Source organism: Varroa destructor, unplaced genomic scaffold, assembly GCF_002443255.2.
Source record: "Varroa destructor unplaced genomic scaffold, Vdes_3.0 BEIS01000001.1, whole genome shotgun sequence".
In the NCBI taxonomy this organism is placed as follows: Eukaryota; Metazoa; Arthropoda; class Arachnida; order Mesostigmata; family Varroidae; genus Varroa; species Varroa destructor.
In genome coordinates, this window is record NW_019211454.1 from 73,638,327 (window position 1) to 73,710,415 (window position 72,089).

Consider the following 72,089-nt stretch of genomic DNA (forward strand, 5'->3'; position numbering starts at 1 on the left):
CTGGGAATTGCTGGAAACACACTTAGTGTATTGTATCTGTGTAACGGACTGCATGCTACTGTATTTCTTTCAATATAGAAGGAGCTCTTGACTTCGTATCAGGGCTCACTTGGTAAACGTGAGGTCCTGCGAAACTTTCACTACACCCGTGCTGCCAAGGCACCTACTCGACTAATACGAAGACTTTTATTGACGGTTAGTCTCTGATTGTACAAAAGCACGGCGAAAGAACCGTAACAAATGGCAAAAAAACGACCTGTTGGGTCGTTGTACGTGGGATTATCGTCAAGCGGCAATTTACGTAAAAGTGTACCTGCCACCTTCTGTGACAACAAAGGTTACGTTCGAAAAGACAACTACGGTAGAAACTGATGGCTAAAAAACTTTGTGTTCTTACATCATATACACAAAATGTATGCATATAATGCTATATCCGTATAATAATTTACCTCTTTCACAAGTTCACCTTACTAACAAATTTACAGCCACAAGATTGCATTAAGTTTCATGTACTAAACCAGATTAGAACCGTAGAGCTAGTACACTGTTTTGACTCTAGAGCTCCGTTACCATATCAAGCTCCCGGTGACCCAATAAATACTCGATCAAACACGGCGTTTCATGCACAGATTGCTTAGAAAAGATGGTTTAGAAGAAACATGTGCTAAACCCAGGCGTTCCTTGTATGTTTGTACGATACACAATTGTTATATATATATATATATATATATATATATATATATATAGGGAGTGGTAAGGGACGCTGGTATGGGAAACGCAATGATTACCAAGTTGGTTGGTCTCACTGAATGGCCACATAGATCGTTTGGTACTCTTCACGCTGTACTAACGCATTTTTCTCTATCTCGAGTGTGCACTGCACGTCGCTGGGTCTCTTTTGGTCCCAGTGGTTCATAATGAATTTGCAAGCAGACCACAGCCAACAACAACCTCCCACCGGGAACCGCCTGCCACCCAATCTGCACTGACTGCGTGGGCAAACTTTAAAGTCGCCTCCGGAAGCTACACCGGAAGCGCACAAAAGCGAAGCTTGGTAAGTTCGGTTTTTTCGATTATGGTAGTGTCATGGCCTGTATATACACTGAATCCAAATAGCGATTTGGCAACCGGTTTGACAGAAAGGTGTGACAAGATAAGACCTGCCGTATCACAAAAAAACTCATGGCTATATCATGAACAACTTATAGAATTGGCCATGCTGTTCTTGACTTTGATGAGCGGATTATGTCTTACAAAACACAACGCAACAGTAGAAAACTAAGAAAACCCTGGACAATAATAGCGAATCTATTTGATGGCGTCGTGCATACATAAATACACGGACTGAATAATCGCAACATCTTACTCTAGACAAAACTGCTTGATCTATAAGCACATGAGGCGCAAGCTAAAAGAGAGCACTGCCCATATTGATAAGGAGTTTTCTCACTAACACCATATATACACTACAAGGGCTCCACTTGTCGCACCTCGATCGCGTCATTTTTCCGTCAATAACAGCTGAACAAATACGATGATCATAATAATAATAATATTTCGGCTTAATAATAAAATTAGTTTACTTGAAGAGGCATACTTGGAGAGTAGAATAAAGACAAAGCAACGTTATATTTTTTTCATAATTATAATCGTTACATCCAGTAGCCGCACCGCTACGCATTCGAACATGCACATAGAGGCGCAAACTGAATCAAGTTGCTTTCCCTTTCATGGGGGCCTTGAGCTCATGCCCCCCGTTTTCAAATCCTTCCCTATCCCACGAATTGACCGAGCAAAGACATTTCGTGCACGTTGCCTAGTAACAGGTATCCCGGAAAGAAAAGGAAAAACGGCCGGCTAGACAGCTTATACAGGAACACCGTCCCCGCTTTACCTTCTGTGCTAGATTGTGCCAGTGTTGTGAGAATCGCCAAGTGAACTCTTAGCTACTGTGCTTACATTTATTACTCTGCTCTTCACATCTATTTCTATCGCAATATTAAGTTTTCGTGGCAACAACCTAATTGATTGAACTTAATGGAGGCAACGTGGCCGTCAGGACGCGCAGACAAATTTCGATTTGATTGGAATTAGAGAAAATGTCAAAAGGGAGCTGTCTGTAGGTTAGCGGCGAATATGATATCGGTATTGATGCATCAAGTATTTATTGTTGCGAGGAAAGAGGAAGGTATGATGACTGTTGTTTGTGAACTAAGCTGTAAACTTACAGGCCTTCAAAGTAGAGTTAAGGACAAACTTTGACCTGAAAAATCCTTCTCTAAAGGAATAACTCAAGTCTGCCACAGAATTTTAGGTAGAATTAGATGTAAATGAAATACTTCAAAAAATACTTGAGAAAATCAGAAAATTCCCGTATTTATCCTGACCTTCAGATTGGTATTGGGAAAGTATATGTGATCTGACAATATGGACCATTATATCTTATAGCAACTGTGTTTGTTAGAGCGTTCAGTTAGGTTCCTTCAGATACTTCGCTTTAAAAAGCTTGCGTCAAAAATTTTCGAGACATAGAAATTCAAATACCTTTAAAAGCCTAATGCCAATAATGCCATTGCTAAGAATGCAACTGCCATTGTTGCAGCCATCTTATCGTTCAACGGATCAGCTAAGAATGCTGTGAAGAAACATACTATTCTTTGACTGTGTATGTACATCTAATTAAGAATTAGCCTAGGCCAAGCTTACTTATTCACAAACCAAAAGCTGCTTCCTTCGAAATAACTAATTGAAGGAACTTCGTACATGAGAATCTGGTATCATAATTCAGCTTCCTATGCTTTACCGCCCAACGGAGCTGGTCATTTTTCTATAGAGTTTCAGCACTTAGTTATTGAAAAACGAGAGATATTTCCTAGCTTATAATATCGTGCCTCAGGCAGCTTTCGATATCACGTCGATACTGAGAAATTTAAGTTTTGCAGGTCAGCCGTCTGTGCAAGCACAAGCAAAACGATAGAGCCGAACTAACCACCCTTTCTTATGGCAGAGGTTTAGACGAGCACACTAAGAAGGAGCCTGTGTGAAAGAGCGAAAGAGTTCATATACGACTATTTAACAAGATGGGGACGAAGACCATTGCCAATCCGTCCTGGTATCTCTGACTTTGCAATCGCCTCACTGCTTGACTTCCGCTCGTAGCGCTTGATTGCTGGTGTTTTTGTTTGTTTCTCCTTTAATATGCTCAGACTCCTGTTGGGCCAGGCCAATACTTGGCGAGATTAGGAAATTAAACGTATAGACGAATGAGGCAAAACCCGTGAGGAACCTACAAATTGCAGTTTACAAAATTTGCCGCTCAATAGCCTGGAGAATTGCGATCGCTAGCAACTAGAGTGAAATGTAGAGCTTTATCAATTCATTTTGTGGGAAAGACGAATTTGTTTGCGTCAACTCCGCATACGTATATTTGACATTTTTAGTATCAAAAGGACTAAGCCTGCAGTCAGTATGAGTAGGATGCCTTGTTTGTCAAGCTTCTTTGCCTTTGTTGCATATTGACTTTGTTTCATTCCTGAGTAGTTCATTATACTCAGCTGTGCGCTTGCCTTAATTGCTCTTAATTTTCCGGTAACTTTCTCTCCACAAATGTTCTAGCTTAGCTTAGACACGTTTTCTGAACATAATGATGAGACCTAAATGGCGCTTCTTGATAAAAACTCGGATGGTTTTAGGAACGGAAATGGTAGCGGACACATCCCAGTTCTGACAGGTTCTTTTTTGCTATACAAGTTGCTCGGTTATCCACTATTAAAAAGTGTATGAGTAATAAAGGAAACCATTGAAGATAACCTTGGCTTTAAAGAATGTCACCAAAGTAAGGAGGGTTGCTAGCCTCTAGAGGCCATCAAGACATCAAAATCTCAGTCGTTACATTCGAGCCTCGAAAGACTTCAGAAAGAGGTCTTGAGAAGTCAGCAAGACCACTCAACGCTTACCGCAGAACTTCATGGACGAGTGCCTCTCAATAAGTTCCGATTTCAATGGGACGGCGGCCTGTTAAGGAGGAGAAAAATGTCGCCGAGATCGAGTTCTCTGGAATCGATATCAGCGTCGTACAACTCGGTACAGCCGACCTTTCCCGGGTAAACCTGTATGGGTAACGCCTCAAAGCCGAAACCCAAATCCTTACACTGGTAGTCGAAAAACCACGGTCCGGATGCGATCCATTCGACCTAAAATGCTTGTGTGATACCCCTAAGTAAGCTCACCCCTTCTCGCCTGAGCAAACCCATATGGAAGGGCACATATAACTTGTTGGGGTAGACATTGATCGATTGGGTCGAATTTGATGGTTGTATACTGACTTGGGTACCGTGCCAGCAGCAGTTGCTTCGAATATCTTGACAAACGAGGCGGTATGACGAAGTTTCTTGTCCCCCCTACTACGGGACATAAAACGCACCTTTGTGCACCTATGATTTGACGACGCATTCTAAAAGATTTGTGTTTGATTATCTCAACTTAAATCGTCGGTCGAAGTATTTAATAACTCCTACCTGTGCTAGCATGTCCAAATTAGTCATATATAGCTTTGACACATTGTTAAGCAGGATGTGAGCAAAGAGTATGCCATGAAAAGTTCACTGACGCATATGCTTGGTTAATCAATATATTTAATAAGTGATGAAAATCTTTTATCATTTGCTTGAAAGCTGTACGTTTGTCACAGACTATTGACTATCCGACTAATTTCGAATGGTTATCAGCCTTCTGGAGATAGTTTTGCAGCCTGCTATATAACTATAAGTGCGCCGAAGTTACTTGCACAGCTGACAATGACGGGACCACTGAACACACTTCTTTTTCTCTCTTCCTTCCTTAAAGAGAGAAACTGTGCCTTGAACTATTATGCTCCTCACAAGAGGACGTTTGCTGAAGCATCAATTGACATCTTGCAAAGTTTTCTCCTTCTGCCGTAGCAAAGGTGGGGCTTTGTGCGCCATACGCCTAATGATAGCCTAGATTTAATTGTTTTTACCCTAGAACTTCGTTCGTTGTTTGTGTTTGGTGTAAGGAAAACTACACGTCTTCATCCACGGCTTCTCGCGTTCTTTCACATTCTTGGTTTATATAAGAAGAAATATTTTACACGTCGTTGTTTAGGGGTGAGGGTCACCTAATTCTGAAAGCAGCCACTTCTACAGAGACAATTTCCAATTGAATTTCTTTCCAGTCATTGATCCATTAGATGGCTCACGACTAGCTTTTGTTGAGTAAATGTACCGAATCTTAGTTTATAAGTCAGTCGCCTTCGCCATGACAGGCATTCGATGCCTGTTCATGGTTGAAGGATTGAACGCGATTTGGAATTAGAAGATTAACGAGCGCCCTCTATTGGTTCGAGAGTATCGAGCGAGAAGGACATAGGAACAAATCGTTCGGACAGCACGCGAACTCCATCTCAGGGAGGACCTCAAGCTTCGGGCTATCTATACAATGTCATTTCTTCATAACAAATCGAATTAACATCTTTCTTACACTCGTTAGGTTAACGGATAAGTGCAAGTGGCATCTTGAGACCCAGGACAGCTCAGTCCAGTCAGTTGTAGCGACGGACTGCATTAGTAGATAGCATAATACGAGAAAGGGCAAAAAGCGTTCCCAGTGGTCCAGTGAAGCGAATTATACATCTTTGTCAGCGCCATGTTATGTGCTGTATACGTACAATATACAATACATGTCTAGCATCTAATGTAGTAGTCCCCGGCTGAACAACAGCGAGAGCTATCAAATAAGTGAAACACATGTACAATGAAGAGGTCTTGCCCTTGCAGTGTATTGCATCACATAGTTTTGCCCAACTAACCGTTTTCTACTGTAGGACAAATGCATTAAATACAGAAAAGACATCGTTGCGCATTACGAAGCCTGGCAAGTGCTGTTATGTGTGTACTATTAATGTATTGTTACAATGTTATGAACTCAAACATGCATGTTCCGTGTAGAATGAGCGCATTTTTAATGCCTCTTGTATAATGCATTTCGTAGAAGCCAAAACACTGTTAAAACAATCCGGAACATTTTCTTGGATATGCTAATGACACGATCACGAAAAGGGCCGTTCAAAAGCGGTTAGCCAAATTCGAAGACGATATCCGGCTTCCCGCTCTGTCGGAACGTATAAGTTTGACGACGACTATCTAGAGGGGGTACATGTAGAGATGTCGCTCGATAGCGAGCGTCACACAACTAGGCTGACCGATTTTTCCATTGAATCTTTACTGGCCTATACGTTAACTAAACGACAAATTGAAATGGATGGCCAAGGCCTGAGGTTTCCATTCAAGGGAGAGTGTGCTTTGCATTTAGTCGAAGTGTAAGGGCTTGATCTCCTAAGTATTGCTTCTTACAGATTAAACAGTATATTGGCACGTCTATTTGATCTAATTGCAATGAGTCAACCAAACCTTTCAACAGAAAGAAGGCCCATGTCGTCCTGCTCCACAGCAACGCGAGGCTGCACGTAGCAAACATTGTCAAAACTGGCTTCCTGAATTTTAAATGAGAGGTTTTGCTACACCCCTCCATATGCTCCGTACCTTCCGCCGACGAATTTTTACCTTTTCCATTCGGTGGACAACCATCATCGCAGTCTTACGTTTGATCTGATTGAACTGGATATGTGGTTGAAGTGTCGCTTCGCTATCTTCTGGCAAGACGGCATGCACAATTCGGTTGACAGGTAAAAGAAACACTGACAAAATATATATATATATATATATCATGTGTCAATCTTGGAGGAAGCAAAGTATATAGTGAATCCTAATACCTTTTTATACTATATTATACTGTACTATATATCACTAGTGTATATTTTGATCATCCTACCTTACGTACTTAACCTAAACATATTTCACATTATCGGCTATTTAAGAAATTACCTAAAGAAAATATAAAATACCAGTTTTGTACTATTAATTGCCTCTTAATTAGGCAATAAAACGGTAATAAATTTTAAGGAGTAAGTGATCGCTTCCAACTCCACATAAGACGGCAATGACCTTCCTGTTTACTGACTGAATGATGAACTTCTATGTATATAGAACGTTTTTAATATTTCCTCATCGAAATCAGGGCATACAACATATCACCTGCCACCTAGATAAAATATTTATCGTATATCTTAGCTATAATCAGACATTGAATCCCTATTGTGGAGTTAATAATACAAAACTCTTATTTTCCCATTTGATTGACCCAAAAGACCTCAGTAATATTTATTCCTCAGTTATCCTTTGCTGATATTGAATGACTGGCCCATGTCAAAATAAGTCCGCGGTATGTGTCGAAGCGCGCGTCTTCAGTGTCAAGCGTTCTCTAACGCCACTTCATCCTGTCGAAACGTTCTCATGTAATAGCGTGTCTGGACCTGGGCTCTGTTCGTCTTTACCTGCCAAGACAACGGTATCTTTGGCATTTGAGGTGTCTACGTATTCGCATAGCGAGGTCGCACCTCGGAATCGTTACAACGGTACACTTCGAGAGGATCCTACAATTTGTTTTCGTTGTCTAAAATTAAGTGCAGTGTGACAAACTGACGGGCGGAGACTGTTTTTTTTTTTAATTTTTTTTTTTAAATTTTATTGAGATTAATGCAATAAATAAAGAAATCGCATGAGTTAAGCTAGTCGTATTGGCTTGATTTTCACTCAGTAATAGCAATTTGTCACGTAGTCGTATAGTAAGTAGACACCGGGCAAAGTGAGAATCATAAGTTGTCAAAAACTTACGATTCCTACTTTCCATTTCCACTCTAGGAGGATTAGTGGTTTGTATAGTAGGTTCCCAACGCTGTATTAGATCGCAAATTTAATGCTGACAGGGTCTGTGGTGTACCTCTGCGTAACGAACAATGAGCTTTCTTTCTATTGCTTCAGCTACCGGCTAAAACAATAAGATGATGATAGAGAAACGCCGCATCTTTGCGCCCTGACGCAGTAACAAAGAATCGGAGCATTGAAAATTTCACTAGTGCGCTCTGTTCTGCAGCCACAAAAGCGGGAGGAGATTCACATCGGCCAGATAGCTATTTCTCGGTCCTCGAGGCGAGACGTAGCCCAGACTTGTGCAGACGGGGCGGAACGTTTGCGCACAGACCTAGGCCCAGCCAGCGGGGCGGAACCTTCGGCTCACAAGATAACTTTCGTTGCGTCTCAGCCGTACGGTACCAGCTATACGCCGCTTTCCTTCGCACAAAACATATACCATATCCCCGTTCCCAATATGTTCAATCATGCATTCAGCCGAGAGCTTATCTACCCTAGAACGCTCCCCACGGGCTTGCTGCCTCGATATCCGCGACGTTTTAAGCAGTTCAGGGTGGTCGAATATGGGTCCAACGTAACGGTGATGACGAAGGCTTTAAACGAGTCAAAAAGAAGGCTAAGCTATTTGGCATAGAGCCGCAGTAAGGCGATCATGGTTATTCGAAGCTTTTACTCCGAATGTCAGCTCTCGCGCACGGCAATCACTGAACAGACTTTAATGATAATTGCGAGGAGAATGAAACGCGCTTCAAATAACTTGATCCCTTCTTTAAGTGAATTTGCTTCCCCTGTTGTGGTAAAGTGTACGACAAGTTCAGGAATATATTCTAATTGGATTGTCTAGCCTTTCAAGAACAACAACTCTTAAGTCACGTCCTCTTAAGAGGTAACGCATGCGCAGTCGCAATGAGTTCGTACTGTGATGAGAAATGGCTTAATTTAAAGATCAATTTCTGCTAAAGTTGCCTATGATGATTTATATTTTTTTTGGTCGGCACGATTCGATAATAAATTTCACAAATAAATTTATGATAGGTGTTTTTGTCTTTTTTGGAAATCTTAGTTATTTTTGCTTTATAGAGAGGTTCTACGGATCACTTTTTTTAGGTATAGCGTCAACAACCTGCCCCCAGTAGAAGTCTAATCAGGGCTAGTTCTGCTAGGCTTATCATAGGCTTCTTCAGAAGATCTACAAAACTGTATGGCAAGGATACAAATAGCTATTAACATTAACAATAATATTCCATTTTCCTTATTTGCTTAGTCTCCTGGTTAAGAACCTTTCGGTAATCACTCTTACCAATGTTAAGATTTGAATCACTGTGGAAGCACGCTTGTCGGTTACGGTCGCCGAAGAAAGATATTCAAGGAGATGCGAATTAGCCATCCAGACGGCGCCGCTTCCCTGCGATAAGAACAGTCTCTTACTAGCAGGCGCAACTAAGTTCTTTAGATTTAGGCCATGTTTGAAAATACAAATACATGAAAACAAAACCATTAGATATTCTATAATGATAAGGATGAAACATTTGAATTGTACACGTGCATAGCGTAATCGAATTTAAGTTACGCAAGAAAAGGTCTTTTGTTATGTCTTAACCATTTGATGATTATTTCATGATGATATGAATAGCCAACCTTGAAAGCTTTTGATTCCTGGCACTGCGTTTTCAGTGTGCTTCGCCAGGCCAATAGGCAATTACGTTATCACCATGCTGTCTTGAACAAAGATAGATTGCCAGTCGATTCGTCATTCTATGGTAACTTTATGTATCTTTACTATATTGAAGATGCTTGGCATCATAGCCATGCTCAGCGACATAACATGTAATACTAATCTGCTCTTTAGCATCAGAGTTTTCCCAAAAAAGCAGAAGGCTACCCTATTGCGTATCACTCTATTGGCCTGTTTTTTCTTCGGCTCAGTTAACAATCGGGGTTGCAGCCAGTGCCTTTGAGATCCACGTGTGCGGCAATTTCCCTCACGTAGCATTCTCGTTTCGGTTAGAGACATTTTCCTTCCAGGAATAAACCTTACCCCATCTCATCTACGCCCATTGGCTAGTGCCATCGTCCTTTCGGGAGAGAATTAAGTAGACATCGGGCGGTCAGTGCCTCTTCGGTCATGGTTTCAAAGCTTTACTTCATAGCTTTCGCTGGTACAAACTGCGTCGCCACTGATCGACCCCTTCCCTCTTTGTTTCGTCGCTCCGTGCTCAAACGAAGGAAGCTGCCATGCTCGTTGCCTCATAGTAAAGCCGCTCGACTCATTGCAGCGAGAACGTTTATCAGCCAGGCTCGTCAAACGGCACACGACCATTGGCATTACCACCACCATTACTGAAGCCGCCAGGGAACTTCACTTCGTCGGCTATGAAGACCCCGCCGCCGCGGCCGATGAAGAAAATAGCGAAGACAACGATTGCAACGATGACGCCTGTTGCAATTGAATTAGATGCGGATACGTTCAGACTTCTTATTACAGAGCTCTCAGAAACGTCGGCAATTGTTAGAACCAATACTCTGAACGTATCTACCAACAACGACACCAGCTCACTGGCTGAACCGCGTGAATGGCTCTCCCCCACTGAGCGTTTCCGTCATCGCTTCCGGATGGAAGATAGCGAATAAACGACAGAGGAAAAAGATGAAGTGGGAAAGTAGGTGTACTGCAAAGTTTGTTATATCTATCATTGGCTAATGGCGCTGGCCTTCCTGGATCTCTGGTTTTATGACGATTACGCGTTGGAAAGAGCAACAGTAGTAGCACCATTTCTTAAAATACATGTGGATATGATCATGACTAATTAATCAACAGAATTACTTTAGCCTGTACATGGACCTTATAGGACCATGGTTCATTTACAAAATCAACAAAGCGCAGTGCATTGTAATAGTTTAAGCCAAGCTCAAGTAGTCTAACTCTCAGTATTATAAATAGTTTTATCACTAACTACTGCCGCGGGGCTGCCCTTTAACAATGGCAAAGATGGCCGTTATGTTTCCTTAACGTCACTGTAATAATTAGAAGTAACGATTTGCCAAAACGTGAACGTAGAGCATACTAACGAATTTCGTGATAGGGAATACTCTGTTTCTTTGTGAAATTACGCTAAGACACCTACAAGTATCATTGGCACTGCAGAATTTCTATCCGTGTCTTTTTTTTTGCACTGTCCAGCAGCGTCTCTGATCAACTGGCTAAATATCTGAGCGGACTAAGTTGATTTTATTGGACATAGAAAGGTAAAAAAATCGGTTTAACAATGTGCCCCGCGTCGCCTCCGGTAATTTCATTGCTAACAATGATAACAACAATATTAAATTAAGACTATATAGTTTTGTGTTGTACCTACACAAATGTCTTACATAAAACAAACATTTCTAATTACTGGTAGATTTATGACAGTAGCCGTACACACACATTGGGTGTACTACGCTTTTTAGCATATATATATATATATATATATATATATATATATATAGCTTGGTAGGCATCAAGGCTACATCGGAAGTTAAAATCGGCGAGTGAGTCGGGGGTGAAGTTCAGCATTGACGTCTGTTCCTATCGGCCAACCAAGCGCCATAGCTGCAGTTGTTGCAATGAAAAGGCCGACGGTTAACGGAAAAAATGGATGCAGCGTTATGGTTGCTACTGTGAATTTCCGTCTCACACTTGTACTATTACAACGACTTACTGCGGCGCTGCCAGTGGTAATGCGGGTGCGACTACATCGGACAGAAATGACGTAATTCTTTTTTCTGCTAAGGCGGAGATTGCAACGGCAGGCTTTCCGTCGGTCCATCAACTCACCTCCGTTCGTTTGTTTCAATGGTCACTGCCGTTGTTGTTGTCGTTGACGTCATTCTTCGCAGTTCTCCTTTCGACCTTGGCCTCGGAACTTTCTTCTACTAATCCTTCTCCTCCGTTTACTCCGGTATTGCTCAAGCTACAAATGACCGAGCGATATATGTTTCTGTTCTGTAGCTATTACCACTAGCGATTGTTCTAGCATGAACGAGTCCGCTGACAACAACGAGGCCGACAGTAAGGCAAGATAGGTACACTTCTCTCGGTTGACGAGGTTTGTTCGCACAGTTTTGTGCTTTTCTGAGGGTAGTGTTGCCCCGAATTCGCTTAGCCAGCGAGCACAGCAAAAAAGACAACAACACCAACGATGAAACAACATCAGTATATGCCTGAGCCATGATAAACAGATTGGAACATTGTTAGCTGTTCCTCCAATATGAAGGGTAAAAAATGGAAAAACATATATGTATAACCATCGACTTCTACAGGATACAATATCCAAACAGTAAAATATAATATACTGCTACGATCCTGAATTATCTGTTTTCCCCTATTGCCGAACTCAAGACCCCTTTGGTTTATATGTCACATCATCTTTGAGCAAGGTTGTTGCGTAGAAACCAGTATGGGAGTACAATTTGGTAAAAGGTGCTTGTTATTTCAGCCGAGAACTAAGAATATGTCTAGATAAATGATGCGTATTGTAAAATGTATCTGAAAAATCGTTTGCTTTTCTTATGTTCTAAAGATGTTACCCTACAACATTAAGTGAATCCGTCATAAATAAATAAGTAGGAGTTAACCTGTATATATGAACCACCTATGAAATCTTTTGACGTAAAAATGTGGGTACAAGGTCGGAAGATAATAAAGTATAGCAAATAATAGAAATAGCTTTTTCCAGTCAAGAGAAAAGTAGTATCGTTATCTGTCGTTATTTTATCGTAGGTAATTACACAATAGAACGGATTTTGCGATAAATAAATAGTCCTGCAGCGTTAATATTATCCTGTAGTCATTTCATTATTGTGTACCAGGAAATCTGCCGGGGGCTCGCTTGATATGTTGGCTTTTCCTGGCCATTTTTAAAATGTGATCACGACGTTTTTTGGCTTTTTAGCGCTGTCTAATTAATTCGATCTCTGAAATGCGTTTGAGCAGGATTGACCGTGGGTCGACCTCTGAGGAACGGGCGTTAATCGATTGGGCCTCCGGTCAATTCTGAATAGGTATTGCAACTAATAGAGCCGATTAACCTATTGATTCTCCTAGCAGGCTTAATATTTTTTTACGTATTTTTCAAAAATATTGATACATATTATGTCAAACAAAGGCTAACTATGCTCCCGGCTCAGTTCACTAATCAATTCAAAGAAGGTTTTTTTTTAATTTTCTATTGTAAATATTTACAATTATTTTTTATATTTTGGAATTTTTCTCTGAAAATGAATGAATCATTTTTTTATAAAAGTATCATATTAGCCGGTTCAGTATTTTAACCAATATTTAGTATAAATTTGTTCAAACGCAGGTTGAGCGCATTTTCCTATTATTACTACGTAGATAAACTGATACAAACAGGTGGTCGACATTCTTTTTTTTTTCGCTTTTTTAAGGTACCCACCTTAGAGATGTAATAATTTTCCATTCAGCTCGTCGATTGCTATTAATAAAAGCTTTTTCCTAAATTGAACTTAAGTTTTCTCCTTTCAAACGGCTTTTTGGGCCTAAAAACTGAAATCTATATCCATGAACACGCACAGTATTTGAATTTAGCTCATTGAAGGCTTTTGATTGGTATCAACAAACACACCCATTGATAGTTAAAAATATTTACAGTAGCATACACAAATACATAAAAAATCATTCCTTGTCCTTTTTCCCGCCAAAATATTAATTTTGGCTATAGGAAAATACAGCATAATTTTTACTTATATTGTCAACATCTACTGACTGCTATTAGGAATTGGCGTTAACAAAGTGGCAAGTTACGTAAAAAAATGATTTCAATATTTTGGTATGTCTCTCAGAGAAGAAATAATTTTACGGAAATGTTCTCCCAATTAACTTCTTCAAATATTTAATTGACACTCGTTATGGATTCGTTTAGAAAAAAAAAACATTCAAAATTTCCTTGAAACAGGTTTTCATCTTACTACCTACCAAATCGGGGAAACTGATGGCATATTCGACTTTTTACGTTCTTCACAACAAAGGATACATTTCAGGTAAAACGATATTTATTGCATTTGCACTCAGTTGGTCAAGATTATAAATAAGAACAAAAATATATATATATATATAAGCCCTAGATAAAACAGCACGTCGGGCTCTCAGCCCCTACACAACATTTTTTTTCTTGGGAACCGGCACTTGGGCATAAAACCATGTATAGTATTTTGATTCCGCCCGTATTCACCTGTATTCAGAGCAACCCCATAAATAGTTATTCCAAATCAGCAGTCTGCCATTTTAACAAACGACAGAAATTCTGACAAAGATCCCTCCAACATTTAGCCTATTTTATCCTACTTAACTACTACGAGCAAAAGAAACTACCGTTTTGGAAAGTTACATAAAATGAACAGCGGCGATTCGTATTGCATTCATTATAAGCACCTGGGTAAAAATTGCCCCCGACCACGCATACCCTAGAGCTTTTATAAATGAACAGCTTTTCAATAGACATTTTTTACAAATTCTCAACTGTGCTCGAGAAATTAATCAAAGAAAGTTTGTTGGGCGAAATTGACATATGCTTTACAGAATGGAAAGAACTATTCATCTAGTCGGCTCCATATTCGTCGCATAGTAGTTATAGCATCGTGTACGTAAATAGCGAAACCAACTGTACGAAACCCTTTTGACCGAAACAAAAATCAGCCTAATGCGAGAACCTTATGGCACCGTTTTAGGCTGACAAACTGACGTACACACAGTGCGTAGGGTTTTGTCCTGCCGTTCATTAATTTATCTAATCTGATTCATTTTCCTTGGTCATAGGCCAACTACAGATCAGTTAGTTACCTTGTGGCATCTAGCTAAGACGGTACCATTCTTTAGCTTGGTGTGAAAAACGGCACGGGCTTCCCTGTCCTAATTCGTACAGTGAGATCGGAACGTTACAAAGTTTGGACAATTAAATCGGTAATGAAGGAGGCGCACCGAGACTTTATACGGTGAATGGAGGCGCATTCGTCGACTTAGCACGTATATACGGCTAGACCATTACGTTCTTGTATTAGCTATCCTTGTAAAACAGGTCATTGTAGAAGTGCTAGTTCTACTATCGTGCTTACCAGTTAGGAGTATTTTAATATTATCAGAGGCCCGCGCAATTTGAAAACAGCGTGCGACTAACCGTAGTTAGGGTCTCGAGCGAGATTTGAAGGTTGTCGAACGTTTCATTCTGGACTTTGTGGGTAATTGTGGTGAAGCATAACAGTATCGTAATCTGATATTAACTTAGGCAGATTGTCCGCGGTGTAAAGAAGTAAGAAAGTAATTCATACGTTTCAGATCTTAGGAGGCGGGGGGGGATCAAGGTTAGGCACAGAAATAATAAATGATTCATTTACGCAGTCACGCAAAGTGTGACAAAGAATTATCAAGAACACAATTATCAAGAAAGTTCTTTCATTGTAAATTATTACGTTAGCATAACCAAAGATTCTGTTACTTTCGATCAAACTAGTCTGACGAGAGCGAGGCGGATCAGCGGGTTTTACCTCGAGCCTTGTTTGCCGTTGATTAATTTCACTAAATGTATTAATTTGTTACATCCAGCCAAATTTAAACCACAGTATATATCCACAATCATTCTATTACGGTTAGATTGCTTCACCTAAACGTCTATTCTTTCACAGTCACTCTGTATTATATATTAAGGACCTTAATAAATTTAATTCGCCAAGGAGACATTATAGTTCGATTGCAGATCTGTACAAGGCGGACGCCATTTTTCAAGCAGTGTCGCTTAGGAATATTTGAGCATGTAGATTTCTTCACATGAAAGGTTAGTTTTTTGACCGTACGTTCTAGTTTCTACACAACACAATGTTGACGAACCACCGCGCACGCTGAGAGATGCGGCGTTTTGCCGGCGTCGTCATTGCGAGCTGGCTAAGGTCGTGCGTACTACTTCTAGTGGATTACCATTACGCTAGATGGAGAAATTTTGCTCGACATCTACTTTTCTTTGTTTCTTTCTGGACATATTCAGTTCACAGAAGGGACAAATTCGTTGCTAGCTACCGACCTCATTTCGATTAACAACCTAAGTATACCTTTAATTCATCTGCAACATGCCGAAATAATAAGCAGCCGCTTGGGCAGAGCTGAGCTATCTCTGATTGTTTCTGTTAACCTATAAACGAACTACATCTCAGTAGCGTTTCTGTCGAAAAACAAACTTCTGCGTGCGAATTCGCGTTCATTCTTTCGCATTAACAAAACATAGTATGTTCATCCTTACGATTATAATAAATCCATCTACATATAGCATACACGCTGAAGCTTCTACGCTGACGCTCGGTCTTCTAAACCACGCTATCTTCAGAAAACCTCTCCGTTAGAATATCTATACAACGTATATCTATAAACATCGTGTCAGCCAAAACAGTACCATAATAGGGCACTAGTTTAGTGATATAATAATACTGGCGGATTGACATACGATGTTCGTTAGTATGGCGTTAACAACGCGATTCGTGAATACGGACATCAGGAACCGGAATTTATTTTACTGCGACAATTGTTAATGCAAGGGCCATCGTCCAAATTGTATTACTGTTATTATTGTTTTGTTTTTTAAATCGCGTGGCCTACAAACAGAAAGACTGTACGAAAGAATGGAGAAACGTTCAGACCCCGTGAATTTGGTTTCGGCGGTTTTCGACAAAGCAGTCCAACTGCAACCTCAGGCTCTTATTATTTGCCATAGACTAACGTCAAATATGGCTGACCAGGAGTAAATTTGTTTTTATAAGGTCTAAGAGATATCTGGAGCGTACCATTAAATGATCTAATTCAAAATCCTAACTAAGACCTGACCCAACGTTCTTGAATAAAAAAAGAAAATAATCATAATCTAAGCTCGATTTTTTTGGCTCAGTCGAACCCAGTGTAAAATTATGCCCGCTGTTATGTTGATGAATTCAAAGCAATACTAGCATTATGACGGAAAGCTCAACTTCTAAAGTATCAATTAAGTAATCAATTAAGAAAGAAGCGAGCGGCAGGTAGATAAAGGTTGATATTAGGCAGGTTCCACCTTTGGCGTTAAAAGTAACATCTCTAACTATCATATATGGACGATATTATTATTATTACGTAAGGGAATTTTTTATAGTTGCAGCAATACATGAAGGTGAAACTGTGAATAATTTAAGTTTAGTGTATCGTCATGAGAAAATCATTCAAGGAAACCGAATGTATTCTCATAGAAACGACAAAAACAGAAAAGAAATGTTTAATAAATTACCCCCACGCTAAAGCGTTTTGTGTATAGCTTTAAGCTTTTACTGTTAAACTCGCCTAGATTCTAAGCTAAATGGGTTGTAGCCATCTAGCATAACGTCGGAAGCTCACAGGTCCATGTGTATTTTGGTCGGAGGTAGTTATTTCAAGCTAATCATAATCATACCCTAGTCATATCTATGTAATTTTCCAAACTTATAATTGAGAATTGCTATTAAACGCGCACACACAATGCGGCCCACCTACGAACAGTTTAGGTGGGCCGCATTGTGTATTTTCTATTTCACTGCAAGATCTCTGGTAGAGAAAAAAAAAGACGTTTTTTAACGTTCTAAAACAGTAACAAACAAGGCCCGCGTGGAAAAAGAGGGTGTGTTGTTTCTCGTATTAGTCTATGTTCCCTTTCTGACTAGAGTTCGCTACGTTTTTATCGGTCGCCGACTGTTCCTTGGAGACCCAACCTAAAAGTATAACCCTTATAGACATCATACAAATAACATGTTATACGAGCCTGCCACTTACACCTTTTTCCGCTGTTCGCCCTTGCCATTCCCTAATACGATCCATTGGACGCCAGAACCAAAGGTAGGTTGTTTTCTTTTGCTTATAAAAGAACAGAAATTTTTAGAAGGTACTACCTTGACAACGCAAGATTGACTTAAGCACAGATCCTTTTTTGATGATTTACGAATAAAATCCACGGATAGATACGTACATATTCTTCGTATATTTTCATAAAATGTATGTATACATCAGAATTATATACACAGGATTTTTTTTGCAAGAGAAATAAACGGGACCAGATTTCATTCCTATGGTATAGTTAGGGTATAGATGACATGGGATCTACATTTTGGGTTGAATCAGTTTACTTCAATCATTTTTACATTAGTTAGTGTTCTTAAGGTATATATAGAATGATAACTTACTATAAATATTTCGAAATAATGAGATCTGTGACAGACATCAACGGTGTAGAGTAACAGGGAATTACTCGGCGTTGGACAGGTTCGTATTCGACTCCAATCGATTACTAAAACTAGTACCCGCTATTGTCATTTAAGCATACTCTATTAGCCTTTTTATAAATGCAAGACCTGTTATATCGTACAACTCGGATCAATCAGTGGGATATTTCGGCGAATTTCTAAACAATTGTTAATCAAATATGTAGTAATAATGAAAGTAGTACCTTTTGTGATGTTGCAATCAATCCGTTGTGAGTTAGTAGCATACACAACCGCTTCAAGTTTTACTTCTTTCAAGCCCTATATTTTACACACCGTAGCTTAAATCGTTCTCTGCTACATCCCAGCAGAGGAAGTCGTAGTAACAATCGCCTCAAAGTGTAGCTACGGAATAACATAATACAAATAACCTGCATACTGAAAGTAAAAGGTGTTTACAATATTTATCTGTTCCGCTTCACACATATCTGACGGACTATCGGGTCACCTAATATGCTTTTTTTGAACGATATAGCAACAAGCCCTAAAGCTAAGAAAATTTGTTTTTTTTATCGACTACCGGACAACAGGCGTTCGTATTGGCTATTGTTGCCCACCGATCCTGGTACAATATTGAGCAAAAAAAGGAGACATCTAGTTGAAAGCAGAGAACAAGAGGCTCGTCCCTAAAAATGCGGACATGTCGTTCTTTTTTCCCGTTATTTCCTAGGGATTTCCTCTTTTCCCACCATTTCGAGGCATACACACACTCACACATGGCTTCGCTCAATGATGCCCCGGGGACACGTATTTCCCACTTGAAAAGGACTCTCCATCTGCTTTTAGGGGTTGGTCATCTATATCAGGCATTCATATCGTATCATGTTCCTGTATCCTTCAAGCAGAAACTCCAGTTTGTGCGCAATACACAAAGCTTCATAGTAGAACGCACATATTTTATATTGAGACGCAGTCTTGTCAGCATGAGTGATCTACTGACTACTACCGACAGTCATTTTCATCATGTTAAGTATTTCACTTGCACCGTTAGCGTATTTATGGGTTCGAACGAGTGTGTGTTCGTGAACACGAACGGAATATTAAGGCCACTTTTATCTTCTACGTTAATTGCGTGACCTTCAATCAAATAATATAACTAAATATAAGGGAATCTGATAGATATTTTATAGACAGCCTCCGGACTTCGCAGTTTTTTAATGTTTAGGTTGACATCCACCATGATTATTTAAAAGTATAAAATCAATAAATATTCGCAATTTATCTCTTCTACGAGCTTACATTTGTTGCCTTTTGTTCTCTATCAAGCGTTACTTTTTTTCTCTTCTTTTTTTTTATCACCCTTTCCGCAAAACGTATGCCTCTTATCCATTGTTCCCTTGTTTCCCTTGCATTTGTTTTAATACGATCGTCAACGCATCAGCCTTGATCCGTGTGTCCCAGAGAGGTGGGTGACCTAGAGCGGTGTGTGATATCATCCCACTGTACACGCACATAGGGTCGAGGACTTTTCCAAATCCATGGAGGCATTTTTGGAAGCACCCGTTGCCCGTTAGGAGTTGAGTTAGATCGTTCGTGGAATCAGCATGATCCGGGTCAGCATTTCTTTAGATCCTTGATGAGCCGGCGAGTTTAAGTTCTTGATGAGTCCGCGGCCACATTACTCTCTTCCTCTTGTCATTCCTGTATCGTCAAATCGCTTCCTGTTTCCCTAATGCCGAGCCCGTCTTGTGCCTAATTATTTTCCCAATTATTTTTAGCTATAAGATTATTTTGGTGGTGGCGATCGCCGGGTTTGCTTCCACCGTTTTGTGCTCTTACGATCCCTAGCGTCAGCAGCCTTTGCGCTTCCATGAGCTTCGTCCTGTTGCGCTTGAGTTTCATGGCGCCCAAGCCCCACGTAAAGGTTGCGTGTATAACGACAGATTGGCCTACCGCCATCAGAGGTCTTTCTTTACTATTAGGGACTCCTCTTGCTTTGGGCTTTTTTGCGGTGACCAGAAAAATATGTTGTTTGTGTACGCAGTTCTACGCTTTCGCTTTTTTCGAGGGTAAGAACGTCGTTATATGTTATATTCCAGAGCAGGGGCTCGGGGATAAATTTTTGGGCATCATGGAAACCCTTGGGAACATCATGTCCACGTCCTTGGCTGATTTATTGCTAAGGTAAAAGTCGAGTAGTCGCTGCAGGTACGAGACCCCTTTGCGCTCGTAGTCTTGATAATTTCTTGCCATTTTAGTGAAAGAAAGCCACTGCGTTCGTCCGGGAGAATCACTGCACGTAGGTTTGGTGCTTTTCCACTGCTTCAAAGACTTGTTACTGTGGCTGTTTTCGTATTCCGGCTCTTTCGAAATCCGAATTATATGTCCGAGTTGCAGTTCAATTGTGGGCCTCTTGTTTATGAGAGTTCCTACAACCTTTTTAGCGCACCGAGTAGGTGGACTGGGCGCTAGGCACCAGGATTTGTGGGGAACCTGGTTGGATTTCTGGTAAGAATCAGAATCGCTTTTTTCCACTTAGGTGGGTACTGGCTGTCTTACCATACCTTATCCGCCATGTTTTTGAAAACCTCGGGTTTCTTTTGGAGCGGTATTTTTACTGTCTCCGTACGGCTTCCGCCGGATCCTAGGGCCTTATGCTTCAGCGGTCTTTTGCCACTAGTATCGAGCGCTTATCCAAAACTTAGTAGGGCTTGGTGTGGAAAATTTCAGCTTAATGAGAAGCTCGAGATACGTAAGTTTTGAGTGAAATAAAAGCAAACACCCTGGAGAACAACGCGCTTCATATTTTAGAGTCATTACTATACTTATTAGATGCATACAAGGATAAAATTATGTTATACTAACGTAAGAAGCTGATACTTAAAAAATAAGGTGAATTAACCAAAGCTATACGGTCTTTATCCATGATTTTTTCCGTCAGGAATATATATATCTAAACTATATTCGATCTACTAATGTAAGTTCGTGTGTCCCTGTACCTAAACTTACTATTTACCTTAAAAACACTATTACTAATGTGTGCGTATATAACTTATAAGAGACGCGCAGATTTAATTGCAGACAGAAAATTACTATCTTGTCTAAATAATGCTAAGGATCGCTTCCTACAATCATTTGAAGCTTGTAAAGAACTTAAGTTGAGTAACAAATTCTAACGGGGCCGACCGATGACACTAACGTCGAATCGGCTAATCGAATTGAGCTGAATTCTGAGTTCCAGTGGTAGAATTGTAGGTAGCGTGTCTGCCTAATACACGTGAGAGACACTTGCTGGTCTTGGTCCTAATTTGATTGTAGACACACTTGTCTTCTTGGTTGAGGTCGTCCGATGCCTGCCACGGCAATACCGGACAAAAGCTTGAAGCATTTAGCTGAATGTTGATACCCAGGATGATTGCTTTGATTGTCGGACGTGTGACCTTCATCGAGCTATTGTCGTTAAAAGTAATGAATCTGTGTGCTCAGTCATGGAACTCCAAGAGATGCATATCCGATATTGTCTTCTTAATCATTTTCATGCTTAAAAAGTGCTCCCAAGACAAATATAATTGATTGCAAAGTAAAAGGCAAATGTGAAATTTAATCGCTTACGAACCAGATATTTCAACCTAAGCGGCAAACGGCGTTTCGGACGGTGACGAAAAGCGAACGACGACCAGGCACTCCTTAAATAAGATGCAACGCAGTAGACCCAAGAGCGGTCTACACAGCTAGGGGTAACCCAGATGACCATTGTCAATCATTTGCATCCACTAAGGAAGATCGAAAAGGAAGAAAAGTGCTTATACTAGCTTAGTATAAGTAACAAAAAAACCATTCTACAGTACGCCTTTCATTGCCTGCACATCAGAAAGAAAACTCATTTCTATATAAGATCATTACCAGCGATAAAAGATTGATCTTTTACGACACCCACAAACGCAAACCAGAATAGTTGGATCCTTCCAGTTCAACGCAACGAGAAAATATCCAAGGTTTAAACTTGCATTTCTGCATACGGTGGAAGGAAGAGGGGTGCCATACTATGAGCTACCCAAACCGTAGGAAAGAACAGGAAAAAAGAGATTGTTACGCAAATGGATGACAAAAATGTTTAGCCCATCCGTCTGGGCCACGAAATTGACGACGCAAGGACTGACACTAGTAAGAGGCAACGCAAGGTAATATTCCTGCATGACAATACTACAGCGCACACTGCCTCATAAACCCAGCGAACGCAAACGGACCTTTAATGGGAAACTCTGGCACACGGTGTATAGCTTGGGCAAGAGTTTATCTAACTATCATTCATTTCAGCCAACGCAGTATAACTAGCAAGGCAAACACTTCACATACAAGAACAAAGCCTTCTTTACTTGATGCTATACCTCAGCTGCCAGAAATATGAACGGAAGTCGTAAGAAACGAAAAATCCTGGTTTGCCTAAGATGTGCTCACTTGTTCGAAAGTCGCAATAAAAAATAACGGGTACTTACACTTAGCTTAATATCTAAAATTAAATAAGAGAGAATATATCGTGCGGAAATTGGCTATTTAATGCATTTGGCAATCAACGTTTCTGTTCACAACAGATTAACAACAACAATTGTTCTTTCGAAATAGAGTAAAATAATATAGAAAATATTTTATCGCAAGGCAAGAGTTGTCGGATTGCGGAATCTATCGTTACGTTTGTTTGGGTACAGATACCGTCTCTGAGTGTTGGGCGAATCTTACAAGCTAGTATATTTTAGGGAGATAGACGCTAAGCAGGTATTGATCGGAAGCATTCAGGATAATCGCAAAACCGAGCCTAAAACGCTTGAATAGTTAGTTTGGAAATCAATTTCAGACTCGGTGATTTCTTATTGTAAAGCTACTTCGAAATATCCTCTAAGCTTGTCGCGCAATGTGGCAAATATTAAACGTAAACAGTAATTTACTAACATCTAAAGTTAGCTTTAACAGAAAATCCTTATGTATTACGTATTTCGGTTCGCCAATCCATAGCAAATATCATACTTGCCGTGACGGCTTCGTTAGTTTTCCAGGTTAGGCAAAATGAGGATGAAAATATCAAGTTTATAAAATGGGCAATTTATTCGAGTAACCTCGCACGACTCGAATTTCCCGGGTGTCTGTGTAATTATCTGGGTCTTTAATATCATTATAGCAGAAATAGGTTGACGCCATTGTGAGTTAATGCCTCATTCGTGAACCTTTCAACGACGGGTGCCTTTCTAGAAGACGAGGCGGTGCTAACAGCTACGTGAGGCGCAAGATGACAAAGTTAGAGACGTGCCTATGAATGCATTACCGTATTCAGCTGGCCGCCATAGGGCGTAAGGTAAGAGGGTTAAGCGTGGGCTGGTGTATCCACGTGCGTCATGCGCGTCTCTGTGGGAGAAGCTGCGTTTGCAAGTAACAGAGTACATTCAATTTTATAGGAATATTTTCCTCGATTTTTTCTTTTAATAAAAATCGTGATTCCGTTCATTAAGAAGGGTTGTTTTTGACGGCCAACTGTGCCTTTTCGAAACGTATGCCACGCTATATATTGTCCTCTTGCCAAAACAATTTCCTTTAATGTACTTCGGTATAATATCGTCAAGTGACAACTCAACCTGTTACGATTACATGCGCAAATTTAAGCTGCCCCAATAAAAACTAATTATCTCGTTAGGTTAATAACAATCCACTATAACTAGTTCTGAAGCGAAAGCTAAGCAGAATAAACATTTGTTGAGGTGATACACAATGTATATATATATATATATATACTATTTCGGATTACGCCATGGTTTGTTAACATTTCTCTATTTTAGATTAGCAGTCGGTCAAAGCGCTGAAATTATATGAACGACTTCATAAAGTCTGTGGGTACTTTCAGACCTAGAGCAATTCTTTCTTTAGCGATTTTTATTAAAATAGCGTTTGCCAAGCGTCCAGCTCCAGTGAGGCCTTAGACACAAATTACTACCCCGAAGAGTCCTGCTGATCCATGACAATGGGTTATCGTACTGCACTCACCAACAGCGACTACGGGAAACAGGAAATCGCATCCCCAATTCAATATATTTACATAATGCTGTTACTTTGGTCGTCACTTTTCTCGGCCGCACTGAATCCTACATAGAACCATGAAGCTACCCGTTCCTGATGGCCCCACAAATTATTGTCTGCGGGCCCCTCGTCACCCTCTATGTATAACAATACGACCATTCCTCCTCATTTGTGTTCCGTTTTCGGACGTTTTCCGTTACTGTCCACATGAGTCCAGGCTCAACCAATAATAGTATACTCCACAAATCATTTACGAATGTGCCCCTTTTGTTTTTATAGTTTGCTGATAGAAACACAAGAACTGCAATGGAGGCACAGCTATCAGAAATAAATAATAACGATTATGATTATGATATCTAATAACGGTTAAGTTTGGTATGGCATAAAACGAACGTATCAACGGTTCTACGTAATGGAGACTGGCGACAAAGTGGGCATTTTCTCAGTTGGTTTTGTAAACGTATCGGATATTAGTTTAACCTCTACGCTCAACGTCGACGCTTTTTGTTTGAAGAGTTCTCGCTTCTAGGTACTACTTACTATTCATACTAATTTAACACAAAGCAATACTTGGCGATAGTAATCGCTTAAGCGCTGACTCATATGAGTTTGATAAGTATATTTCGCTTTAAGATGGAAAAAACCCGATACAACCCGACCAAGCGGATGCTCTTCCTTGGTACGAAGCGAATAGACAGAACTGCATAAAACACACAAATCATCCTGTCTGTTTACATTATATTTTACTTTTCCAAGCAGGACGATGTATAAGGGTGATCTTCTTACGTATTTTCAGAGACAAATTGAATCAGTAAGTGCTGCAACCTAAATAAAATTCAATAATTTCGAAGGTAATTTTTTCACTGAACTTTCGAAAATGGGATGAAATGTTCAAAAAACGAAGTTCACTGAAAGTAATCTGAATAAAAGTTACTTTGCTAAAAACTTCATCCCGCCATCGAACCGTTATTCTGGGATGAGTGCCTTTTGAAAAAAGAACAAAAAATAGCAAATACTTTGCAGGCTAGGTTATCATGTCGAAGATATTTCACGCTTGAGATTAATCTGATTGTGGCTACACAGTGGGTAGGAAGGAATGTCCTGTACAATTTAGACAACTAGCCCATATCTGTCAATCTATAAAGTTTAGACCATGCTGCTCTTCTTAACTAAAGTTGTTGTAAAGGTGTTACAGCACTTTCGTTGTGGATGTATATTGCTATTTAAAGCTAAGACATTGAACCGAAAAATCTTTTCATTTTTCTTGTACTCTTTAACAGGCCTAAAATATGCGCCTTTGTCGTGTTCCTTGTCCTTAAATTATGTTGCCTCTGATTTTGCTTTAGCGTTTACGTTTTTTGCAGTTCTTCGAAGAATGAGGGAATATACATATCATAGCTTTGAATTGCGAAATGTCTCATATAAAAAAAAAGCATCGTAAGTAAATTGTTTCAGCATACTTATTTCTACTTCAGGGCCATATTTTCCGAACGTTTCCGTCCAGATAAAATAGTGACCACCGCAAATATTAATATTTACTCTTGTCGACTCTACTTCACTTTAAATCTCGCAACAATCAAAACGTGATTTTTAGGTGATCAGAATTTAAACATCAGCGCGTTTAATAATAGCCATACGAGCCAATGGGTGACAAGGAACGAGGTGGAAGTTATTTCATAGTAGACATTATAAAGCTATTTGGGAATTTTTTGTCTTCCCCTTTGCTCTTCTTCTTTTTTATTTGAACTTTTGCACTCGTGAGTAAAATGTCGCTAGATAAAGGGAACAATAAAATTTAACTGAGTGAATTTCAAGGATGTCGAAGTATGCTTAGTTTTTCTTAGACTTGTGCTACCTAGCAGAGCGCCAACTTACTTCTTAGCAAGGAACAATTGTGCGTAAGAGGAGAAGACGGTGAGTGTCACGAGGTACTTCGGCGCCAACATACCCACGCCGATAGTTAACAGTCAAGTATTTACATAGTTTTGTACGCCGATATAAAATAAGCTGCAGTGGTGACCGACTAACACTAAGCTTGAAGACGTGTATTCTTGGTGGAGATGCTTATAAAGATTTTACTGAATTAAAATGTTCGCGAGAGTCAAATTCAATAAATAGGTAGGGGCATGTAAAAATCGGATTTAAGATTCCTACCTTTCGGAGGGACTGCGTCCTAGCGAAAGACAGTGTGAAGATTGCACGTGGTCAGGCTAGATTTGAGATACTACAGTGACACGACGTTATTCGGAAAGACAGTCCTCGATGCCAGAGGCTTGTTTACGCATCAGATATCAACATAGGTTGTTCAGTGTACTCCGCCGTTAATTTTCTCTACGTTGCTAGCAGTTTTTTTGGCAATAAAATGGACCCTTGAAAATGTTCTATCTCGAACCAGTTAACTTTTTTAAGCAACGGTGTAAAATGTTCTGCCACTCAAAGCTATACTACGGCATCATTTAATTCAAGATACCTTCTTGCTAAAAGAAACTATCCGTTTATTATCAATCCCGCTTCAACAAGTAACTATGTTCATTCTTTCAGTGCGAATTGAAGAATAGATTATAAAGGAAACCATATGCCAGTAAAAAGTATTGGGCAACCAGGTAAGGAAAAAGAAAGCAGTACGCGTAAATCCCATCTGAATAGGGAAAATATCAAACCCTTAACGCGAATTAAAGCACTATAGTCGGTATATTTAATGCTGTACGATGAATGATAACCAGGCTGTCTTGTTTCAAATGAAAGAATAGCTTCAGAGGAACAGTCACTAGTCACTCTTCTACTGTTATCTTTATGATGACCGTTTGGAGGAATAATTTATCTATTCGCTGTGATACACTATACCACGACCTGCAAAAACATGATATCGAAAGCAAAAGGTTTGCTATTGAGGATACCTTTCGTAGGAAGTTAATAAAAGAACTGGAAAGATGGCCTTGAAAAAGAATCTAAAATGCTCAGATCTGCTAACTCTGAAGCGAGCTAGACGAATCTTCTATCGAAGGCTTCTGAGCCATTTCCAAAGTTTTTCGTGATGATGAAAATGAACCATTTTTTACTCTAAGCGATTTTATGAAAGTTCTTATGAGCATCGAAAAGGTAGCGCGGCAATAAAAAGCTCCATAAAAGGTAATTCACAAGTTCAGACAGCTTTAACTTCTAAACTCGAAAGGAGTATCAATGATTTGATGCTTTTTTTTTTTGCTAAAAGACGATCGTCCAGTGTTCACCGAATTTTTACAACTCGGTCGTTTGTATGTTAACGATTATATCGTGGCGATCAAAATGGTATATGCGTAAAACTGTGATATGCAAGCAGCTGTCTAAACTCGCGTCATGGAAAGTGACTGCCTGAATAACGTCTTATATTTATGGCCCACTACAACGTAAAACGTGCTATGGATGGACGTAGGATTCGTAAAATATGCGTCCTTACTTAACGATGCCATTCGTATTCGTAGGTTTTTACCTGTTTCTTCTAATTAGATAGTGACCCAATTGTAGAGCATGCGAAAATCGCGGGCCATCCTATTTCGCACCGTCAGGTGGTGTAAAAACCGCTTGGATGGCGACGTGCTTCCCGTCGCCTAAATTCAAGCAAACAAGTCCAATTACATGCAGGACTTGTATACATAGACGTACAAGGACGTCGGACGGTAAGTGCCCCACTCATACGTACTGTGAAACGATATAAGCTCTAGCCTTCCGCGGACAATCGTGCACAGTGAAGACGACCACATGGAACGCCTAGCAGTGATTCAATGCCTTAAAATACTTACAGGATACGAACGCAGCATGAAGTATCACTCTCACCTAGGTCATCAGCTGCGTTTGGAGCGCCTACACGCCTGAGGAACTGAAAGGTAACCCTATTGTATTTCGTTCTGTACTAAGTATGAGAAGCATAGTATAAAGTACTATGCGTGACAAAAAGCAGAAAAGAACCGCACTAGCAAAATGGTTCGCACGGCTTTAACATATTTCACGCCTGAGGCATAGATAAATGCGCCTGTATAATGAGATCAAACTAGAAATTTACAAAACAATAGGTATTTTGTATTCACTGGTTACAAGGCGAAGGCACTGATAAATACAAAATAGTCACCACGTAATGATAAAAAGGCATGAGAAGAAATAGTTTGTCGTCTAGGTACCTTGTTCATAAAGGAAATTCGCAGATTCTATTATCAGCCAGGCCGTATTGTCGTACTTAACTAGTATACGAAATGTAACTACTTGTTGTAAACCCGAGAACGCTGAAAGTTAAGAAACGACTCTAATTGTGAGTAATGCCTTTATGACCCTTATCGAGGGACCAAGTACATCATCGTGTCATTTTAGCAATGCATCGTCACCAGGAAGTGCTGTCGTGGTTCACAATAACGACTCATGCCCTCGCTCGTTTCCAGTCTCGAGACAATGCGCCAATGGATCCCCGGTAGCAGGAACAAGAGGATGTCTTATGGAACGACGGGAGAAGGAAAATGTAAGAGAGATGTTGGGGACTTACTAAGGGCTCTCCAGACAGGGACGTCTTCGAGCGCGAGTTGACAGAGTTGGAGCAACGGAGCGTGCTCAAGTCTGAGTCAGACGGCGTCAGGCAGCGGATCCGAAATGACAAGCACAGAGCCTCTGGCTGCGTATCTGGAAGCGTAAGCTGAACGGAGCCGTCGTACAGAGTCAGGACAGAGACCGGCGAGGGGCTTCGAAAAATGAGAGAGATTAATTCCGACAGCTCAAACCAAGCGCAACGAAGCTACGCCGTCCGATTACCCACTACTACCTACCACTATGAGTACGCCCTGCTAGACGAAACTCTCGCATCAGCTCGAGCAGACTATTTTTCGGTGAGACTTCGTCGACTCTCAAACCGCGATTCTTTTCTCTTGCTCGTTACCGGTATGCCCTCAGAGAGAGAAGGAACCAACAAGGAACTTCGTATCTGCAGCTCACTTTGAAGCAGTCTTTCTAAGGAGAAGACATACACATAGATTCAACTCTAATAACATGCGATATATATATATACAGATAACTATGTGATGTGTACGTAAACCACTCATTTTGGCGCGTCAAAACAATATGACTTCTTCCGGCAAGGAAGTGGCTTGTTCGTCGGGTCAAGAGCAGGGATTGGCTACAGTAGAGGAGAACAAAAAGCCAACGATAACCAAATACAGGAATTCACCGGAACTCTGAATACTGTAAAAGATAAAGTAGTAATAGCAATAAATACTAAACAAGACGAAACGAAAGCAAGTGGCAACCTAAGTCTATTCAGGCTAAGGAAAGCTTAGATACGTATGATGATATCATGGTAATCACGATGGGCATACTCATGATATCCTTGAAAAATTCTTTACTACCGAGACCTGACTAATAAATTCATTAACAAAAGAAACCGGCAACCAACATCGACTCCGTAAAGTGAATAGGACTACGCAGATTTGTGTATTAGCTACATTCTACATCTGCTAAAATTTGTGAGACTCTCACACACTTCAACGATGAAAAAATTAAATATGGATTTTTGACCAGTTGCCCACTGCTTCATATGATAACAGTCAGGTTCAAGCTTCGCAGTTTTTATTACAAATATTTTGAATGATATGTTCGAACCTTCCTTCTTTTGGCGTCCCCAGGGACACAGATGGATGATCTGGGGGAAGGATAAGGTTGGGACTTAACACCTCACTAATTGTCGCCCTTAATCTTACAGAGCATCTACGAATCGATGCTATCTAGCATTGTTGTTGTTATTATTATTACGAAATAAATCGTCATCACTGTCCTTCAAACAAAAGCAAAAAAGCGGATTCGTGTGCGGCCCACAGGAGGGCCTGCACCACTCAAGTTCAACACCAATGTTTTGTTAATAAAAATCGATAGATTTATTGATATATTGGACACTTAGGTACAATAAATCGAGTAATATGGACAAAAAACACCAGGCAAGGAAGCAGCCGAGACTAGGAAGACTACTCGTCCACAAAAGCAATATGCGTATTTTGATTATATTATGCATGTCAAAATATTGGCAAAATCGATTCTTCTAGGCAATTCTCCATTTAAAAGAAATCCATGAATGATTGAAAACATGTTCATAAATAGGTATTTTCGATAAAGGTTTGGCATTGACGTATGCGGTAGAACATGTAGTCGGAGTCAGTACCTTCTTTTTCATAACAGCGAGCAAGCTATGGCCACTCGACCGCCGTTTGAAAATTGATAAATCACTGGCAAATAGTTAACGAAGTAGAAGGTACTCACTTCGGATGATCGACTACGATTTCGTCTATTTCGGAATAACGTGAAGTTACCCCCGGCTGGCTCTTCTGCATTCCACATAGGTTGCTTACCTGAACCCAATTCTAGGCTTTGTCTGAGCTAGTTGTAGATATCTGACATGCTAACTCAGTGGGCTTAGGAGGAAGTGTTCGAGAGAGTTTAATTGGAATATGGGCTTAACCCGATTAAGAAGGTAACACTCATAAGGGAGTGCCCAACGAAACCCGAATATTGAACGTCCGCAAAGGGCTTCGTTAAAATTCGCCAGTAAATCGTCTGTATGTACGTGCAATAAGTTAACTGCTGTACCAGGGCGTGTAGTCGAATATCTGTTGTACGATTGCATCATAAAGATACAGTTTGAAACTGTAAGAAAATGCACGTTTTGTTATATAAAGAAAAACTATTCCACCAAAAAGAGACTGTGCTCTATGTATATAATGAATGGCTAAAGATGTGTTCTTATTCAAGAAAATACTAACCGTACATTACTTGCCTCGTACAGGTTTGACTACAGACTAGTTCCGCATCGGGGCTTCGAGTAATGCCAATAGTGTTACGGTTTTTTAAACTTTTAGGCGGTAACCCCTGTATGTCAGCATCGTTGACCCTTACTGTAGATCCATAGTAGTAGCCTCCGACTGATCATTCTATCGTGAGCGCTTCATTTGCTACTCTGTGATTAGATCTTTCACTTCATCGCCGTATTTGTTGGCTGAAAATAGTTGGTATTGAATCATTTCATCCTAGCGTTGGCAATGGCACTGTTATAACAGACACACCCGCATTTATTACTACGTCGAAATGCAAATGGCGCATGATGCTATACATCTGAAATGTACATATATGTAAGTTCGAGCCTTGGTACCTTCTGCACTAGTCTGCAATTGATTATTTCAAACTTACACATTCTGGACAGGAAATCTGTAAGTAGAGTTTATGCAAGTTTTCCAGTTAAATGCATGTTGCCACTAGGTTACAGAACCAGGCGGTGTGCAATCAGCAGTACTAATCATATGACCATCGATGATGTGTACTAGGTAAATCCGTAACGAAAACGATGGCTATCATCTGTGAAGTACATTACGTTGCAAAAAAAGCCAAAGTCACTAGATAAATGTACGTAAAAACGATCGTAGAAGTAACGGCATTTATAGAATTTTGAAAATGTAATATGGCATTAAAACAACGATTTATACTGATGTTCAACAAAGACAAATATGGCGTTATAACTGCTATTATTAGGAAGTCCACCACTCCTGCTCGCGCGTTAAAGCATGAACAATAGAGCATGCTGGGATACTTATCTTGTATAATGAAGAATATGGCCTTCGACTCAAATTCAGGAGGTTAAGTTAATTTTGCAGTGAGTCGGGTTCCCATCTCATGTCTGTGGGAGCTTGACACTTATTAAGATAGCGCTTACCAATTTTGTTACGTTTATACGATGTTAGTGACAGATAGCACAATTTGCTAGTGGCATTTCTTTTAAGCATAAAAATGACTTATTCAAAAAAGGCAATATTTAATAAGAAACATATGTCCTGAATGAGCTGATATAATTGAAATCTTTATAAATCGTAATGCTGCTTAATTATATGCATCATAGATGTCGAGCCTTAATTATCTTAGGATGTCTACTATGCAAAACTTCATGTGCTTTAGACTTTCTTATGCTACTGATATAGCTAATGATGAGTTACGCAAGTAAGGGTGTCTTTGTTGCAGCTAAAAGGAAATTTGCTGAATATGTGAATGTGTCTATTACTCCTTTGCTGTTGTTGCGGCCATAGCGCAGTGTGACAAAGCGTTCAGCTAGCGCGAGGTCTGATGGTTCTTCGAGGCCGACTTCAATAAATCACCCACGTCCTCCCCACCTAGCAACGTTTCATGGGTATTCGCTGTACTGAACGTGACAGGTTGCTTTACTCAAGGGGTGCAGCAATGCAGGCTTCTTCTTGTCCCCCCTGTCAAGCCGCATTGCCAGATAACGTTAAAAGGAGTCTACCTCTACAAAAGCCGTGCTTGTAACCTCCTGAGGGAAAGGCTGATCTAGCTATCGCAGTCAACTTAGCTAGCCCATAGCGTTCTGTTCACATTTACGGATCACCTTTCGTTATTAAAGCTGTGTTGAAGTGAGTGTAAGTAATCTACGTCTCTTAAGTTAAACTTAATGGAACCGGTTTAGTGGGTACTTGTTGATGAGGTGCTACCCTTTATTATACCTGCTAAGATCTCGCTTTGGTAATCAAGAACGTAAACTGTTGTCATTTTGTTGTGTTGCTTACGCCACATATGGGTCATGAAATACATTTGCCATTCGCCGCTTTTTCCCTCCAAGTAACCCAGCTCCTAATACGCAGAAAATCATCATAATACGAAAATTGGGAAATGAGCGGGAAAACATGTACAAATGGGACTAAAGCGCACCACATCTTAACCACAATTTCTGGTCGAGAAGTGCTCCCAAGCGTTTGTACTCGGAACAAGTATAGTTTTTGTTCATGCAGTCTGTCAATTTTCAGGTTCGTAGTATATTCAAAAGGACTACTCATGATTTCAAACCCTCTAAACCTATCCAAAAGCTTTTGAAAACATGAATTCGACTTTGTCATTATTTTAAAGCTTAGAGAAATTTCACTGGGTTAGTAAGACCGTTGTCCGATATTCGTGACGGGCACATTTCCTCCTAAATGCAGAACGGGATCCTTACGCCCATTTACGACGGTACAATGTGAGACTTGCTAAAAAAATATATCTCAGTCTTAAAGAATTTCCTTGACAATATTCCTACTGTAAAGTATTTTACTGATAGTGATGATATGAAAAAATGTATTCCACCTTAGTATTTGTACAGTGACTGGTTAGACCCGCAGGACCCTTTTTTGTCAATGAAAATCACGAAGCACTTGATTGCAAACTGCCGGCGTAGGCAACAGATACAGTTGCGTGTTAGTGTTCCGTCCTTAGGTACTACGTAGACTATCTTCCGAACGTGCGCCTATCATATAGCGTTAATGTAATGAGCTAAACCTATCTACGCACGACAGCTTTATATCAGTGATTCGAATAAGTTTTACAATTAGTCATTTTCAATAGATTTCGATTGAAACAGTTTGTGTGATTTGAACTATCAGTCTGTCATTTTTAAACAACTGACAATATGTTACTTTCTCAATAATAATAATAACTGTGAGACAGTCGATTACTTATCTCCGGTCCCTTATCTGCTTCAGGAGACAATCTGTGTATACAGTTGAAATTTCATCATGTATAGTAAATTACGCTTCATATTGTGATTCTGAAAAGCTATCTGGATAAATTACGTTAATAAATAAAGTAAAATTAAAAAGTTACGTTAAATAACTTAGTATTCGATTTTTCCTACTAGTATTATCCTACGAATAGTTGGCCAGCATCCTTAACTGCTGTCAAGTAAACCATGAGACATTGTGACTATTCTTAGTACCTTGGATCACCTGCTGCTTGGGACTGGGCATCGAGAATAGTTTAGAAAGAGTTTAGTTTTAAGGATTACCTATTGACCCTTGCAACTTTAGTAAATAATAGCAGCATCCGCAAGATCATCGCGGCCAGGCCTCTGGTTCAAAGTCATCCAGAATTGCTGATTCAACTCCCGCAAAGAACACATATTACACAGCGTGAATAAAAAAAAAAGTTATTCTACTTTAATTGTGTGCTTAACATTGCTCAGTAGACTATTGCGCAAGTTCAGAGGCACTTCCTCTAAGCGATTGTCAATTCTACAGATCGAGACTCATGGTCGGACTACCTACGCTTGATTCTGTCACCTTTCTATAGAAAGTTCCCTGTTTCACAGTCCACCGAGAACGTTTCTGGATGAACGGGTATACTACATAATATAGTATCAGTTATAGCTACCTAATTTTGGGATCAGTTGGAGAGCAAATACTCTCAGCTCATCCATGTCCTTAGCTGACACCATTCCCGCATAACGAAGTTGAATCAAACTCAGTCGTAATGAAATATGGCCTCCAAGGGAATATAATTTATGGCCCTGTTAGGGGATTTTTCGGTTGCACGTCGCTAAACCTCGCTCGTTCCCGTAGCGTATAATACGTCCATTTTAGAATCGCCTAAAAGGATGCATGCATCCGCCAAAACCTTTGAAGTACAATTCTCAGCAGGCAAAATGGTATTAACGTTACATTAGCGATCAGAGATCAAAGATGTGGCCGGCCAGCCCAAAGGTTACACCTAAACACACAAAACCGGAAATGTCAACAGTGTAAGAAGAATTGGCTTTCGTGGCTCTCATGGACAAGAAAACAGTGGCAGATTAGATAGGTTCCTTCAAATACAACTGGAAATAAAGGGAATCAATAAGAGGCTTGAACGTCGACCTCACAAGCGGTAAGTTCCAATAGACATGATAAGGCGAAATGAAAGAGCCTGTAAAAACTCTAAACGAAGTCACTGAAAAAAGCAAGCCAAATAAACTGGCCCAATTATGATTTAGCATTGAAGATATTTAGTGTAAAAGTTTCCAAGGGCCAGCATGCTTTTTTAACTGGGTCTTTAGGCAGACAAGCTAGGGAAAACCGAATAGCAAACACCATTCTGCTGCTCGCAAACAAAAAAGTAAGTAAGCTGGATTTATAACGTATAATATAAATAAAACGCCGTACTATCACCTATCGGTCGATAAGCCTGTATAATAAAAGTATCGCCGGTAATGCTATAGGCTTTGTTACTTTTGATTATGGAACTTATGCGTTAAATAGGACTAGAATCGCCAAATGAGGGTTTTAAGCTCAAACCTCTTAAAGGTCCCATAAATCGTAAAACCAAGATAAGATACTCTTGCACTTATCGTAAAAAAGCAATAAAAACACGAACGAAGGTCTACTAATACCAGTAAAACACACACGTTAAAACTGAACTTAGCGTATGCTTCGTAGAAGGATTAGCTTTCGTTGGTGGGATGAGACCCGCATGTAAAACGGCTCCCAGATCGCCAACTGTCCATAAGCTCTCGGTTTGCCGCGAAGATCGCGGAGAATAAAGCATATCATGAGCATTATTTTCTTCAATCAACGTAGCTGGCACGATGTGTTTGTCCTTTTGTCAAAATTCCAAGAGAAAATGCACATTTGCACATCCGCACGCAATGGCAAGTTATAGGAGAAAGACGACCATATCCTGAGCGTTTCGTAGAGGGCAAAACACGTTAAAGTACTTACCACCACTTACCCTTCTACCAGTGGTGCTTAGTTGTCTACGTGGTGACGCAGAAGCAAACTGCTCGCTAGAGGTCCGTTCAACCGACTCCGCCGCGAATTCCGCGAACCTTCGGAGAAGAGGCGCCGGTTGAGGCACCGAGCAATTGTGCACGACAAGGCTGAACCTCGCCCTATACAAGTAATTCACAGTGCGTGCATGCACTGCACCCCGACGCTACGAGTACAATAGAGTGTAAGCACGTGTTAAACATTCACTTTGGGATCTGCCGTATCTGCCAGAAAGGGTTGAGCTGTTCCCCTAAAGGCAAGATACGCTTGAAAGCTATTCTCGCTATGATGGTACTGTTGACGGTTATTAAATTTGCATAATAATAATTTCAAGCTGAGTTTACACTGTGAGATCTAAAGCTGTGCCATTAAAATCGGACTGGTCGTACAGTTTTTAATCGCTGAGCCCACTCGGATCATGCGCTCGACGCTAACCGTTTCTTACTTATATCTTAATATATTATTTTTATTTATTTGATCAACGTGCCTAGTTTTATTATACTAAGGTGCCCCCCCCCCCCGTCCCAACTGTTGGACGTTCATAAAAGGGCACTCACGGAACAGGTGGCTAATATGCGAATAGTTGCATTAGATAATAATGCGGAAGCATGCATGTATGTGCATTTTCAGTTTTGACTGGTGTCATCGGATAAAGCCAGCTGCTTCCGGCTCACTATACGTTTGCCCCCCTCAAGCAACATACGAACGTTTGTCGGAAACGGAAACTGCTCGAAGAGGCAACGCAGGCAGCCGTTTTTTGCTTGCAAAGGATGTGGTGTGGCAAAAAACAGGTCAGCGATGGATGGGCGGAGAATTGTAAAATCGTTATATTGGCCGTTCTTTCAAGCGTTGCATCCACCACTCCCACTTCAACTTTTCCTGCGTTTTTTTCTAACGAAATAGCAGATTTTCATCAACGCGGGAATGAGCGAGCATCTTTTTTTGCAGCCTCGACGATTCCCAGAGGCGTACGCTTTAGAGCGACCCAGGTCATCATCGAAGACAGATAGGACCAAAAGGGCAAAATGGGAATGAAGTGTCGACACAGGAAGTTCAGTAGGACGGGAGTGTGCTGGGAAGGAGCCCATGAGCATTATTACAGCTATCTGCGACAGAGATGGCACTCAACTGATGAAAATTTGGTGGCCTAAAGTTTGAAAATATCGTACTTTTGTGGTGCATAAGTCGACGGAAGTAAAAAAAAAAAATACTGAGTCTGGTGACTATACTTTGTGTTGCATTTACTGGACTAGGAAAGCTGTTTTCAATGGGCGCGAATTGACTCTAACGGTCGTTTTTTTTTTGTACCTTTATCACCGTCGCCTTTCAGATTCGCCCCATTGCTATTGTTGTAAATTGCTAATAATATAGAGAAAAGGATCAAAAGTTAATTTAATTGTATTACTTAAAATGTAGAAGCTGGTTTAATTTATGCATTTATAGAGAATAAAAAGTACTGAAATGTTTCTAAAAGTTATGTTTCCATATATGGAAGATCTAAAATTCAGGTGACGCGATGCACTAAACTTTCAAGTCTCCTGGTGATAAGGCCAAGATTCACACGGCCGAACCCCGCCGTGTGTCATTTAAAGATTATACAGTTTTGCAACAGTCGCATGAATGTTAATGGAAGACAAATTAAAGCTTCAAAACTTTCGCCCATCTTGATTTTAATGAAAAGACTTCAAAGAGAAATATTTGTATGAAACTGATGGATGAAACGGACTTGATGTGCGAGAAGATCTGCGACTCTTCGAGAAACAGTTAATGATTATGATCGCTGTTATTATACGAGTGATATATTTACGTCAATGAAGGATTACAGATGTAGCTTTTTTTTTTTTTTTTTATTAGAACTGCAAATGCAATTACATACTTGATAATATCTTACATAATGTCTTTAACATTACGACTAAGTCTTTGAAATTGCTTAGCTATTTTTCTTTAATTGATGCCAACATTATCTAGCTTAGTCATTCTATTTAAAATAGCGATATAATCTAATTCTTGCTTATTTGCCACTACTAACTTCACTAGCGAGCAGATTTCGTATCTTGAATTGGATAAGCCACCTGGTAGGGGCGCGTTGTTGACGTGGCGGTACTTGTCGGTACGGAAGCCACGCTCAAGTATCAAAAGCACTTAAAAGCACCGCAAAACAACTAACAGAACCTCGGGTGCTAAATATTGATTGGCGTTAGAAAGCTGTTAAAATTGTTTTCCAAGACTCAGACTCATAATCGTACAACACATTTCTCACATCGAGGCTACTTAGTTGCATAGCCACAAATTGAAACCCACATATTACGCCATGATGGAATGCGAGATGCCCAACTATAAAGCATATATCATTTCATGCTAAAATAAGCTTCAGTTTAGTTTTAGGTGATTGGTTTGCAGAGTCAAATTATTCTACGTGTAACGGCAAAGTTCTCTCTTGGGAGACGCTCGGCGACCCTGTTATGTGCGGCTCCGATACACTAGATTAGCCAGAGCAGACTGTTCGGCCTCCCCAGCGGCCCCAATAACCAACCTCTGAGACACTTTGATTTGACCCTGGTCGAACTGCCATATTAATACCCGTTTTGATCTTCATAGGGCGTCATATGGGTAACGGTACTTAAACAAAACTTGGTGGTGTTCGAAGTGGTAGTCAATGTCCTCAAGCTTTTTAATCACCTAACGGACCCGATTATTCAATGGATACATAAAGGCGGCGATTGCTCTGCGACCACCTTATCTAAAGTAAACATGACTCAGTCAATGATTCTAGCAGTAGAGAGAGATTTTACCATGGGAGCTATATTTAATAGGAAGGGGACCCTACGGACCTAAGGTCTTGAAGAGGGGTTGCGAAGAAAGGTTGTGTCGAGGAACTTTTGTAAAGCATCCTCTTTGACTTCCGCTCTAAAGTACCATGAAAGGCTGCCAGCTTACAGCATGAGTCTTTTGCTGGTAAATAAGTACTGATCGCACGTAAGATTTTCGCACACAAGATAAAAGCAAAATTGAACCTTCTTAATCAACCTCTCTACCCAATTCTTATACACTCCGAATCATCTTCCGACTCTGGCTTGAAATCCACAATGTTGACAAATCTGGCACAACTACCGGTGGACCCTTCTCAGAGTAACTTCATTACTTTTGATAATGATATCGCAAAGAGGAACGGAGCCCAACAAACAACGGGTTATGCACAAACCGATAATCTTTACTCTTCGTGCTTCTAAACAACGACTTCTCTTCATGCATCGGGTAACAGTGCGTTCTCGTGAGGATAATCTTATACACGCAGGACTCTGTCATACTAAGCACAAACAGATTCTACAAACGCTAACAATGTTGGATAATCACATTAAAAAGCTTAGCCTCTAAACTGGATCCAAGATAAGTGTTATGAAATTCAAAGAAGGCAAAACATTTTAGTAGGAATTCGTTCTTTCCTAACGGAATAATCCCGAAAATTGTCAAATCGTTTACATGCCGCAGCCTAACGCTAACGATAACAGAGAGATCTTTCGCAAATATATAGAGGAAGGGGAAAAGCAATGGTTGTGCTTATCACGATTGAAGATTAGATTCAAAGATGTACCAGCATAGACAATTTCGATTTTCTGTAGAAAAGAGCCGTCTATCGAGTTTGGACGAAATAAAGCTGGCGTTTATCAGACTGGTGCTAGTTTTATACAAAACAATTTTCCCTAATTCATTTAACGACCGACACTCCAACGTTTATCGAAGATATACAAAAAAGGATTAGCCTTCCGGAATTCGAAGCATATAGGACATTTTCTTAGGCGCAAAGATCAAAATTTGCTATTAGATTTTTCATCTATTTCAACACAGGTCAAGACTTCGCAGAACCAAGTAAACATAAATAACTACCGTATCATCAAGCGGTTCACAGTGCACGGGTTCGATCACCCCATTTTCGAAATGCAAAGCCATTTCAAACTAATTTATATTGCAAATTTTATATAACTATCTCTTCCAGATACCTATTTAGCCTAACTATTAGGGTGGAAAGAAGTTCACGCAGTTTTTACTAAATAGAAAACGGTACAAAAATAAAAATGAAACTGTCATAAAACTAAACAAAAATATTCCTGTGACATTTATTAGGTTTTATATGCCCCTTTATTGTTTAGGACGTTCTTTCATGTTTACATTAAATGATATATGCCCCCCCTCCCTAAAATAGCGGGTTTTGTCTCGAAGAAATTTTCCAATTACATTTTCAGTTTTTGATCTGTGCTAAGGGTAAAGCCGCAAAGGTTGCCCATTACACAGAAGAGGAAAAAATCTGTCGAGGCATGATCCGGAGAATATGAACGGGTGTAACAAAATTTCTAATTCCAAGTTAAGTAGGGCATCTTTGACCACGTTTACCGTGCGTGGTTTTACGTCGTCATGCAGCAGAATGACAACCCCATCTTTTGGGTTTTTTCTCTTTTTGAGTATCCTGGCTGACTAGATGCAACTGGCCCAAATAAACATGTTGATCACCTGTCTAGTTAAAAAAACAGTTCCCAGTTAATCAGTCCTTCGCAGCCCTACCGAATACAAAGCATAACCTTGTTAGACTAAGGACTTTGACCCTTCTGCTGCAGCTATCCATTCTGAAATCTGGTTTATACTGACGTACAAATACTATTTTTATGCAAAATTGGGTCATTTTCACCGCGTGACACTCGAGATGGCGCGTTAAGTACTGTTACCTTATTCGACTTAGAGAGTTCAACTTTTAATTTTCTGTGTAGGCTCAAAAGACTTCAAATGATAAACAGCAATTATGTGGATTGTGAGTGATTTGTCGACGGTCGTCTTTCAAGAGTATTTTCGCGATCAAACTTGGTCGGCCACAGTGACGACGCATTATCCAAGTTCCAGCGCTTTGGCTTTGGTAAATGTATAGTGTAGAAAGTATTAAAAATACCCATTTTTCCTCTTGAAACATCTATATTTGAAGGGTTCACAAAACAATACTATTACGGCACGCTGACAGATAGAAAAGTGCTTCCGAACGATATATCGGAAATAGAGAACAAACAAAGGAAAAAATTGGTTTCAAAAAGCTCCAATTTAATATTTCAATTAAACAGCTTGCAAATTAGCCAGTTAAACGTCTTCGTAGGGGTACACAATCATATATTATGACAAATGTTATAAATTGTTAATTTATGGTAGATACTGTGTAATTACACGACAAACAAACTAATATTTCTATTCCTGGGCATCAGTATGTTTGTATGTGTTGTCTTGTATGTAAGCTGAAAACATTACGAAACGTTAACAGTAATACTGACCCGAAGAGTATATGCTTAAAGTTGAGACTCTATTTATGAATTTATCTCATCCAAATGTCTATTAGACTAAATATACAGACTCAACGTTTGTAACATGCCACGTTATCTCAATGGAGTTCGCGCGCTACCAAATGAAAAAGCTCAGTTTCGAAGTTTGTGGATAGGACAGAATTTCTTTTTTGAGCTATCCTACCGAATAAGGTATCTCTGATGGGATTTAAAATATCCTGTTTAATGCTATAGCGAACTAGATTTTACTCCACTAAATCTTTCCAATTATTTTGCTTTAATACATCTGTCTGACTATTTAATTAGTTACGAACAAGTCAATTATGTCCTTGCTATTGGTCACCTTTTGCTCCGAGTGGTCAGGATCTGTGTACCCCTTGCGGGTAAACACAGCCTCCAACAATCTCGCCTAGTATATACGCGAAGAAACCTCTTTCCTTCAAGGTATACAATACGCGCGCTTGTCCTATACATAGAGATAGACTCAGGTTACAACAATGTTCCGTATGATCCATGTAAACGATGTACTTACGTGATATGCTTGTCTTGCAACTCCGACTGCTAAGTACAGTTGGAGGCACGCTGATTAGCCGGCTTTTTGTGATCCATCTAATGGCGGCTAGGTAGAGATTGTTGCTCGTCTGACGAAGGCATACCTTCACAGTTACTTCTATGCTGAATAGAATAGTGCTCGAACTATGTGCTTGCATGTCAAGTATGTGGAATAGTGTCTTCTAGGCGTAGGAAGAGCAATTGCCTACCTCTTAATTTTAACGAACTTTCAAAGCGGTAAAGCTCCGGGCTATTATAAGAAAGAAACAAGGTTTGCCAAAATTGCCAAAGTGCTTTAGACGCTCTGTGATCCCGGATTTATCCATTGCTGATTTAGCAAAATTACTTTAGTTGTTGATTCGACGATATCATTTATTGTCGTGCTTCCAAATTAATAGAAACTTCTGTTAGTTAATTCGAACCCCTAACAGAATTCAGAAGTCTGCAAGAGGCAGGTGCAGTTTGTCAAGTTAGAGTCAAGCCATACCCTTTCCGTAAATACCTTACATTTCTGAAACTCTTTTTCAGAGCCAAGGGTTTATTTTTCCTTTATATATAAAGGTCCGGATCCCAAATGGGTTAGAATTATGGTTGTGTGAAATGGCCAGTCACGTGTGCACTTCGGGTAATACTGAAGGCCCAATGTGACTCGCTGTCCTTTTCTCTTTTAAGGGATCGAATAGTGTTGCTACATCGTTATAGCTACAGACCTTTCAGTAAGAACACTTCGATAATCTCCTGTTTCGCCTAGTTTCTTTTTCTCTAGACCCTGCACAGCGAAACCACAATAATATCACAATGGTTACTGTTCTGCAGGTGCGTCCGCGCTCAAAGTCAATATTACAAATGGGGCAATTTTCCGCTTGACGGAGTCATCCCAACGTGCCTCGAGTTTTATTTCCTGAAAAAAAAATCCAGATCTTCGAACGAGGAAATCCCTTAATGATTCTGACATGAGAGAAAATGACAGAACGACGAAAAATGCGGAGATCAAGAATACTGAATTGAGTTGGTGCAGAGGCAAGATATCATATAATAAAATTGCGACTTTAGTTACCTTTACCAGCACTGAGTAACGTGCGCTTCGCTTATGGCTATTGTTTAAGCGTCAATTTTTTTGATAAAGCCAGAGCAGAATTTTCGTACAATTGTCGAAAAGGATGATGACACAAATAGCTTGACTTTTACTAATAATTTCGTTTAAGTGAGTAAAAACGAGATCTTATTTACGGACTGTATGACAGTAATACATCTGCATCTTCTTGAAATGTCAACAGCGTTGAGAAGCATTACAGGCCAAACGCCGCGTTGGCTTCGCTACATTTCGGTACATCAAAGTACCGAAATGTTACTAATATGTAAATAGCTGCCTCTGAGTCGAAGTCGACCAGGTTCACAGATATATATCCAACCAATTACATGATTATCCAAGGCAGGAGGCGAACGGCGCAGCTTTTCTTACGAGGCCTATGAGAATACATTCACGCAGTTAGTGTGAGCAAAGTTAAAAAACGTTTTTCGTGTTTTACGTCTGCTACTCCGCCCGATAGGCGTCACTTGACGCGGTTGATGTGGGTAAGGCTAATCTATTAGCACCGGGACAAAATGGCTATCGCCACTCCACCTGTATGAAAATTACAGCCAGATCGGCCTGTATAGGACAAGTTTAGTAATCTATCCGAGCAAATAAATGTGCGAGCCCTAGTTTCGCACTATGTATCCCTAAATAAACCTTTTGAATTTTATATCAGGTGCTGCCGTTAAGCTCTGCTTTGGATACGTTGTCCATAAAACAAAACGAAGTATGTTTACGCTCAGTTTCGAACCCACACCGGCAAACGTTTATAAACACCGTCGAGGAAACCGCTACAAGATATCAACCGCGCCGCGAGCGAGCGAATTCAATAGCGACATGGGCACAATAAACTATTTACCACAGACACCAATATATATTCTATAGACATGTACATATATTACAGGTGCTTGAAATAATTTTGAATTATTATCAACACGGAAGTGGCTTTCCTCCAAACATGAGCTTCGAGTTCTCTTTTCAGCAAAGTCTGCCCATAAGGGTCGTTTGAATCGTACCTGATATTAAAAATAGCCCAAAATTCATCGAAAGCGATAGAGCTGACATGGAAATTACCCCGAACGAAAACTATGTGCATGGTAGGATGCGTATATTTCTGACATTATAATGTTGTAATTCTTAGTTAAGATATCAAAAACAACGTTTTTTTATGTTGTATCGGTCTGCCATGAAAGCTATGCCTAGATTAATATTTAAAATAAAAAAAAGTTTTTATTTGATCATTTTTCATATAGGAAGTACAATTGTACCGACATCAGTAATACTTCCAATTCCTATCGAAGAGCATTTCTTATTTTTCCAAGACATTATCTGTTGTGTCAAATCTGTCGGGGCATTTTGGCCCTATCATTAAAATATACGCAAAAGTTTCGTCGACGAAAGTCTGCTTTTGAATCAGAACGCTTGACGCATAGAACCACTGTTGGCACGTGATCTTCTAATGATAAATATATAATCACTCATCATGGTCTTCGAACAGCTGTAAGTGTTATAATTTGATGACGATTTATTTATTTGTTTTGTCTGTATAACCATCTCGAAGAAAATCGACGCGTGTTTATCGTAGTAACTTATTTTATCAATAAATACAACGATATAACTTTATGTACCCAAGTACCCGAGACCTTTTCGTTTCAATTACGCGACACTACCGCCTCTGCCATCCCGTGAACAGTTTCTGCGACAAAATAACGTTGATCTGAACGCAACTGCTGTAAAATTTTCCGTGTATGCTATGCTTAAGTTATAATCCCTTAAATTCGTACGCACTATGAAAATTATTTTTTCATCACTAATTATCTTTGGCTAGGCTTTGCACGAAGGGCGGACGAGAATACGATTTCAAATGCTTGCAAGCAGTTGCAGTTAGTTTTGTGGTGAAGGCGGAAACACGTTTATACAGCAGTTACTTCCTCAGACAGACATTGCCTTGTGGTATAGATTCATATCGTGCGGACGGTATAGTTTCCATTATTATTCTAAAGAGCATTTTGCTCTCAGAACAACGCTTGTATCCCCTGAATTTCGTGTTGATCCGAATCTCCTTAATTCAAGCAATCAACTACAAGCCGAAGCGTCCGATCACCTTCTTCCGCGTGTTAAGTCGGAATGTTCTTAAACTGCGTATAAAGTACCTGCAGAGTAGCAGATCCTAATAACAACAACTGTCGACCTAATTAATGACCTTTAAAGAGCTGCACAATTTAGCAGTACCACAAGATATTTATTTAGTGCACGGTAATTCGTACGGCGACTTAGTCGGACCTCTTAAGCCGGTCTTCAAAATGATCCACCATCGACCGGGATGTTTGTGAGAGAGCTAGATACTCGACTGCCATATGTATCACTCGACTTTATTCAATTTTCTTTTATTTACATAAATAATGTAAATAAAAGAAAAAGTACATAAACATTTGGACATAGTAAGAGTTTATTTCCTCTAAAAGCGCCTCAAAACTGCGTAACTAGGTTGTGCGGTACGTACACAATAAAGAACCGGCGAGTCCTTGAGTGAAGAACAACCAGATGCTACACTGAAGTCAAACGTAATGTATGCCACGTATGCCACAATAATAAAATACATCACAATAACCATTGCATTGATAATTGGATAAAACTTTGACAAGTGTTAACATATTTCGAGAGGTGCAAGATGTAATTATCACAATTCTCAAACAATTAGTGTGTACTTTTATATGTCTGGTACTATTCCTGGAAGTATTTTTATTAAATTCTTGACCAATCACATATTAGACTTAGGTTCAATAAAGGACGTATAAAAGAACTCAGTGACATTTTAATGGAGAACTACTCCAAGGTACATAGCTCACATTCTTAGAGAAACGCAGTCAAAACAAGGCCCTATAGAGTCCTTTCACGAGCATGTGATTATACATCAAATCGGAACAACGATAGAAAATGGTATTCAAAACAGGCCTACAACATTACCAAATGCATTACATAAAAATGCAAATGCCTTATGTACATCGTATTTATATTTCGTCAATTAACAAAATATCAACAGCTTCTATCCTTACTGAACAAAAAACAAGCTTACTCGAACGTTACATACACGAATAATTACGAAATAAAAACAAAACTGCCTCGTCTAAAGAAAACGCATCTGGCAGTGTCTGAAGCATCAAAGCAATGGCAAATCAAACGCTTCATGAAACTACGCGTCGATAAATGCAGATTTTGCTTAGCTCTTGCGTGTCCGCTCCACTTTATAAGACGAACTTTCAGAGGCTATTAGTGAGTACGGGTTCCATTTGCAAGCCGTTCCCGTACAAGCTGCTAGCATCACGGCCATACTTGGACATCATAGTCCTTTAATCAGGGATGTGTCCGACCGCACATAAATTCCTACATTTTGCATAAAACGGTGCTTTTTAGAGCATTTAGTGTAGGCTCGAACTTCGCCTTTTCAATAAGGCATAATATATCATAGCCGGCTACACCGTGGTGTTGTTACATGTTTGTTACGCACATGTAATAACATCGGACTATGTGGAAACTTCCTGGATATATCAATATACTATATAGCTGCCGCTACTCTATGTACGCGGAGATACACACACGGAAAGGCTGTCGAGTTAGCGGTCAGAACATAAATATGCCATTCATACGCATCTTTAAGCGTACACCTCACAACATTTGGCCGTAACGATAATGCGAATGTCGTTACGGGGCCGATTCCATTAAGATGGCCTTAGCTTTCAACTACACGTAAAAAAATAAAACGGTAAATGTAACTAGTTTCCTTAGTCTTTTGTAATGATTTACATTTTATCTATTCTTTTTCGCCGAAACATCTTTTCCATCTGCTCGATGGGAATATGAGTCTGACGTCTTATGGATGACGTCAATTCTCAATTGTCAATATGTTGATTGTATTCCATAGGAACTATTTCATTTTATTATAGTTCATCGCCCTGTTCTTGTAACTACATAGGATAAATGAACTTTAATACTATATTGGCACGTTAAAGCTCTAAGGTAACTACAGGTGACGAGCTAGCCCCCGAGCACGTTGCCGGTGAGACGTTATGTTGATCATGTCCTTGTTACCCGAAAACTAAATATTTTAGGGAAAATACTTGAAATGGAAATATTCAAATTATAAAGATCCGAAAATAACTCTACAATGTGTGCATACTGCCGTGGTTTTCGTGATATGAAAGAAGTTGTAATGAGGTAAAAATACTGAAAAAAAAACTTTAACGAGAAAGCCTGATAAAGGGCTTCTATTAACTTGTTTAGAAGTTATTTCAGTAAAAGTGTTTTTCCTTGGCCTAATAGTTTTTCGTTGAATGGTGTAATTCTAAACAATAGCCTCTCAAGTTAATTATGGAAGTATTTCATATACTAATAAATTATCGTTTACTCATTACTTTAGTGACTCTGAAATGATAATTCGCTGTTATGTAAATGTTAACGTACTTCTTCATACTTTATATGGTACTTGCCTGACAGTTTACTACTTGCTTCTAATGTAATATATGCCGGATATGGGCTTGATAAATCGTAGATTTCTCGTATCTGAATAAATTAAACTTTAAAGAATTTCAAGAAGAAAAATTGTGCGATTTCAGTCACGATAATTGTACCAAAATAGATGTTTCGTCAATCTGCTGATTGTATGATTTTGTGCTTGAGACCTTTGCCGGATAAAAACAATGACTGAATAGCTTCATCAAAACACTCTGCTTCTCTCACTTCGACAAGCTCGTCGACGACGTCGATGTTAGTGATGACGGTGGTCTGTTGATTTGACGCCGATGACGCGTCCCTGCAATCAAAACATGGCAACGCAAAGTTTCCGTTAGATTGCACAAACGAGCAACGTCCACTAGGGGAATTAAGGGCATGTGCTATTGTGCTGCTTAAAGCCAGTGAAGTGTTCCGTTCCCTTTGATTTGTTTACCTCTTCGTCGTCTTATGCTGACGCGGACCGTAAACATAAGTCCATGCATTGCTTGTGTTAGTTATTAAACGTGTTAGCTAGACTTGCAATTGTGTACAAGCTTGACAAACCGCTACGAGCGGTAACTGAGACAAAAGTCTGAGAGAATTCTGAATAATAATAACTTGTTACCGCACCCCGATAACTTTAACACACCAATTTGTCTTTGTAAAGATACTAGTATCATACATGCCGGACTTATCGAAAAGTTAGTTTCTCGAAGGTAAACGTAAAAATCTATGAATGTTGTCTGTTTCTTTCAATATCAGAATTAAAGACGCTTCATTTGAGACGCAAAAATATCATTTGAGGGCTCAACAGAGAGATTTTAATGCCAACAGTTTAATAATAGCCAATAGAATAGATCAAACAGTATTACTCGAGCTACGATACAACGATACAAGTTTCAGTTACGTTTGACCAAGGTTCGAAAATTAAAGTAACTATAAAATGATAATTCAGACTCTCTTCTCTTTATTATTCGCATTATTATACTACTTTGTTTGTTTTTTTTTTTTTTATATATGTTATTCGCTCTGTTTTTCGAAATTTTAACTAACTCTGCTTTAGAAACACTTTTCATATAGCATGGACATGACACATGTGTGTATTCTGAGCAAAGAACCTCAGTCTCACTGTTGATGTGATGCCAGCTAACAATATTTAAAATTAAAAGAAGATGACACCGCAAATTAGGATAAGACAGTTTGGTAAATAATTTATAATTTATCGTTAGGAAAATAGCTAATAACTAGTAACCTAACAGTAAATCAAGCAAGGGAAATGTTGCCAAGCAACGCACATGGGGTTTCTGGCTATTATATACACTTCTTTATAAACATAATAGATGTTAGCCTTCCCAGAGTCAGGTCGTTACGTTCCCAGGTGAAAGGTTCTTTTAAAATGCTCGGAGCAGTTTCGTCGATAAGGCCCTTACTTCATATGCATTAAAGAGAGAATTTGACGCGGCTAGCGGCTTAAAGATACGCTGTCCTATACTTGGTCAAGGTGACCGTCATAAGTTATGAATATTACACCAGGATTTTATTTTTAACTTTGTATTAAAATATAAATATTTATATGATAAAAATTATCCCTACGAAGGGCAATTAATGAATGTCTGCATATTGCACTGTTAACCAATTCTTGCTGAGCACCAAAGACGCTGAAATTTAGATGAAGCACATTTAGCTTGTTACCCAAATATATGACCTCCTTTCCTACTGAGCCTGTTGCTTGCAGGTTGCCATTACATTGCCCGGTGTGTGTGCCATTTGTTTGAGATATGGTCATGGCTCCCTCGTGTCAGAGGACCGACTGCCATACCTCGGTTATTACACCAGACTTACCATGTAGCAGACAATATGGCAGACGCTATTGCAAGTTTTGCTTGAACTATAAAGAACAGAATACGACAAACGGAAGTCCACTGTATCAATACTAGATAGAAGGCCATTAATTGTTTCGTCTTTTATGATAGAATTTCGACCGGGCACTTTGGCAAAACGATATTGAGACGACCTATGATTTTAAGCAGGTTAAAGCTTTCCTGGTTCATTACCTCAATTTAAGGACCACAGAACACCAAGGACCTTGTCGAAGGCGCTAGACTTCGGCGCCGGAGTCGAATTATAGAAAAAAAATACGTCCCAATATATATTATTGTTTCTCTTCGCATAGGGTGGAACGTTTAACAAGTATAAGGGCTAATTTTAATAACAGCTTTGGCCATACCAGCAAGCGGCAGTGGCTGTTGACACAAAGCGCATGCGTATACGTCACACTCGGTGCCTCGGGCAAACGATTTGCTACTACTACTGCTGTTGCTGCCGCCGACCATCTCGATTCTGTTCCGTTGAGCTGTAGCCGCTGTCACTTGGTGCGTTTATGACGTCCAGTCGTAACGACCTGGATACAATACGGCGCTTATGAGGTAGATACTTTCAATGGATTCCACATTCCTAATGATCTGACGCGCCTGTCCCCTTCGTTTTGCTCCATTATTACGAAGTCATGCTATTTGACCAAGCCCACAAAATGAGCATTGACTATTTTGCGCCACGGACTTTTCTTGGTAATGAGCGACATTGATAACAGACTTTCATGTAAAACCCACTTTCGATCCCGAAATTCACAGAGACAGCGGCCCACACCTAAGCCTGTTTCGCACTATTTCCAAAGGAGAGATCACGTCGCAATAATGACCAGGTGCAATTCATATTAGCTTGTAACGCTCGTTTATTAGGACATTGCTCCGAAGCAACACGGGTAGCAGGATACGCTACTTACTTTTTGGTACTACCACGTGAGGGAATGAAGGAGGCTGGTACATGTAGGTTGAAGTCGGAGTTGGCCTTTAATCTACGTGCTCCTGAATCACGTAACATACAGTTAAACATCAAGGGGAAAGGGGGGATGTCTCTTTACATCTGAAGTCATAACTCAGGTGAAGCTGCTGTAACCAGTTAGAGCTAAATGTGCTTGCATGTCCACAATATATGTATCTGCATTTAGTTAGCTGTGGATGACTGCTTTTGAATCACCTGTCCCTAGCAGCACTGCCATGCAGTATAGACATATCTTCACATACATAAAATCATAACTAGGCCCCTTTACTACGTTAGACATAGAGGCTCATGTCTTGTTTTGGTGGCCACTTTACAGAGCCAAATTGAACATGGCAATCTGAATAGAGCGGACGCATGTGCATGATGCTATTGCACTAACTTTATAGCTCTGATTTCTTCATTGGTGAATGTACCTGACGATCATCAGCTACAGCCATATGAACGGAACATCAATGAAATTCACAACCGGAAACAATAGAAAACGCTGATTTCCCTAAATTGGGTACTGTTAGCTGATCTGATCCTTCATGGTCGATCAGAGTAAATGCATAAAAGATAGGTTGAGACTTAAGTGATTTCGATTTGTGTTTAATGTTCCCCTGTCTTTTGATCTTCACTATTCGCTCCGTTGTAGTTTCCTCGTGCACTGGACGAACTTTTATGCCGAACTCGGGCTCCAAAGAAAAAGGTTTCAGGCGAAAATATTACGTTTACAGAATCTACTCTATTTCGTCTCTCACCGAATTCAAAAGCTGCCGGAACAGCTTCGTATATTTGTGTTATGTGCAGAAAGGATCCTATAACTGGCTGGTAGGGGTTTGCTAGGTTTGTCAAGTTTACATGAGCAATCTTAGACCTGGACCCCACCCCAATTGGCTATCCGAAATAGGTGAAACACCCAAACTAACTTGTTAATTGCCAAAGAAGATAAGGTACCATCATCGGGCTACTGCCGTACATTTTGAGCGCATGTGATTTTCTGAGAGATTAAAGTCGTAAATGTACCCTTGATTGGGTATAGCGCACACGGAGACAAGGTTTCTTACTGACTTTTAACATCGTGCCCAGCACCAGTCAACACGCAGCCAAAATCGCAGGTTCCTATTTGAAATGTTTGATGGTGATAAGAAGCCGTCTCTAGGTCGACATAAAGCACAACAGGAACTACTTCTGGAAGAAAAAACAAAGGGAAGGGTACTTCTAAGAAATACGCTAGAACCCAGAGTTAAGCGGAACCTCTAGTTCAAGAAGACAGCAATTCGCGATTGGTGGGATTGAAAAACTGCTGTAAATTGAAAAATGCTTCAGAAAAACAAAGATCTGTATGCACCCTGGTTACAATTTTTTTTAGCGGCTTACTTGCATCCTCTTCTTCCTATATACTGAATTACCTCGCATCTGATCCTGAGGTATTACTGCAAGAAATATCCAAGGTAGGATCTAAAGTCCCATAACCTAGTTACGTCCAGTAAACTGGGTTATCCAAGGGGGAAAAGACCCGACAAGCGAGGTAGATCATTTTGTACCACAACAATGCTACGCTGCACATGGCAAGGATTATAAAAGCCGTTCTTCAAAAGCTTAAGTGAAACTTGTGGGAGATTCTTTTACCTCGCTCATATTCCTCAGATTCTGCTAAGACGAATTACCATTTTTTTTTTTCAATTATCCGTAAATGCTAGTTATAAACGTAAATTTAACAATGAAAGGATCTCAAATATTCGGCTAAGCGAGTTCTTCAATACCAGACCTGAAAATTTCTAACCAGGAAGAATAAAAAAAAAACTGGCTAAGAGATAGCGAAACGTCTTGCAAAGTAACGGTGAATATTTAATAAATAATTTTGTTACTAGAACCTAGATAAAACGCTGCGTTTTTGTTAAGTAAAAAACTGAACATACCTATTTTCCAACATAATTTTTGCACGAGTAAGAGTCGTATTATGGCTATTCTTTTTAACAAACTTGGTAGACACCCCAGCCTTATGAGGATAGAGCGCTCGGAGAATTTAAACCCCAGACTCAACTGTAAACCACGCTTTTACCATTAAGATGCCCTTTATGTCGTTCCAGATTTTTGTAAGAGTAACAACGTAAACTGATTCTGCATTATTAGATTATAGAGGTTACACAAAGAGGCGTCAGTTATGCGTTAAAGTTTCTTTTGATCGAAGTGTTCAATACTGAGTGAACTATATTCACTAGGCGCGTCAAGTGTCCTATGTTAAGTACCAGTACAGCAATGATTACGCCTGGAGTGAGAGATTCCGGACTTAAGTCATGGTTTTCCACTTTAACCTTTTAAACTGCGTCCAAAAATATAGGCATAGATTGGCACAGCTTGATTAGAATTTAAATAATACAATTTTGCCTTTTTTTGCCGAATTTTGTCCGATCCTTTTTGTTAGGGTATATAGAATGACTCAGGGTCAGAGAACCGCTATTGAGACCATTTTTGTTTTTCAATTCTAAGAAATACTAAATTTGATGATCATACTTTAAATCTATCTAGATTGGGTCCGTAGCATCTTTTATTTTCCGTTTAATATGTAAGCGTCGTTTCTTAGTACCATAGGATATTCTCCTTCCTTCTATAAGCTTTATGTTAGAAACGCGTAAGAGATAGTTTATGGGGTAGGTGGGGTGTGTGTAAGCTAATTGCATAGGGTGGTCTTTTGCGATCCGTACTATCTGCCTTGAGACATCTTAGGAAAAGCGCCAATCCCAACCGAACATCCACTAACCTTCGAGTGAATCAGCCGTACGTCCGGCTCGCAGACGGAAACACATACCCCCATATAGCCAGTGCGTACACACACATCTCCACAAGCATGAATATAGAGACGTACAGGCATCGAAAGGCCAGGCAAAACAGGACGGACGGATAATCAAGACATCGGTGCCTGCTGACGCCTCCAGCAACTTCTTGTCTGTACGAGCTCCGCTTTCCTCTCATATATAGCAGTCTACCCAAGTAGACTGGAGCGACACCCTAGCATAAAAATTGATCATATTATATGGCGCGATCAAAGCTTTATCGACACTCCAACATAAAGTTGTGTGGTAACAGATTTCGAAGTGCTAATAGAAGATTATCTTTCTCAACGATTCAATTCTTTAACTCGTTGGAGAAGCAAGTGGCAGGGTGTGGAAAGCGTTTTACATAAAACCTCCATCAGCCGCAGGCGCTTCGTCAACGATCAGGTCCATCGAGGATCCGTCCCATCCAAATCACGACAACCGCTATTAAGGGAAAATCCTTTAATATAGAGCCCTTCCTAATATCAACCCACAATCCACACAAAGTCGATCTTGCAGTAAAACAACGTAAACAAGTTAGTTAGAAACTGGACAGAAAATGGATGTTGCTTGGTTCTTTATCCTTGACCATCGCAAATTCTATTCACTCAACTCTAGTCCTGACGCAAAAAGGTTTAATGTTTTTTTCTAAATATGGATAAATTATTACCTTACTCTCTAATTTCAAGATAACATTAGGCACCCTAAATATGGAACTATTTTAATGTCCTTAATACTGACGCTCATCGACTTAACGAGGCCTATTGGCTAGCTGAAAAAATACCTCCTATACAAAGACCTCTGTGCAAATGAGCATCATGTGCTTCTCTAAGATGCATTGTTGCAATTCGGGTCCCCATGTAACCTACACAACAGCTATATGGGCCAACAAAACGGGATGCCATCGAATTATAATTTATAATAATTATAAAATATATATAGTACGACCAAGGCGTTGCATTTTGTGTTTGCTGCACCACTTGTTGTTGTTAACTCTATACCAGGCTACTTATTAAAGAATTGCAACAATTATATTGTCGCAATTTATTATTTAATTATATGTCCTCTAATGGAGATGATGGTTCATAATTAAGCGTGAAAACCTTTTTATAGCACCATTATGCATAATCGATGCTACACAAGCTTTGAGGTCAAAGGGGCTTCAACGAGCGGTACGTATATATTTATAGTTACCTTTTACTCTTGAACAAAATAGGGTCCCTGAGCAGCTGTTTTTAAGGAAGCACGTATTTTCTTTCTAGTTTTATCGGATTACCGACTTCTTCGCACGACATTATAAGTGGCTTGTATAACCCCATCTCCGGTTCATATAACCATATTTAGTTAGAACAAAGGCATTTGTTTTCCCTGGTGTTTCTTTCGAGAACTAATGGAGTGTGGTTAAACTCCTTCGAACTATAAGATAGTTTTTAGTAAACCTACTGGTGTAACCCTTTTCTTGTGGCCATGGTTGAAGTTCACGTCCTTGTACAGCCTTACCGTTCACATAAAACTGTTCTTTAACATTACAGCCCTAATACATGCCTATGAATCTAATAATGGTATATTTCGGTCGTCCGCATTGCTCAGTTCAGCGGAAAACGGGTTCATTACTATTCAGCCAAGCATATCACATAAAATCAATTTTACAATCAGCATTTCCAAGTGCTCTGATGCTTTAGCGGAATATCTCTAATCAGATACCCAAGGGGTCAAGGCAACGCCCGTGTTAATTCAGTTTCACAATGAATATCAATCTCTATGGATGGAAATTTTCGATTTATATATATATTACAGCTAACTTTGATGATTAAGATGTAAAGGTCCAAAAGCAAACTATAATGAGCGCAAAAGGACACAATATAGAAGGCGACTTCGGTGATGCACAACTGTCCTTGTAACAACCTGGAATCTCCTTCACTCTCATACCGATTTGCTTCTGGCAGTCATAAAGTGCCACCGCAGAGTTTCGAATGTATATTGGAAGTCTGTGCCGCTTGAACACGCTGTTTGGGTTTTGTGTCACAGCGGCCCATCGAAAGTGGCTTCGCAGCTCGTCTCGACAGCCTCTACCCGAACCGAGATAAACACACAGGCCATACACAAACGACTTCTTTTCAACACACACACACACACACACATTCACATGTATACGGCGCTATAGTATCTCTTTTATTGTACAGCAAAAGAGAATGTTGTTGGTGATGCCCATATTCAGTCCACAATAGCCGCCGTGCAAAAAAGCCCGCGCCACAATGGGCAATGGAATGAGAGCGAGTTTCGACTGTTGCAACATATAGGAAATGTACTTGCATCTCCATTCCCTTACCTCTGTGCCAGGAATATAAACATATTGTCGATATCTAGCTTACAGCCCTATTGGCTAAGAGCTATTCCACCGAAACATATACCCAGTGGGAAATATGGGCTATGCCGCAAGCAATGCTCCAAACCATTTATACATACGCACATCTCTTATAGTCAGAATTACTAGCGTAGATAACAGCCTTCCCCGGTTAGACAAACATCTCCTACTCGCACGAGGAAATAGGCCCTATCTGTGAAAAGTAAGCTAAAGCATATATACGGGCAGATCGAGCAAAAATTATAGCCTCACGGTTAGAGCCTTGGTTGAGAAGCCTATGCTTGAAACTAGAAGCAGGATCAAAGTTGGTTCCGTGTGCAAAAAATCTACGGGTATAGCAATTAGCAAAATGGTGCCAACATGGAGCGCCGCCTCAGTCACCTCCGTGCAAGTGTGGCATGATACTTTGCGCCATAACTGATCTATGAGTATCGTTTGCCTGTGTGGGCACGTTTACTTTATCAAACGCAATTTACACTCGAATAGGTAATCTCCAACCGAAATGATAGCGTTAATCTCTATGGGATGACTACGTCTTTCGTACGTCGAAAGATTTGCACTGATCATAGCCATGTTCGTGCCTTATTTTTGTCCTAGGTGACAAACATTGGAAGCAGACATGTCTATCGCAACGTTATAACACTAGATGCCTTTGTAGAAATAGAAAATGGTACCGTTTTGCCAAATCATCTCTGCTACGTGCGTAATATGAATGACAACCCTCACCCTGTATGTTGAAGCTCGAATTGCCTATCTACGTTGTTTGTGTCCCATGACAGTCGAGAACCTGTACCAGGGTAAATAATTGAATGATGAAATTATCTGTTATCATTTATACGTTAGTGGCCATTAGGGAGAAAGTTTACACACAGACAATTTTACGCCATGTTTAAAAACATGACGCAGCGGAGAGAACTTGTACATGTTAGAAATTCGTTTTTGGAGAATCTAATTATGGCAGTAGACCGATCTCCGAAGCCTCGTTTACACACATTTTAGGTGCAATCTGTAATATACTATCACTGCACGAAAATATTGAGCGTGACATCATCTTCCATAGCTTATATTCAGGTAATATATTAGCTAACTTACGAGTAGTCCATAGGAAACGGCTTTGAGATTCTCAAAAACGAGGCAAAAGATCTGCCTTTACTTAGACGAAAGGAGTAGGAAGTATAGCTTATAAACGACGCCCATTTACATCAAGCACGTTATTATTATTATTGTACGTTCTAATTTAGGACTGCGTTCCTATTGTGAATAATATATTTAGCATAGCTTGATTCGTACGTAGAAGGTCGGCTATGATATAATCAGAAATGCCAACCTATGATTAAATGTCTATCGCATATTATTTCATTGTTTTTATATGTGTTGACTTAATTTTAGCAAAAGTAACTTCTCTTCCTAAACAGACAATATTAAACTTATATCTTCTTCAAAAGAGGCAAACGCATCATACGCAGGATAACTTCATCGTAAAGAAAGTTCCACTAACATGTACGGCATCCTTCCGCTGTTGTAGATACTTCGAGTGAAAGCGGAGACATGCATTGCATTACGAAGTGACCACTCAATGATTCGTGTATCCTAATCGTTCGGATGAAACTTTTCGACAATTGCTTTTTTTTTTTCTTATACGTGCTCCACCTCACACTTCGCTCGTGAACCGCAACCGTAACCGGTAAGGCCTTCTCTAGTATTGATTACGAAATCACCTTCAACTATTTCCCCCTATGTATAAACTTATCGGTATATATTGAGTGTTGAATAATTTCCGTGAATTGACGACTTCGTTAGTATATGAAGTCGATGATTTAAAAGAATTTTAGTCAAATAAATAAAAAGCGAATGCTGCTCTGGCTGGTTAAAACCATTTGCCTACGTATTTGAATAGATGGGATCTAAAGCTCTGTTTGCAGGAAGCAAAAAAAGGACCAGCTTAAATACGTTTTAACCATGTACATTGGTACTACACGAAATTATATCACTGTTTAATTGAATATTTAAACATGTCATAGAAACAGAATGCAGTCGGCGTTTCAAAAGAGTTTACCACGGTAGTATAAGTAAAAATACCTATCGAAAGGGTAGTCTCTACTTGACGCGTTGCGCTAGCTAGTTCTGAGCGCCAACCTTCTACTGGGTGTTGCTTGGTTGCATTTAAAGCACGATCAAAAAAAGCACACGGAACAACCAATGGGGTTCAGTGCATACGTAAATAAAAAAAAATCTATGTCACTCAAACGAACCATAATGTTTGTTTTGTCGTGTGTAAAGTCTGATACTTGAGGCGTTAGACAGCAAGCTCCCGCTATAGCTTATGTCGCTTGGAGGATATACAGATTCTAATATTATAGGTGGCAATTATTTAATTTCAGCTTAATTGTAAACTCAAATGCACACTTTGATTTATCAGAAGGTTGTTAGCCAACAAGTTTTTGACAAGCCTTACATCATCTGTTGCTATACGTAAAGTAGCAAAAGGGGTCAACGTGGTACTAATCAAAGTACTAATCATTTCGACGATAAGGCTTGGCTGACTAGAGAAATTTGTGTTTCTACACGATTTATTGGTGGCTTGCAACTTGGTACCGATGACCTGCCGTTTCTCCTCTTTGTTAGTAACAGAATTGCTTGGAAATACGACTTTGTCAACTCAGCAACGCGTTTCGACTTTGTTCCCGATAGTTTTCGGAGCAGCTTCCGGAACTATTCGAAGCGAATGTAAGGATGAGAAGGCGGTACGGGAGTTATGGGTTAGATCCGAGACGGTTGACATATCAGTGCCGGGACAAATGCCATCTCGATGGATCCAGCTGCGTCAGCGTTTTTATCGCTGTGTATCGTTAGACGATGATTCAACGTCAACGTAGAGGAAGCCATAGTGAACTCCAATCATATGATCAAGTTGTGGCTTCGAACTATCAGGAATCATGTGTATACTAAAAACAAAATTTGGCAACTCTAATTACCCTTCATCGCTGGCCGAAGCCGAAAAAAACTGAAAGATTTGCTAAAAATAACCAAGTTTCAGTTTATCTCTATAAAATAGCAGAAATGATATAGTATGCTACGACATTGTACACATGCTTCATCTCAGTCATGCGCCGAAGCCATGAAGCAAGCCCTTTAACCTAATCAAAAATATTACTTGCTACAAAAGCGTATCCGACGGTTGTCATCGTCGGTTCTACGAGCAACGGATTTCATCCTGTACGAAGTAGATACACTTCCATTAATAGATCACCATTACGCCGACCGCACACTCTGATTAGTTTAAGAGGTGATCAGCTGATTTGAGGGTAGACCTGTAGATCTCCTGTACGTTACGATGCGTTCGTGCAGACAGATCGTCCCCCTTCTTAGACAGTAATCACCGTAGCGTATTAGATAAGGTGTTGATGAAGGCGTTACACAGTTTGGAGCACTTACTACTTTGTCCGCATAACGAAACCCATCCAGTAAACATGGCTAAAATCCTGAATAGTATTATAGACGATTAGAAGGAAACAATTGTTCTTCCACTGTAGTGTCAGATCGCGAAACCTGCTTTCTGATTCTACAGTTTAGAAAGCGTCCGGCAAAGTCGTCGTGCTTGGCCTTGCATGCCAGCCCAGTAATACTAGCGAATGCTAATCATCTATAAGGTCACACAATGGTAAAACTATCAAAATGATCACAAAATCCTCCGCAGATCATTGCTCTCTGTATCAATCGAGCTGGTGTCATTGTCTGTTAGGCTTTGATCGATGACATAATGTCTAAGCTACCTAACTTACAATATGTAGCGGCTCATAATGAAGAACATTACCATCAGTCTTTTCTGATCGGTAGTCTATTAGTACAGTGCGTTATATGCTTCTTCCTTGCGATGGTGTATCCGGTAACGTCTTCGCCTGCTAAACTTTTCGAACCCGTGATCATGTAGATTCGAATCGGGGTGGAAACACACTTGTTTCATTCGAAACAACGCGTAAACAGAACGTAAATTTTGAAATATTTAATTAGAATGTTATGCCCTTCGAATAATTTTTTAATACTTGAAGGATTCAAGGAAGTGTTCATTTAACCGACCAACGATTTTGAATTGGGGTTTGTTGCCAGATGTCTATATTTGACCATTGAATACTAATTTAGCTTATCAGGTTAGGTATATTATCAGGTCAGCATATATTTTATTTCTCTTTAGCTGGCTACTTGTCATGTATCTACTGCATAACAAGGTCAAAGCCCTATGGAAAGGTTGCGCAACCTAGAAGGACACCTTAGGTACATAATAACTTTGTCTCGGTCGCTTCGAAGCCGTACTGGCGAGCCTTCAAATCCTAAGGAACTGCGCACTCCCCCAACGAACGTGACACGTGGAAACGCTAAAGTAGCAGATGCCTCGACAATTTCTGCCTGCAATGGAGCAGGCTTGCAACTAATGGAGATTTGATGCTAAGTGGTATCTCTTTGGCCCTTGAAGCTTTCTGCATGACGCGATGAAGATTCTGCGCAAGAAAGTGGACTGGGTGGCTGCAGAAAGGGCTGGTAGAATATTGGCGAGCGACTTCCTCATTGGTCGCATATCCCAATCGCTAGCGATTATCGGGCACAATTAAATCGGGTGCTAAGTTAATTAAACTGTAACAGAAGTTAAAGTTTGATATACACAAAGCTGTTTCAAATAGCTTCTGTTGTTCTTGGAATATGTAGGACATATAAAAAATAATAAGTAACATACTGTATATAACGAAAAGCATAATGTGATATGTCTATCATCATATCAAACTCCTCGATCCTCACCGGACAAGCTTCATTCTCGGTAATCAGCTAGAATTTGCTAGCCTCAAAGGTAATGCATGAATTTTCGAATTTACCAGGTTCCAAAGCCATTTCCGACTAAATATTTAAATAAATACGGCAACCGATAGTATCGTTTTGATGAAGCTTATTTTACTTGTTCTATTAACTTTTATACCTAAAATCTGGGATATTTATCTCAAACATGAAAAAAAAAACAGAATCTAACGCCCTGTGCATCCTTTCATATATAGCTACTTCTTGAATTAGGCCAGTGTAGTTAGTACTACGCGATTTTGAATAGGCCATCCAGCTATGCCTTGCGATGTTTAATGAAGCTAAACACGTTTATGCGGCCCTTTTTCGTTTCAGTGCCTGCAGTGTAGCGTCCACGCGCAGAAGTGTGTATGGTGTTCGTGATGATATACGTAAAAAGCCACAGGTCCCTAGCATCCTTACGCAGGAAGGTAACTCCTTGCGATGATGAACTAAAGTAATGGCGGCAGGATTCTGCTCATTTTCAAAGACTTGATAGATAGTGAGCTTTCAGCTATTGTAGCAGTAATGACTTTAAGCTGGTAGGGCATATACACAGGGCTTTAGCCGAAGCTCTATAGTAAATAATGTGTCAAGTTCAGGCGAAAACATGATCCTTAAAGAAAAAACATTGTACCTGCACGTTTACTGTGGTCTAAAAATCTTTAGCGTTATAGTCTTTGAAATTTACCAATCCAATTGTTTTTTCTGCCCAGAGATTCGTTTTTTCCGTTGACAAAGCACATATACAAAGACAACTTGTTATCCATAGCATTATCTGGTAGAAACAAGTTCAGTCAATTATTTCTGCACTTAACTAAAAAGAAATTGACCGTTCCAAGGATAAATAACGATGTGCTTTATCAGCATTACAGCATGGAAAACAACAATGAACATTACGGAACGACGTAAGAAAATACACTACTACTGAATATACGAGCCTATTAGTATAACATATTACCCCCAACGGAAAATAAACCAAGAGAAAGAATAAATAAAAAGGAAGTAAACGAACCACCCCTAGTAAAGATTTTTTAAAATACAAATAATATAACATTTCTAAAAGATGACATTTTTCCTTTATATTTTAGAATACTTTTTCGTTACATTTGAACTATGGCAATATCATTGTAGAAATCTCACCTAGCAATGAATCGTGACTTTAATACACAATTTGTTTAGGGAAAAACTTCTTTAAGCTTCATAAATGAAAGCTTGACCAATCACCGCACGTTATCGAACGAACCTATGTGTCGCAATATATGGAAGATAGGACGCTTCCTTGAAATTTTCTTAGGTTCCTTTTAAAGTTTAACATTTTTTAAAGTAACCTTTGTGATTTTTAATTTCGAACACTCCTCGTCAAGTTAATGTTATCCATCGGATCAACTTCGCGCCACTTTAAAACTCGAATAGCCCATATCACTTTATTTAATTTGTTCAGATTTGTAGCCGAATTTATGATATAAGTCCGAATTGTATTTCAGGCACAAAGAACTTGTTTCATATGGCAATTCTGCGTTACAGCCATGGCACCATAGATCCCACATAGTAATTTTTTATAAGCATTCAACAGAAGCTTATATCGGTGTCTGCCAGGAATAGCCTAGGAGGAAACCAACGATCTGTAACAGAAGATAACATTGCTTGATTGAATTACGACCGTATGTTCGAAAGGCACTGGATCATACTGATCGATATATTCATCATGTATAGACATTTTGGTCGACTTCTTTCAAAACAGCCGCTCTGTAAGTCTATGGGAAATGCGGTTTCCTGAACAACACCTCGGACAAACAGACGCGTGTCTTATGGCCTGCTCCGGCCCCTAAAATCAACACATTTTTTTGTAGCATTTACAGAATGGTCAAATCTAACCATCGGTCCGGAAAAACACCACATGGGATCACCAGGGCTACATAATTAGACAATCAGATGGGTATGAAAAGAACCCTTCAATCGATGGATGTGTTCGAGAAAAACAAATTCCAATGCTACACAAAAAGTGAGATTTTTAAAATCATTAGCGCAGATAATTTAATGTTTAGCCATCCAACATGTTCTTAATACTAGAGGAAATCGAGGACCTCATTTTTTGCTGGCTCTTTTTTTGCCAGCTTCTGCTGACCGATTTCGTTTGTGAAGGTTCCTTATGACATGACATATCTGCTTATTTTTGTTATCATAAAAGGTGTGTGTTTCACTCTGATTTATTTAATTTACAGTGAAGTAATTTTAAGCCGCGTTAAACTTTCGAGTTCCAGTACTTTTGAGGAAACTGGGCATTCTGCTTGCGTTTAGCCCATCAGCATATTTCATGTATAGGCCCTACGTAATCTCAATATGCTTTATTGTATATTATTTCTAGGCTTTTGTCGGTATTCGAAATTAAAGTAAAGTAGGTAATTTTTGCATATTGTCGAATGCAGAAGTAAAAAATAAAGAAGGGTTATTCCTATGCATTATTAAAGCTGCTGGATGCTGTGTTTTTTTATAAGTTTTTAGATAATCATTCTGTTTTTCTAAGCCATATGAGATGATCTGCGTTACAGCCTGGCGTTTCACTTCGCTTAACCGTTGCATAAATAGGCATCGATTGCGATTTGAAATTTTCCCACATAGAATCAAAGCATAAATATACGATGCGCTGGCGTTAATAATTTTACTGCACAGGTAGGCGTCGTCATAAATCATTCATAGGCAAAAGGGCCTCTATTTTTCGTCCGGTATCGCCGTTGAGCATTCCATCAGACGGTTGACTGGCTCCCAGTACGAGACGAGGTCTGTCTCTGCCCAGCTTCAAACTTAAACGATAACGTATCCTAAGATTGACAGGCAAATACGTTACTATGCCACTAAGCTATGACGGCAGTATCGAAGAAGCCTATAGAAGCTATAGTAACTTTTTTTAAAATTGTTCCATCCTTTCGAATATAGATGCAAGGATACGCATAACGTGTTTACGGTGTGAATTTTTGTGTAGTGGTCGAATGTTACACGCTAAATAATGACACATATTATTGGATGCACCCTGCAAAGTTTTTCTGAGCTAATATTGTTGCTTTTTAACTTTATTTCCTAATAAATTATTCAAAAAGTTACCTATTTAGTAATACACCGATGAAGTTTACAGATCTCATATTCACAGGCCAAAGAACCGAACCAAACATAACATTAACTTACAGACAATACTACCTGGGTAATGTTGTGTGTCTTACTGAAAGATCACTAAATTATATATTATACATGTAAATAGAACAACTAAACGTTATAGACTATTTATAATGCATGACTATGAATACATCCTACTTAATACGAAATGCAACAACGGTTTTACAAAACTTATCCAGATGGATAGATAGAACTTAGTCAATTTTTCGAAAAATAGGCCTGCTTTAAGTCAAAAGGAAAACGAGCAATGTTTTTGCTCCATGGAATTCTAAAGTCAGGGATCAGTCCACATGCTTTTATTACCAGTAATAACATATGGTGGTTTTTCTCCGCGGAATCGACCAGCTACGAAGATATTCAGTCTGTTTAAATGCTATTATCCTAGTGAACTCAGAACTTAAAAGCTGCACTGCAAATGTCATTGTAGGAATATCTTAAAAAATCTACGATTTTTTGAAAGCTTCAGACATTGGGGCAGACGGGATGTGGCCGATAATGCGGTGAACAGCAGAGTTTGCCAACTTACGCACTTAAATGATAACTACTGCAACTCGTACTTCTCTTAACAGAGTTTTTTCATGAACCTGTTTCCATATTATTTCTTTAACATCCGATATTTTAGACTTTAAATTTGCTCCTTCTTTCAGCCACTGATCTATCGCTACTAACGTGGTAGGTATATAGTAGATTCATAAACTACAATTTCAGTGCTCCGTTCCTGTAATCTGTAAAATTGTAAATGCTGAATTTTGGTGTTAGTAATAATATATGGCCGGTTAGACTAAGCAGAAGAGTTTCGATAAGTGTAAAAATGGCTCTCAATGGTTAGCTGGCATGAGGATGAGACCGTGGTTAATAAACTCAAGTTCATCTGTCTCGCCGACTTCTTCTAGACGCTGTAGGCAAACTGTTCATGGTTGGCCAGACTATTGATTAGCCTCATCGAGGACTGTTTTGCTACCATTTAACAGGGCCTAAATTTGAAATAAAGTATCTAGTTTAAAAATAATAGCAATGGTGTATTCGAGATGTCGAGGTATCAAGATGCGCATTCCCGCTGTGATGCGATTCCCGCTCGATTACGCGTGGCGTGCGCGTTTCTATACTTAGCCCAATGTCAAGTGGCTCCTACTGCACGAACACAGATAAGCGACGCTATTTTACCAACGTAATTAACGCCGTTGAGTAAAAATGAGTAGAGTACCCAGTATTGAATGTAGACGATCCCTTTATAAACACAATTATGCCAGTGTTCAGCCGTTCCCAGCAAGAACAAACTGAACATAACGTAACTTCATTCGAGCGTCTCCTACCGATGTACCTAAAACGACTTCGGAGGTAAGAAATTAGTAATTATATAGGGGGTAACATCTGTAAGATATATACGGGTGAGACATGTGAGTGCTAACTTTCTTATGAGTTGTTTCTAAAACTCTATCTAAATAAAGTTATTTCAAAATGATTTTTTGCATGTGCTAGAATTCAATATAATTATAAGTTAGAACAACTAAAACTTTCATTGAACAGCTCAACCACTCACCAGCAATGTTTGAAATATTTCATCCTCATCCCGCAAATAACCTTTTAGTATTAATCTTACGGCAGTGGGTATTGGCAGGTGTAAATCCGGTAAAATATTCCTCAAATATGCTACATGCAAAAAATTTCAACTAAATACATTCTCGATTCATAATAGGCCAAAGATCCCACAAATACAAAGGCTCAAAATGGCTATTAAATACAAAACGTCTAAAAAGGCGCAGAAGCTTCCACAAGGACTGACCGTTGAAACTAATCTGGGCGACCAAATTGGAAAGCTAAAACTCCGCCCTTCACATTAATTTGTACACAAAAGAATCAGACGTTGACAAAAAAATTCTGGTTAGATGAATTAGTGAGTCCTTTAGATTCAAACGTTATTGAGGTTACCCCTTCCCCCCTTTTGAAATCTTTCTCAGACCATGTCGTAACCGCGTGAAAATTAACCATTAAAGTAAACTGTTGACTTCAGGCAAAAAACGATCATCATCATCATCATCATCATCTCGATAAGACGTTTGTTCTGAGTAAATACATTGGATAACAGTCAGTTCTGCCTCAGACTCCAAAACCGGGGCACCGTTTTTCGCCGCAGTGTGCTCTATACTAAAGAAAAACTGGCCTTTTTTAGACATCAAGAATAGCGAGTGAATGCATATTCCTTACGACAGATAGCCTGTGAAAATCTGCTAAAATTTAAATGCTCCACGCTGCATATGTATATATATACCTTGGGTGGACATGGCGTAAAAGTTGACATATCTGTAGTATTAGCTACACAGTTTCAAAGTTACAGTACAGACAATATGTAAAGTTGTTAATTGATAGGATTTCGTATTACTTTACTGTCAATAAGAATAAATAATTGGGCACTATTGCCAAATTCTATATGGGTATATATGTGTCGCGCGCAAATTTTATAAAGTAATTTACATAGCGGTGGTGAGCACAGCAACGACTTAATCTCCTCACATCACATCCGGTTGCATAGAACCATTCAGAACTCTTTTTAATTAGTGCTAAATTTAAAATACACACTGACTGCTCATGCATACAACTATTTCAATGGCATATACAGGCTAAACCAATTCGTCTCTTCGCTAGCGTTACAATAAATCCGTATTGAACCCTTCGGTCAGCAGTCCGTTCCAAAGAGTAAACTTACTTACTCGCCAAAATAGCTCTAGAAGATGAATCAACCCTCTTTTTTTTTGGATTTTATTAATAACATTTTTCTCTGCTTAGTAGTAAAAAACAAAAGCTTCTTGCATAGCGAAACAAATAGATTTGAACCGGCATTTCGTCGCCTAACTCGATCAGCCTACCGTGTAACGCTCTGTCCGTAAAGCCTTTAACGAAATAGTAATCCGGTCCGGGACATCTTCAGGATGCGTTCGCCAGTTTCGTGCTGCCGAGGAACCTTGAAAGGCAAAATCCTGGCGAAACATACTTGGCACTTTCCGTCGTTTTATTCACGTAGCTAAGGGCCTATGCAGTCGGCGCGGAACGAAACAAAAAAGCCATGATAAGATACTACTGTGATGCCGGAAAAGCTGTGAGGAGCTACCGTGAAGAGTTCGACGTTTTTAGTCCTGTTCGATTCCTTACAATCAAAAAGATTCATAGAGGATTTAAAAAGAACACGTACGAAGAGTGGATTTACGTATCATAGTGTACAGCAAAATCTCGGCTTTCCCTAATACTACCGAAGAACGATGCGCATAACATAAAGAGGCCAGACATTGCACTATTATATCCGTATTATACTTAAGAGGACAGAGCGATCTAGTTTTCAGTCCCCGACGAGTATCAACAAAAATAGCTGGCTCACCGAATATACCGCTAAAGTGCAGTGCAGAAGCCGGCTACGGTCTCCTTCTAACATGTACGATGCTTGATTGAAAGCTCAGAAGACATGCGCTAGTGCTTCAACCATTAAGATAAAAACAATCGCTCAGGGAACGCTTACGCTTCGAAGGGTTGTTAACTATTCAAATCGCAGAAATTTTCATTCACGCCTTTCAAGTTCGCGTGATATCGTCCGGGAAGAATAAAACAGTACCATTTGGCTGACAAAACCTGTGAGAGTATTTAGGATTTCGCCTTTTTTATAATTCAAATGGAATAACTTTATCTTCACAAATATCGGATATTACGCCCTTGACCTCCTGTCGGGAGAGCGATCATCACAAGCAGTTAGCTCAATGCGCAGAAGTATGAAGATCACTTTATCTTAGTGTTAACTGCACAGGCGATTATCATTTTTGTTTAGGGTTCATAGATACCAGGACCTGAGATATAAAATTCTTTTGATTAGATTCTCTACCAAGTCTTCCCGAATAAATAATGTTATTGGTATTAACTTTAGTATTGCTTACAGGCTACTCAGATGATATACGTGACGCTCGTTCTGTATACAGAACTGAAAACCTTACTAACCGAATCAAAATCCTATGTTAATAATCTTATAAAGAGGAAAAACATCAAGGTTAGGTTATTGCTAGTAGATTAAGATGCATTATATCCTTATGTACCGTGGAACGAAAGTTATGTTTTATGTAGGCACGCAACGCGGCCTTCGAAGTAGGCCCATTGAAACTCTTTTATCTTCGAATACGACACCGTACCTTACTGATTGTCTAGAGGGATGGTGAAACACACGCGACGTCGTCACTGGCAAAGCGAAAACACTTGTAACGCGTAACCACAATGCACTTAGGCCCGCCTTCTACGCTAGCATAGCTTTTAGCCGGAAAGGGCATTACATCTTCGCAATTAAGGTCATTGTGCTAGAAATCATTTACGACCACCTGGAGAGGGAGGGGGTGAGCGTCACAGACTGTTCTACCATAATAGTTGTACCGATTTACGGGCGAGGCGGCGTACTTGTGCTGGAAACTCAACTTCGTTGAATGAATGGACGGTAATAGAGAGTGCAAAACTATGTAAACTCTTTGTTGGAATGATTAGCATTACTCACCTGTTGGCATGAGAAGACGATCTACGACGCACAAACGTTTCAGTCACCACCCCAGGAATCTACGAGGCGTTAGACTTGTAGAAGTAGCGTTTTTACACATCGGCTTTAAGAAAGACGTGAAAATATGCTGAGCAAAGTGACACTTTGGATTATACGTTTCTTTGTAAACGATAGATTACTTAATCTATGCACAACTGGAGTAAACATACATACAAGCACGTATTTTTAAGATTCTTAGGAGCTGCAATCGAAGGTTCATACTTACCTGCTATATTCTTCTAGCAATATGGATGTCGTATTCGTGACGTCTGGTTCTGGGCCATTGGTCATAACGCTATTCCTGTGTTTGACAGGTGCTGAAATTTCAGAAAGAAGACGTGGCTTTTGCAACTATTTCTAACTTCTGTGTGGAATAAATCATGACTAGTTAGTCAACCCATCTATCCATATACTTGAGGACTGAACTCTTATTTTTGTATCCTTTTAAAACTTATAAGAATCTAGAAGAAGTTGAACTGGACCACAAACCGGTCTCATCGATTACGTAACTTCGTAGCATCGCTTTCGATAATTTTAGAAATAAGCTTGATGCGGTCCGTTAGAGCTTCCGGTAAAGCTCCACGAGATATTGAGCTTAATACATCAACGAGCCTAGCTTGGTAACGGGGTATAGCTTGGTCGTCTCTATGGCGGTTTGAAGACTTTCCTCAGTAACGTATTGCGCCAGTTCTCGTTCTTGGCCCTTATTGCCTAATTACAATATGTATGTAATAGAACGTCAACGAGAAACCATACATTCTGTCATGCTGGAGCAGAAAGAAATAATCCTCGCAATATCGAAATAGCTTTCTTCAGCAGATGTAAGAAGCAAGGTCGACTACGGTATCACGAGCGTCAGTTAACACACGAACACTCGGCGTCATGCAAATTTGAACTAAAACAGAGGTAGAATAAAAAAAAAAACCTGGCGATTAGATTAAGCTCTGCGTCAGGATTACTCGCTAAAAAAGAAACCCACAGTATTGGGCTTAATATCATCAACAGGATGACAATTACTCTGATCATCTGAAGTTGGAAACGTTAGATAGATTTGGGCTCTTAGATGTTCTATGTATCATTACGTCTACTAACGAAATAAATGTCGCTCCTGTTGTAAAATATTTGTACTGAGTTGTACCCCATAGATGTCGCTAATCTGAGCACCGACCAGTCATGGCGCGCCTCCATCCGTTTAAAAGCGAGATGACATTTGTTTTGGTTTCTATAGTTGACGCGCAGTATCGATGAAGCTAAATCGAGAATCGTACATGTTCCAATGCCTATTTGATACGTATGATTATCGTTAAGAAGCCAGTTAAAGCTAACACCATTTACCTATATAGGAGCATGATTTTTTATATATATAGATATATTTGAACCTTGAGGTACAGTGACAGACGATCAGTAGGTACCAGTTAAACGCAGGAGTCGAATTGAGTTTTTTTTTGAATCGAAATAGAGTCCATATCAGGCTTATGTTCAAACATAAGCCTGATATGGACGCTACCGAATATGCTTGGGAAACATATACGTTTACTCATTTCAATATCTATTTGAATTTAATTGGACACCTAATACCGATCCCAGGCCAGTACTGTTAAGTTCTCAATAACTGTTTTCAAATGCCTTACAAGTTACTTTCAACGAACTATAGCAAAAAAAAAACCTAGTTTCTCCTCATATACCTATTTAACCTAACCTTATAACTCTCTGAACCCCTTTGAGGTTTGTTGAATTATATAGCTGCGCATTCCAAAAACAGGTCAGGCATCTTCATGCTGAGGAGGTGCAAGGAACAATGGCTCGTGGAACTGGCAAATAAAGAGTCCTGCATACTGTCTTAGAGAGCGACACGCCAACCTTATACCCTTTAGTCCATATGCAAGAAAAGGATTACGTTAGCGGAGTTGGGTCGTCATGGCAACCCAAAAAGCTATCTCGTCCAGCCAGTCCTCTTTAGTATGGGCCAGCCTGCCTGCTCCTCTCTTTTTATAATTAGAATAACCACCCCACCAAAATACCCTGGGGTTCTCTGTCACATACACATGCCGAAACCGAAGCGTCCAGCTCCGAAGCGTGATACGGTTTTATTAAGTTGCCCCAATCGACCCGATCTTTTTTTTCGTTCTTCTTTTTCAACGATAGAGTATCTGTCCGAAGAGTGCATTTCAACTGAATACTAGATGAACAACAAAGTACATTGCCCCCAAAAAGTAACAGACTGTTAACTAGTCAAAGGGAGCAACCCGTGCACGACGAGGTTCAAATATTTCTACTGCTTAAGTCACTCAATCGCATTTGAGAGATGAATTAGTTTAATCTATAATAATTCGATTCTTTTACGTCTATACGGGGTCCTTTCTATATATAGTACAAAACTGTTTTGCGTATTCTCCTAACTTCGCCACCGCATACAGCCTTTACATACAAGTGCCTCTTAAGTTGGAACTATTGGAAAAAAGGCACGCGTTCGTATAGCTAGTTGAATAAAGAACTAGAAATGAATACGGATTACTCGCTTAGGAAATTACTTAGGAAAAGCGAGAGAGCTTGGCTCCGAAGTGCAGCCTCACTTGTATAAATAAATTAATCAGAGAATCAAACATTATTATTCAGTAGTCTATGTAAATAATTTAAGGGCAGTTCACTCAAGTAATGTTATTTGCTACTTTTTCTATTTGTTTGTAGTCTGGCTTGAAATATTTCGGTTGAGTTAGTCTGATCGTTAAAATATAACCCGCATTATGATTCTTACAGGATCTGTTTAACCTAACGAATCCAACGTGGGTACGTGCTCTTAGTAACTACGCTACCTGAAGAAATCACCTCATAGTGAAACGTATTAAGATCATATCCCAATAACACACAAATAAATGCACGAGCGTCCAGTATCTAAGCCATATGTTGCGTAACATCACAAACTATGGTATCCTATGATTTCAAGCGCCACATTGATAATGGCTGCTTTCGCTTAGGTTCATCCTTTGCCTAAGCTGAGATCTCCCTTTTTTGATGGCTGCGCGGTGGTGAATTATTCCTTCTATATAGCTGTGGGACCTGCGGCAAGAATATTAGCAATGGGTCAATGTTCTCTGAGAAAGATCCTTCGCTTTGCTTGCAATCTTACGGCCATATCCTTTTAGTCTACCCTAAAACCTTCCTGTTTTTCTAGTGTCGACCCTAAGTGTAAGGCAACCGGCCTGAGAGATTCACAGCAGTCGACCAAGAAACCCACGCCCACACCATATTTATAGAGATGAGTCGGGCAGGACGGGTAGTGGTGTTCTTATTTTACCATTACCTCTGTCCAGCCGCACATAGAGGTACATATGTACATAAAGCGCCAAGACGTCTTCCGGCTCCTAGGCGCCGATCGCATCAGCTAAGGGCGGCTGACCAGCTAACGCTGGCCACCCCAGTGCTCCTAATAATAACCATATTTACACCATAAAGGGGAACGGAAAACTACGTTCAGTGGTTTGACTCCTCCCACTAGCTGAAACTGGTAGGTTCACACCGGATGCACGGCCTTCTTATCGGCCTTCAAAAAGCCCTGGTCGTCACTATGGCTCACAGGCCCTAGAAGCATCGCCAATTGTACGGAGCTCCGCACTGTTGGCTCGTTTCTAAAATCATCTACATTTTTCTTTGCCATATCTAAAAGAATACAAAATCATCTGCTGAGATATGCCGCACACCTGGCCCATATGCTCCACAACGCTCACTCCTATTCTGCTCCCTGTTTTCAGCTACGCAATTTATGTACGAGAAGTTCTACGCTGGTGCAAAATATAGGAAACTCAGCAATCGTGGAAGGAGACAGGAAGTGGGAACATACTGGGAAGCGAAAGGCGGGAGGTATCCATCGGGTTTTTTTCAATTGATGGGCACAACCGATACATAATCGTAATGGGTGTTCCTATCGTGATCGCAATAGTAGCAGAAAGAGCTTCTGTCGTGAATGGTCCATTTTCTGCCATGTGTAAATGCTATTTTAGTGTAGCACAGCGGATACACAAATGTGTCCTGCTGTTTAGGATCTTTTTCAGGTTAAGAATTATAGCGATCAACAGCAGGTAACAACCCTCGACGTTATCTCTTTCTTCAACGGATTCACAAAGTGGCTGTTCCTAGTATTCGTATGGAAAGCGTAGTACCTAGTTAATTTGCCACCGAAGTAAAGGACATTGCCCTGATATGTACACAAGAACAAGCAAGCAAATTTAGTAATGGCTAACACGTAGCTCAGTGGTTCCATGAATATGCAATTTGCCCAGAATAGATGGCTCGTCGACATATTAAACCTACTGTTTCTTTAGGTTTAAACTCAAACACTTCGACGAACGTGTTGATCAGCGGAGTGCCGATATTTATTTCGTAGTAACAACTATATAAAACGACACAGAGGCAGCTTTTCTGCGATATTTTGATTTGCAGGGGCTCGAGTTGAAGCCC

At 39.8% G+C, this 72,089-nt stretch overlaps 3 long non-coding RNA genes across 8 annotated transcripts in view; 1 reads left to right on the forward strand and 2 right to left on the reverse strand.

Annotated features, from left to right (window-relative positions):
• Positions 1-7,213: 7,213 nt before the first annotated feature.
• On the reverse strand, positions 7,214-12,164 carry LOC111243051 (uncharacterized). The gene is made up of 3 exons (XR_002670284.2): positions 11,602-12,164; positions 9,088-9,192; positions 7,214-7,411 (listed from the first exon to the last, which is right to left on the reverse strand). It is a non-coding gene; the product is annotated as an uncharacterized LOC111243051 (long non-coding RNA).
• Positions 12,165-27,771: 15,607 nt separating this feature from the next.
• On the forward strand, positions 27,772-30,789 carry LOC147759081 (uncharacterized). Its single transcript, XR_015319030.1, has 2 exons — positions 27,772-27,949; positions 28,496-30,789. It is a non-coding gene; the product is annotated as an uncharacterized LOC147759081 (long non-coding RNA).
• A 13,105-nt stretch (positions 30,790-43,894) lies between these two features.
• The window catches only part of LOC111255249 (uncharacterized), a 30,030-nt gene continuing 1,835 nt past the window's right edge, over positions 43,895-72,089 (reverse strand). The window contains exons 2-5 of one of the 6 annotated variants that reach the window (XR_015318453.1): positions 67,861-67,951; positions 67,596-67,698; positions 65,941-66,103; positions 43,895-47,396 (exon numbers count right to left, since the gene is read on the reverse strand). This is a non-coding gene — a long non-coding RNA (uncharacterized LOC111255249). The other 5 variants (XR_002675385.2, XR_015318457.1, XR_015318456.1 and 2 more) reach the window with 5 other exon arrangements.